At 42.5% G+C, this 60,948-nt stretch overlaps 2 protein-coding genes across 2 annotated transcripts in view; one reads left to right on the top strand and one right to left on the bottom strand.

The window, feature by feature from the left end:
• Positions 1-602: 602 nt before the first annotated feature.
• On the bottom strand, positions 603-26,741 carry LOC103716045 (sucrose nonfermenting 4-like protein). Its single transcript, XM_039124613.1, has 14 exons — positions 26,244-26,741; positions 25,792-26,044; positions 25,031-25,118; positions 24,037-24,222; positions 18,439-18,573; positions 18,279-18,338; positions 16,216-16,305; positions 9,832-9,966; positions 9,484-9,628; positions 9,175-9,348; positions 8,014-8,077; positions 7,855-7,924; positions 1,223-1,340; positions 603-1,150 (listed from the first exon to the last, which is right to left on the bottom strand). Exons 2-14 carry the CDS (start codon positions 25,914-25,916, stop codon positions 1,032-1,034), a joined length of 1,509 nt encoding a protein of 502 aa, XP_038980541.1. The 5' UTR covers positions 25,917-26,044; positions 26,244-26,741; the 3' UTR covers positions 603-1,031.
• A 28,971-nt stretch (positions 26,742-55,712) lies between these two features.
• LOC103716047 (cysteine-tryptophan domain-containing zinc finger protein 7-like) overlaps positions 55,713-60,948 on the top strand; it is a 16,985-nt gene continuing 11,749 nt past the window's right edge. Inside the window, exons 1-7 of the mRNA XM_008803895.4 lie at positions 55,713-56,220; positions 56,941-57,013; positions 57,110-57,243; positions 57,368-57,727; positions 57,830-59,253; positions 59,504-59,958; positions 60,112-60,948. The exon at positions 60,112-60,948 is cut by the window's right edge and continues 1,307 nt beyond it. Of these exons, the coding sequence (XP_008802117.2) occupies positions 56,065-56,220; positions 56,941-57,013; positions 57,110-57,243; positions 57,368-57,727; positions 57,830-59,253; positions 59,504-59,958; positions 60,112-60,948 (3,439 nt within the window). The 5' untranslated portion in view covers positions 55,713-56,064. The remainder of the gene's footprint in view (positions 56,221-56,940; positions 57,014-57,109; positions 57,244-57,367; positions 57,728-57,829; positions 59,254-59,503; positions 59,959-60,111) is intronic.

The following is a 60,948-nucleotide window of genomic DNA, read 5'->3' as shown; positions in this document are numbered from 1 at the left end:
TTTATGTAGACTGTTGGTAGGGAGGGGAAGGATGGTTGGGATAGGGATTGAGAACCAGTCCGAAACCTAGTATCAAGATAGAAAATTTCAATGCTAAAATTTAAATAATACAAAGGTGAAAATGAACCTAAATGAAAGCCTAATCAAATGAAAACTTATATAACCTAATACAGGCTTAGACCTGAATCATAGGCAAAATAAGACTTCTTAAACTCAAGGGTTATTAAATAGCTCATTTTATCATTGAATGACTAGTTAAAAACTAAAGTGATAAAATTTCATAGAAGGTCCTTTATATGCCTGCCATTTGATGATGACTACTCCTTCGCTATTTCGTCTAGTCCTTCAAGCAAATTTTTGATCAGCTGGGCCTGTTTTCATATGCCTACAGCCCTTATACTGTAATGGTTATACCAGTCGGCTACTGGTATGGTATTATTTAAAACAGTTCTACTGCTATTGCTTAAAACTTTGGCATAAATGCTATCTAGTTCACAACTGAAGCAAATCCAATTTTACAGCAGAAGCAAATCCAACCTGCTGTCAACCCCAAAACCTAATCAGCAAAGTCCAACATAGCTTAAGGAGTTTTCACTACTTTCAGCGAAGATGGTAATTGCATTCCGCCTAAATCTCATAAGTCAATCGAAATAACATAATTCAAAAGACAATGAGCATGACGTGAGTTGCCACTTAATTACTTCAACAGCATTTGGACGACATCAAATTCAGCCTCATCTCCCACTTTCTAATCTTTATCCCTTTCTTTCTTGGTCCCTTTTCGTTGGCAGCATGCAGAATTGAGGAACTGGGGTCTGATTTAATCATCCAAGCCAGCAAAAACAAAAGTATAGAAATAAAAATTATGAAAAATTGGGGTAAAAGAAAACTCCTCATTTACAGACCTCTGCCTTCTCAACAGAAACCAGGCTCTAAACCAATGAGGCCTATTAATTTAAGAAGAGAAAGAAATGAAGACAAATAATTCCATTTGCCTGGTAGGCCAATGATGTGATCACAAGCCAGTATAATTAAAAGGTACTTGCTGATGCTTGAGGTGAACCAAGCAAGAATCTGAATACATCGCTGAGAGAAATAATGCCTTCTACATGCTTGTTTCCTGCTTCGACAATGATAACACGCCGGACCCCTAAAATCGAGGAGGATATCAAGAATGAGATTACAATTGAGAAACCTGAACTTTCTAAAGACAAGATATTACCAGGATTTGCCAATCGCTCCATCACTTTCTGCAGAGTATCAGAATGAAGACACATCTGGCACCGCTGCCCATTGAAGAATCCATATGGAGCACTTGCATCTTGTCCAAGTTGCAATGCCTGAATTTATCTCAGAGAGAGAGAGAGAGGAGATAATTCAAATTGTCATTCATTTAAGGCATGGTTGGGCACATGCCCTTGAAGATTTCAAAGATAAAGAAAAAAGAAAGTTCTCGTTGGTGGTTTAATTAATTTATTTTGTTATTAGGGTAAGTTTTTGGCATTTGTTGTGCAAAAGTTGAGATATACAGATGATAAGATAAAGCAACTCGATATAAGAGGGTGTGCGCTAAGCAAGGTTCACCCCTATACCAAGGATACTATACCATACTAGTATTGAACCGATACTCAAGTGCATACCGAGTATCATATGCCGAACCGACCCCTATACTAATGCTATACCAATATAGTACCGATATAGGCCCAGTACCAAGATAGCGAATTTTGATACTAAAGTTTAAAAAGTATAGAGATTGGAAAATGAACCTAATGAAATTCTAATCAAGTTAAAACTTAAATAACGTAATACAGGCTTAGACCTAGAATCATTTAGACAAAATAAGACTTCTTAAACTCAAGGGTTATTAAATGGCTAATTTTAGCATTGAAATGACTAGTTAAAAGCCAAATGATAAAATTTCATATAATGTTTGGCAAGTTGACTGACCATCTTAAAAAAGGAACTAAACACTCGGTCCCTTGTTTGACTGCCATTTGATGATGATTGGTCCTCAGCTATTTTGCTCAGTCCTTTAGACCACTTTTTGAACAGTTAGTTCTATTTCCATATAAAGGTTCGCCAAACTGGTACCATGACTCTTATCGGTCGGTTACTGGTATTGTACGGTACAAGTCGTTACCATGTCGTGCCAGAGCATACCGAAACAAGGAGAGGGAGAATGATGGGAACATCAGAGCCCCATATTCAGATGATAGAGTCAATTAGTTGCTTTTATCATTGGTCGAGTCAATTTGGTTAGTTGCTTTTGTTATTGGTCGAGTCAGTTTGGTTAGTTGCTTTTGTTATTGGTCGAGTCAGTTTGGTTAGTTGCTTTTGTTATTGGTCGAGTCAATTTGGTTAGTTGTTAAGTCGTGTAATTGGGTCGAGTGATTGGATCGATTTTGGTATGTAATCAATCGGTTGACTTAGTCAATTGATTGAGGATCCAAGTTTGGTATGTCATCAATTGATTGACCTGATGTAAGGTCTATATAAAGGCCACCCCTCATGAATTAGGAATTGAATGATTGAATAAAAAAATTCTAGCCTCCTTTCTGCTTCATCTTCTTCTTCCTCCTCTTCTCTTCTTCTTGCGTCTCTATAACCTCTTCTTCCTCCTTTCCTTCTTCCTCTTTCTCTCTTCTCTCTACAATGGTCTACTATCAGCTTGGTATCAGAGCAGGCCGGCTTTGCCCCTGCTGCCAAAACCACGATCCAGTTTCTTTTCTCGTCTCTCTCTCTCTTTGTTTTCAACAGAAAAAACAAAGGCTTAACAAGACCCTCCCCTCTCAACTCGTGCCTTTCTCCCTCCCTCTCGGTTTTCACCAAGAAAAAGGGGAGAACCCCTGCGGCTGCTCCTCCCCACCACCCGTCACTCCCGTGGCCGCCCTCACCCCCGTGCACAACGCCAGCAATGCCGCCATCTTCTGAGCGCCACCTCCTACAAGTGTCGGCCCCTCCGCAACGCCACGTTGCAGTCCTTGAAGCCCCGCGCCTGCCGCTTCTTCCGCCAAGCTCCACCTGGATCTTCGCCGCAAACCACCCCACGGCCGCCCCCTCATGTCGTGGAACCGCCCTCTCCCTCGTGGCCGTCCACCGCCGCCGTCGTCACCGCACCACAGCCGCCGCACCACGACGTCCTCCGTCGAGGTCCTCCGGCTCCAAGCACCGCCTTGTCTGAGCCGCTCACCTTCCTCTTCCTTCATCCCGTCACCACCTTCTTCCTTCATTCTGTCGCCGCCTTCTTCCTCACAAGTCCTAGGACCAAGATAGCAAATTTTGATACTAAAGTTTAAAAAGTACAGAGATTGGAAAATGAACCTAATGAAATTCTAATCAAATTAAAACTTAAATAACGTAATACAAGCTTAGACCTAGAATCATTTAGACAAAATAAGACTTCTTAAACTCAAGGGTTATTAAATGGATAATTTTAGCATTGAAATGACTAGTTAAAAGCCAAATGATAAAATTTCATATAATGTTTGGCAAGTTGACTGACCATCTTAAAAAAGGAACGAAACACTTGGTCCCTTGTTTGACTTCCATTTGATTATGATTGGTCCTCAGCTATTTTGCTCGGTCCTTTAGACCACTTTTTGAACAGTTAGTCCTATTTCCATATAAAGGTTCGCCAAACTGGTACCATGACCCTTATCGGTCGGTTACTGGTATTGTACGGTACAAGTCGTTACCATGTCGTGCCAGAGCATACCGAAACAAGGAGAGGGAGAATGATGGGAACATCAGAGCCCCACATTTAGATGATAGAGTCAATTAATTGCTTTTATCATTGGTCGAGTCAGTTTGGTTAGTTGTTTTTGTCATTGGTCGAGTCAGTTTGGTTAGTTGCTTTTGTTATTGGTCGAGTCAATTTGGTTAGTTGTTAAGTCGTGTAATTGGGTCGAGTGATTGGATCGATTTTGGTATGTAATCAATCAGTTGACTTAGTCAATTGATTGAGGATCCAAGTTTGGTATGTCATCAATTGATTGACATGATGTAAGGCCTATATAAAGGCCACCCCCTCATGAATTAGGAATTAAATGATTGAATAAAAAAATTCTAGTCTCCCTTATGCTTCTTCTTCTTCCTCCTCTTCTCTTCTTCCTGCGTCTCTATAACCTCTTCTTCCTCCTTTCCTTCCTCCTCTTTCTCTCTTGTCTCTGCAGTGGTCTGCTATCAGCTTGGTATCAGAGCACGCCATCTTTGCCCCTGCTACCAAAACCACGATCCAGTTTCTTTTCTCGTCTCTCTCTCTTCGTTTTCAACAAAAAAAATAAAGGTTTAACAAACCCCTCCCCTCTCGACTCGTGCCTTTCTCCCTCCCTCTCGGTTTTCGCCAAGAAAAAGGGGAGAACCCCTGCGGCTGCTCCTCCCCACCACCCGTCACTCTTGTGGCCGCCCTCATCCCCGTGCACAACGCCAGCAATGCCGCCATCTTCCGAGCGCCACCTCCTACAAGTATCGGCCCCTCCGCAACGCCACGTTGCAGTCCTTGAAGCCCCGCCGCCTGCCGCTTCTCCTTCCGCCAAGGTCCACCTGGATCTTCGCCGCAAACCGCCCCACGGCCGCCCCCTCACGCCGCGGAACCGCCCTCTCCCTCGTGGCCGTCCACCACCGCCGTCGTCACCGCGCCACAGCCGCCACACCACGACGTCCCCGAGGTCCTCCGGCTCCAAGCACCGCCTTGTGCGAGCCGCTCGCTGCTCTCTGCCCTCTTCCTTCATCCCGTCGCCACCTTCTTCCTTCATTCTGTCGCCGCCTTCTTCCTCACAAGTCCACTGCCCTTCCGCCTTCCCTCTCTTTCCGCCGCAGCCCACCCCCCCCCCCCCCCCGCCCCCTCGCTTCCCTCATCTCCTCTCCCTCTCTGACTTTCCCTTTGGTCATCATCTCCCACCTCAAGCCCTCCACCACCCGCTGTCCTCTCCTCCAGCTTCCTCCCATTTTTGGTTCCCCAGGGTTTCAGCCCCCCTCCTTCTCCCCGCTTATCCCACTATCGGGCCAACATACCCTCACCCGAGCCCATCAGACCCCTTCCCCCCTCTTTCTGACCTGCAGCCACCAAGGCCCTCGGGTCCAACACACCAAAACAACCCCCCCCCCCCCTCCTGTGACCTGCGGCCCATCAATTCCCCAACCCCCTTTCACACAACAATGGGCCCATTTCTTCAACAGGCCCGACCCACCGCGGGCTTCCTCAGGCTCCTTCAGCCGGCCCACTGTTGCCCAGGCCCACGCGCCCTAATCCCTCCACAGGCTCCTTTCCCGCAGTGTTCCCTTCCCTCTCCAAGCCCATGTGCCTGCAGAATTTTCTCCGGCCAGACCTACACTCGACGGGATCGAGTTTTTTCCATCTGGGAGGAGTTGATGGGGACATCAAAGCCCCTCATTCAGATAATAGAGTCAATTAGTTGCTTTTATTATTGGTCGAGTCAATTTGGTTAGTTGTTTGGTTATTGGTTGAGTCAATTTGGTTAGTTGTTTGGTTATTGGTTGAGTCAGTTTGGTTAGTTACTTTTGTTATTGGTCGAGTCAGTTTGGTTAGTTGTTAAGTCGTGTAATTAGATTGAGTGATTGGATCGATTTTGGTATGTAATCAATCGGTTGACTTAGTCAATTGATTGAGGATCCAAATTTGGTATGTCGTCAATTGATTGACCTGATGTAAGGCCTATATAAAGGCCAACCTCTCATGAATTAGAAATTGAATGATTGAATAAAAAAAACCCTAGCCTCCTTTCTGCTTCTTCTTCCTCCTCCTTCTCTTCACTTCTTCCTGCGTCTCTATAACCTCTTCTTCCTCCTCCTTCCCTTCTTCTTCCTCTTTGTCTCTTCTCCCTGCAGTGGTCCGCCATCAGAGAAACAGAGGTAGGGAGGGAGGGATGGAGAGGGCGAGGAAGGAGAGAGAGAGAAGAAAGATAGAGAGAAATATAGAGGAAGGCAGTGCTGGCCTTAGCAAAGGAGAGAATGAGAGGGAGAGAGGGGAGAGGGAGAGAAAACCCTAACCCTAAACTTAATCTAGGTGGGGGGTCGAAAAGGAGAGAGAGGGATGGGGAGAGGATGGAGAGATCGATCGGTCGAGAGTCGTACCTGTTCAACCATGCCCATTCACCATCACCATCACAAGATCTTCCATTGATGTCGCTGTCGCACGGTTCGATCAAGAGAAGAAGAGAGATATCGATCAAGAGAGGGAGAGAGAAATCAATTGAGAAAGGGAGAGAGATCGAGAGAGAGAGAGAGAGGAAAATCGAGCGAGATTGGAAGAGGGGACTAGGAAGGCCTTAGGATTTTATTATAGGTCAAACCTTCCAGACCACCCAAACCATTCTGATTCTTGATCAGTTCGGTTCAGTAGGGTCCGAACCAAGGTTCGCCGTACCGGTACCGAACCCCGTACCGGTGCCGCACTAGTATAGACGTACCGAGTGTTGGTACGGTATGGTATGCGGTACGCCAGGCGTACCGATACTGGTACCCATCGGTACGGGTACCGTACGTCCGGTACCGATCGGTACAGCATACCATGGTCCGAACCATCCAGTTCGGCTAACCTTGAGTATACATATTTTATAAAGCAACTCACATGCCACGAATTAAACAAAAACTAGAACCAAATATAAAATAACAACCACGTTAGAGGCAGACCTCAGTTTTTTCTTTAAAAAAAGAACATAGATGGCAAATAATTCAAAAAAGTTGTCTGATTAACCCATTCTTTAGATGAAATTTACAAATAATATTTAACAAATACAATAAAATGCCTAAAGAACTTTAGACCCATATACTTCCACAAGACACCATTAGAGCTCCTCACTCGTAGTCATTGCCATAACCCTTCAAAAGTATAAAAGGGTGCATGATCTGATTCTTCTTGCATTAAAATTTTTCACCATTCCAAATATAGGTGATAATGTTGGACATTCAATCCTAGTCACAATAGTACAAAAATACTACATACTTCATTAAATCCACTTTGAGCTACTTGAAAGTCAATGTCCAAACAAGGTCGGTGGTTCCGTCCCAGACGGTTCGGGAGGTATCGAGCTGTATCGGAGGCCGATCGGGACAGTTCCGACCTTCAAATCGAGAAACCAATGAGAGAGGGGTAGAGGGAGAAAAAAAGAGAGGAAAAGAGAGAGAGGTTGGAAGGGAGAGGGAGAGGGAGGGAGAGAGAGGGAGAGGCAAAGAGCGGAGAGGAGAGAGGGCTTTCGAAGCCCTATGCCCCATGGTTCCAGAACAAGGGCAGAGCCCTTGTTTCGAAATGAGATAGAGGCTTCAGCCCCTTTATATATATGTTTGAAATTTTTATAGTGAAGCCGGCAAATCTTGCCGACTTTACTTTTTTCATTTTGAAATTTTTTAAAGTGAAGTCAAAAGCCCTCTCTCCCCCTCCCTTGGCCTCTCTCGCTCTCCGCCGCCCTCTCCCTCCCTCCCTCCCTCTCTCCTCCTCTCTTTTCTTCTCCCTCTCCCCCTCCCTCCACCGCCCTCTCCCGCTTTCTCCCTCCCTCCCTCTCCCTTTTCCTCCCTCTCTCTTCCTCTCTCCTCCAGCCCTCTCCCTTGTCAGTTCATATTGGGATGGCATGGCACGATACCATACCACCGACCTACCAGCACGGGTGCTCGTTCCAATCCTACAGATCTTGGTCCAACAACTATATCTTTTAATAGTGACATTCACACTATTACAAAATATCTTTAGGCTACAAAACCTTAACATTGACGGTCTGGTAAAGAAAAATATATTTTAAAACCCATTAAAAAAATATCCAATTCATGGATAATAAGTTAGAACCATTAATTTAGTGCACTTTTCCCCAAGGTTCACCAAAAAGAAGTATCAGTATTTACCTGGTGAATTTTCATTTGATCAAGATGAATCTTTGCATAAGCTCTATCTTTAGCCAAAGCTGTAATATCACTGGGCATAGAATCACCAAAGTTTTTGCATTAAAAACAAAAAGGGAACTAAAACATTCAACCGTCACACTAAATTGAAGCATAGGGTACCTTCTAGAGTATGTATCCAACAAAGAGTCATTGTCATCAACTATTGGAATTGAACTAACTCCAGCTGTGAAGCCAATCAATACAGTAGCATAAGTCCAAGATGCTTGGCAAAGAGAATAAAAACATGAAACTCGCACAGAAATTAAGATGATTATCTATTTGGAAAGAAACTAAAACAAAAAAAAAATTCAGTATCTTTTAGCACTTAAAAAATAATACTAGAGATTGCACAAAGACTGGCCATAACGAATTTGTATTTGCATTCAAGTGATGTATGCGATGGTTTATAACAGCCAAAAGCATACCTCCCAAAACATCTGGTTGATCCCTTAAAAAATTCAAAAGGATGCATCTATGTAACAAACCAATTAAAAATTTCATCCAAATAAATTCAATTAGTCACTTTTTAGCATAAAAAATGAGCTACATTTGGCTATTCTATAATTGCCATTAGGTTCTAGTTATGCTAGTTTGGTGAGATCTTCCTAAGAATTACAAGTCATCCTCACAGTTACAAGTCCTGACATTCCTAGCAGGTGGGCAAGCCCTGTAAAATTGAAAATGTTTTAAAAGCAAAAAAGAAAGAATGTCCAAGGACCTTAAAAACGAGAATTTTCCATTTAGGATAGTGCACCCGCTTCCAAGTCTCCTCGGAAACTCATCCTCGTTCCCACTTTCTAAGCATTTTCTTAGTATTTTGTTTTAGAGGCCGCTTCCACGTACCCACACCTAACATGCTTCCAATAACAAAGCCAAGGCCGGAGTTGAGACTTGAGAGTCACATTTCTAGCTAAATTTTGAGACATTCTTAACCTAGGAGTGCAAAATCAGCTTGGCTATATCTTACTTTTGCCAACAATTATTGTAGACAACGTGTTAACAACCCGATACATAGCAGAGAGGAAGTTGGAAAAACTAAGAGGAGAAGAAACAAAGAATAGAAATGATAGAACTTTTGATATGCATTTATTTGCACAAATGAAATAATATTTCAACTTTTGCTTTTGGCCCAATGAAAGTGATGATAACGCATACATATAACACTTATACTAAGTACCAAAGCCCATGATAAAACAAATGGTAACTACAATGTATTTGTCAAGATCTAATTACAATTACCATTTAATTCATTTGGTTATCAAGAATTAAAGAGAGTTCCACCTTGCACTAACAAAGATAGGGCAGCACCAAGTGTTGCACTGGGTCTCAACATTGACAACAGTCTCCCATTTGACTCCCCTGTTTTTGGGACCCATGTGCCCAAAGGAACAGTACATATAGGTCGTTGCAAAATGGGTAAAGAACTAGAACAATGCCTAAAGTACCTGCAAATACCTGAAAATTAAGATTACAGCACTTGTCATTACATCAATGAATGGACTAAATGAGGCTTGTATATAAGTAACACCAAAAGAAATTACAACTACAGGTGCATATGATCATGGGCAAGGGAGATAGTATAGAGCTTACATTTAAGTATTCCTGAAAGGGATGCGATATGCAGCAACTGAGGAAACAACCCATCCGATGATGAAGAATGAATGATTGGAACAGTTGAAATGTCATTTTGCAAAATCTTCAAAGCAACATCTTTCAGTGAATCATAGGGGCCAGCCTGTAGACACCGAGTGCATTCAATATATAGATCTTGAGATGGCATTTACAAAAGACAGATGAAAAATGGGAAAAGACATGCTAGATGTAAGTTTTTTACCCAAACAAAATGATATGTTTGAAAGGCATTATGCATGCCACTGAATTGCGAACACACCATACCAAATTTTAAAAGAAACAGAAAGGAATTTCATGGGAACTTACATGGATTAGCCACCTATGAAATGTTCTTCCATGTGGATCCATTTGCTTACTGAGTTGTTGTTTTGCCTCCTTCCAAGCAGATACTGTGTGAGTTTCGAGCTCATCCTCTGTTAGATTTGAGCCATGATTACCAAGCTGCAAAAAGTTACAACAGTATTATATTTAACAACACATTAAAAAGATCTGTGAAAAAATTATGGGACAAGGAGAAGAAAAGGAAGAGAAAGAAGAAAATGAAACAGAAAAGGAAGAAAAGAATGTTTGCAGAACTACGCAAATCCAATCACTACCAACTAATGTAGCAATACTGTTATAGATCACACTAAATGTGCAGCACATTCAGAACAAAAGTGAAATAATGGAAGCATGCATGTTCAAACAGGAATAAGCATAAAATGACTAGTTTGAAGGCCACAATGCAAAACTAGAATAAGAAAATAAAGATGTTAGAAACTTAGAAGACCAATTTTTTCATTCTACAATCATTTCTTAGAATTTAAGTTTGTATCATAACAATCATTAAAACAAGCCCTTATCAATGATTGATTATTTATGACCAAATAATTTCAGTATTACTCTATTGCCGAAATGGCACCCAACACCAAAAGGTTAAATCTTGAGAAGTTATTACTACCAATTAGAATATAAATTTATAAATAGCACATGCAGTCCAAAATTATTACAATATCTTCATGAATCTACCAAAGAAAATAAACTTTTACATATTAAGTTTTGCATATTTTCAATTCAAGTATAAAAACTTGGTTAAGTAAACAACTTTTAACAAGATCAAGAAAATGATTTAACAAATATTTTCATAAGAATTTATTTTAACCAAGTTAATTTATTTTTCTCATTTTATGAGAAAAAAGCTAATATTTGTGGATCAGTTATTGGGTAATAGAAAGAGAATTAAGAAACAATTTGAAGTAAAAAAATGATGAAATCGTAGCATATTGTTCTGAGATAGCTACCATGTTCGTTTATATGTTACCTTAATAAAGGTAGGCTTTTCAATTGATGAGTCATTTGTGAACAACTTGTTTTTGACTCAGCAAAAGATCACTAAACTAGTAATCAAGCCATGCTGGAGCCAAGGATCTAAGCTCAAAAAAGTTTTGAGGTGAGCTGGAGCAATGGCCACCATAGCAATATATAGTTTTGTATATTTCATATTAGCATCATATTGGACCATAAATGTTTCAACTGTCTGCTGCTCTATTTCTTTATGATTAAGAAACATTTCAAGCACTGAGGTGCGAACTACTGCAACTGGTAAAGCCATTCTGGTTGGTACCAATGACCTGCGCTGAGCCCCACCATCACTGGATTTTCAGCCAGGGGTGCTCCCATTCTAGTTCTCAAAAAGAACACTTACAACCACTCGAGGTTGACAATTACAACCAATTCTCAATAAGAAATGCAAGGGGAGTACCTTGGAATTGATGTGTGTCAGGTCTATTGGTCTACTAGCTGAGATCTTGCTCCAAAGATCTACAAAGGGTATGGGACTGCAAAGAGAATCCTGAAATCTTTACTCCAAATTTCTACTTACAGTTCTGCACCTGTTTTCTGATCTCTTCAAATCTCACTCTAGCACCTGCTTCCGAGGTGCTGCTAACTTTCAACTATTTTGACAGCTCAATATCTCCACTCCAGTACCCAAATCTGCACCCACACCTACTATCAATCATGTTAACTTAAGTTGGAGCATTTGATGTGCTATTTGTTAGCAGCTCATTTATGACATGATATTGATCAGCGTAAGCTTGAGCTTGGAATTGAAGTCAAAACAGCAATAAACTGACAAAGCTCAACAAACCATCAATATAATGCAAAGCTTGAGCTGGATCAGGCTTGCTGAAGTTCAGCTCAAAAACACCCCTAATCAAGAGGAAACATGAATAATCAAATAGCTTATTACCATATGCATGTGAAGGAACATAACCAAAGATACTCTCATCAAACCACAATATGCAACAATTTCTTTGCACAACACACTAATTTGCAATTTCAAATTTCCGTGCAGATAAAACCCAGCTTGAATTGCATTACAGATAAATTAATACACACGTGGAACTGTTAATCTACCCCCATGCTGTCGTACTCAACAATAGATATATAATATATTTAAGCATAACAGTGCCTTTTTGAATCCAAATTTCATTTCTTGGAATGAACTAAAAATGCAAGAAGATAGGCCATCAAAAAAATATACATATACACATGGAACCGACCGCATACACAATAAAACATCAAAATAAGGCACCTTCTTCAAGGGACACTCCAGTGCCCGCCAAGCCGACCGAACCGGTGTACCGATAGGCTCCGGTACCGGTTGGAACCGGTGTCGAACCGGAACCCAAAAAAAAAAAGAGGGCGACACGCGCGCACGGACACGCTCTGTGGCATTAAATGCCCCACGCGGCCCCGCATGGGCTCGCTGCTTTGCGCTAGTCCCCGCGTGCAGGCGCGGGGAAATCGTGCGAGCGCGGGGAACCGCGCGGAATCGAGATTCCTACGCCTAGAATCGCGCACGGGACGAGCAATTCCCCGCTCGCGGGCGCGCGGAAATTTTTTTTTTTTCCCTTCCCTTCTTCCTCCTTCCCAAACCCTCTCCTCTTCTTTCTTCCCCTCTCTCCTTCTCTCTTCTCCTCTCTTTCCCCCCTTCTCCCACGAGCAAGGAAGGAACCGTTGGGAGGGCTGCGCGTGCATCGGGGTGCTCGAGAGGGGGTCGGCCCGAGGCACGTCGAAGCGCCTTCTTCTTCTCTTCTTCTTCTCCTCTTCCTCTTCTTCTTCCTCTTCTTGCTTCCTCTTCTTTCTTCCTCTTTCTTCCTCTTCTCCTTTTTCTCTTCTTTCTTCTTCCCCGCTCAGTTCCGGCCCTGAACCGTTTTATGTGACTGTACCATACCGGTGGGGGTTGGTACCGGTATGGTACGTGCTGAACCGGCCCATACTGAACCGGCCGGTTCAGCAAGCCTTGGGACACTCTTAGGTCATCACAGCACAGCTTAAAAAAAATTAGTGCAATGTTCAGATAGAAACTTGAATGTATGCAGCAAAATTGGTAAAGACAAAAATGAGAAATTAGTGGATATTAACTAACGACCACCCACAGGATGAGCAAATCAAAATACGCGGAAAAAGAGAAAAACAATTTGTTTTGCCTAAAGCAATACTCTTAAATTCACAAGATTTTGACTTTGAATTTTTGGATGACATATTAAAAGTGCCAGCATGCTTGAATGGTTATCAAGCCTGTTCTTTAAAGGTATGCAAATAAAAGTAGGATCCATGATAAATTAAGAATTGCAGGAAGACTCCTCAAATGGGTCCACAAACAAACAGTACTGCTCCTGATAATTTCTAACCAAGGGTACTCTAAACTAATTACAAAAAGGGATTTTGAACATGCTTGCATGTGCAACCAATTCAAAAACAATAGTAGATAGAACTGAAACATTAATAACTATAACCATAATCATCAAGCCTTATCCCAACTCCCAAGTATATAGGATCAACTTTATATATCCTCATTCGGCAATTCCTATTCAGAGCCACCTCAGATTAACTCCAAGCTTTTCCATATCTTTTCTCGCACCTCCATCCATGTCACCTCAAATCTTTCCTCCTATATCCTTCAATAGAAATTAAAGTATCTCTTCTTATTGGAGCCACCTCATGTCTTCGTTGAACTTGCCCATACCATCTCAAGTAATTTCTCATCAATTTGCCCTTAATTTTTGCATTTGCAAGAGCTCCTCTAATATCCTCGTTTCTTAATCTCCCTTCTAGTCTTACCACACATTCATCATGACATTTTCATTTATGCTAAACTTGCTTGCCTGAACCCTCTTTATTGTCCCACTTTCTATGCCATAGAAGTTGGAACATTGTAGGCCTTATTGTTGTTATATATAGAATTAAAATGTCGAAGTCACAAATCTCATATCACACACAAAAGAATCTCATGAAGAATATATGGTTTCTTGGATAATCCAGCATGCATTGCCAATTGACAAAAGGGATTTATTACAATGCTCCGTTCTCATCCATACAGCTATGTAGGTGAATTCATTCGAACAGTCCATCTTTAAATAAGTGGTTTCATATCTTTAAATTTTAGCAGTGGATGCCTGACCAGCTATACAAGTACAAGTGAAAGATGAAAGCATTTTAGTGATTCAATTCAACCCGGAGGGCAGTTTACTACTTTATAAAGGGCACCTCATTCGTGTCCTCAAACCCCTCTACTACTCCATCCATCTTCTGCCAAGTAGTTCCTCCATCACTTATAGTCCATCCTGTGGCCCCTAAGCTGCAACGTTGTGGTAGTCATCTTCTGTGCCCCCTTTGCCTTGTGGCCTCCCCTGATGATGCTTGCTCCAATCACGATACCCCTCCTCCCACAGCCACCTCTCATTTTCACACCTCGTTTGACTGCCCCTTCCCCTACATCAGGTCTCTCAGCCACCGCCTCTTTCCATTGGCTAACAGTTATCCTCTCATCCTCAATGATCTCACCCCCTCCATTCTGCCTCCAATTCATCAATATAGTTTCTAGACTGGTCTACCATTTTTTGTCCCTAGAGTTAGTTGGGGGAAGGAGTCAGTGGTAAGTAGAGGAGGAATGGTTCTGAGGTTGGCAGGGAAGTGCAATGGGATCGACGAGCAAGGAAGGGCAAGTGGGATGCCTAGTGGGAAGAAAGACTGGTCCGTAACGGTACTGAGACAGCAGAGCATGGTATAGATTGTTTGGAGGGTGTGAGCAATTGATTGAGTCTTTTCCTTTTTTACCCTTTATTAAACCAATGGCCAGGATTAAAAGTTATACCAATTAAAAGTTAATAAAGAAGTATTGTAGCAAAACCTTGGTACAAACAGAATACATAGGGTGGAAAGTGGAAACAGGAGCACATGAATTAAGAATCAAGAATGGCCATATTGATGCCAATGGTAAGAACACCACATCTCTACTATAATATATGGAATCGTATTGTAAATAAATCAAAAGGTAATCGGGTCAGCTAGGAACTTCATTGAATGAACAAGCAGGTGAGAGAGCAAAGTAGATTGAGTTTTTTGACACCAAGGAGAATAAGAAGATGTTTGCCATTGAAATTGGGCAATGGTTATGCTCAACTAGTCATACAACAGATCCTGGGATCTTTTTATTATTTTCTTGACAGAAATGCACCAGTTTTTTTTTTCTTTTTCCTGCACATAAGTTCTATGGTCCAAGTTAAAAGAGCTGAACATGACTTGAGACAGCCATGAACAGTGTTTGTTCGAGTTCTATTATAACAGAATCAATCAATGACTAATTATTTTACACCAAGGTACGCTATTTCGGTATTGGGCCTCATGCCGGTACCACCCTGTTACTGTGTCGGCACGCCTGATAAGGAAGTTGGTTCAGCATACTGAGTATCGATACACTCACCATACTGCATACTGGTACAAAATTTGTATAGTACGGCACACCCCATATTGTCCAGTACGATACACCTCGTACCGTCCGGTTCAATACGGTATGATATCTTGTTTCACATGAATAGAATCATTCTACACCAAGGATCGCCGTACCGGTACCGGTAGGCGTACCGGTACCGGTTGGCCACTGGTTCGGCCTGGTTTATGCATCCAAAAGCCCAAAAAAATTTGGAACCTTCGCACCTGTTTGTAGCTGATACCATTTTTTAATGCCGAACCGGACCGATCAGAGATCGGACCGGTTCGTTACGGACTCGTTCAGCATTCCTTGTCCTACACTACCAAATCAGTCTATGTAAAAAGAGTTTAACTAATCTTATCGAGAAAGAAGGAAGAATTTATATCATGTAATATGAAGCTTAAGAATGCAGTCTAATCTGATGGGTCTTGATGCAGCTAATAAAGTCAACTTGACCCCTATTCCTTGAAACAAGCTTAGTAAAACTTTTATTTACTAATTCTTCAGGAAAGAAAATGCTAGCTATAATATTTTCCACGTTAATTTCCTTCAATGATGCAATTTATTGAAGGGTTATGCTGCATATTATATCTTTAAGCATCAATGCAGTAAATTCATTCAACGGACATGTCACCAGCAATTTTAGAATGATGAAGGAAAACATTAGCAAGCCCTATCATTCAGGCAACAAGGAATGGGCACATTATCTTGCAAAAGAGTTCACAGGAATCCTTTCTAAGTAAGCACATTCCATGATTCAAAACAGCTCTATACAGAAAGCATTACTTAATTTAACAAACCAAGCCAGTCATAATTCATAGTTAACAGAGAATGACTAAAGAACCAACTACAACTAGCAATTTTCCTGGAATAAAGAACAATATTGTCTTGGCTAAGATTAAAACCAGTGAGAAACAACATTCCACACGCACCTCTTTCAGAATTAATATGAAGTCCAATGCACTTAACACTCCGACAAATTGCCCCTGGTATGAGTTCCATAAAGGAGCCACAGGAATTCCCTGTAAGCAATTTGATTTCAGACAGCAAGCATAGATGACAACTTGACAAAGCTTTGATCAATATGCAAAGGTATAATACATCAAACTTATAGTTTTTAACAGTGGAAGAACTTGTCCTGCTCTAAAGATATAATGTGCTTAATAAACATCCATACATAAAAAGCATCTTGAGAAGGACAGGGACATCAAACAAGAGAAGAGTAGAAAAATTTCTATTTTAGAGAGCCAATTGATTTATATGCCAAGTTTAAAATATCTTTCAGCTAAACTTGAAAGTTCCTTGACACGCATTTAATTTGCACATATTCCCAGATATGGAGGCAATTTTAAACCATAGCTAGATAATTTAGAACATATAGAATAAGGATTTAATAGAGATTATTTTTGACAGAATTCAGGTGGCCTGATAGTAGGAGATGCATGGAATTCAAAAGATGAGACAGTAAGAACCAGAAAGCTAAGATAAGCCAGCCTAGAAGTCTAGAACAGAAGAGAAAATCAATGATAGGCAAATGCGCCACCAAACAGATGATGCTAGCTAATAAAGAATGATTCCAAATGCCAGATTGTAAACCTTCTAGGGTCCAAGGATTCGAAAAAAAGAAACCAAAAGGATGAATGCAATATTAGATATAACTATTATAAGAGCTATATCCTACTGTGTTAAAATTAGCTTGCAGAGTCCTCTGCCAAAACATTCCAATCAGGGGGCATATTTCCTGTTGTTTTTAGATAAGCAACTAGGCACCCACAAGCGGCAATGCATGAATTGCTATTAAGTTGAGCCTAGCCACCTAAGAAGCAGCCAGGACAAGATAATTAAACACAAGCCCACATATTAACTGGTCTACTGCCTCCCCATGAACAAGGTTTCTCCCCTTAATTTTCAGACTTCAAAATAAATATCTTCTAATAGATTGTACCAAGCAATAATCAACTGCAGCCACTGTATCCTGGTTATTTTATATCTTGCTAACTTTAGACGAAAATACAATGGAGATAGATTGGATAATGCATATCCGTATTTGTATTTATACTTTGCTGTCAGATGGAATGGATACAGGTAAACATAAAATTTGAATATCAATATATAGATCTATATTTAGAAAAAAAAATATGGATAAGAATAGGAGAAAAGCGTGAAGGATACCCAATATAAAGACACAAAGAAATAATCACATCTAATGCTAATGAATTCAGATTTGCCAATGTGTCTGGTAAATGTGTTGCCAAGATGTAAAGTGACCCATAATTATGGGCCCACCACTAAATTAAAGTCACTAATAGATTGGATCAGACCCTAAGAGTACCCAACAAAGCTCTGTATCAGTTTCTCTTCAGAGTTTCCTATAGATCATGTTGCAAGCTCATGCGTCAATCTGCAGTTTGGAGTTAAAATTTCTTTCTAAAACAACTTGACAATAAATTAGTGCTAATATCTACCAACCAATATATGCACATTTTTTTCTCTGAGTTTGGTGATGAAGCAGCATTTCTAAATTATTTATGATAATTATGCCCTAATATTATCAAGCATATGTTCATAGAACATGAGTAATATTTGATCATTGCATTTTGCAAATCAAAGTGCCCCACAGCCAATAAAAAAGTGATTGTGCAAAGTCAAGGCATTGTTCATTAATGAGAAAAATATCAAAGAGTGCAAACATTCCATCAGTTCTTACTATCCTGCAGTCTTGCAGGTCATAGAAATTTAAACAATAAGACATAATGATCATCAAATAAAAATAGCTGGAACACAGTTAATCAATTCCATCCTTTAAGACTAGAGGTACCTGCTCAAGGCATTGTTCATTAATGAGAAAAATATCAAAGAGTGCAAACATTCCATCAGTTCTTACTATCCTGCAGTCTTGCAGGTCATAGAAATTTAAACAATAAGACATAATGATCATCAAATAAAAATAGCTGGAACACAGTTAATCAATTCCATCCTTTAAGACTAGAGGTACCTGCTCATAAAGGATTTGAAATGCTTGCTTGACAGGCAAATTAACATCAAGAGCAATGACCTGAAATCACATGCGCACTTTGAATCACAAGATGGGCGAGTGTCAACAATAGTACAGTACAAAAACATGAAATCATTCATTGAAAGGAAACTAGTTATACCTTCCCTGACTCTGGAAGCAACTCATAGGCAGTATGGCTGGACAAGAATGAAGAAATACGATGGCGAGAGACCTCTATATCAGCCTCCGATATCGTCAAAGTTGACTCTTGCAGGGCACCACGTGATGACATAGCCTATTTGGCATAACAGAATTTGCGACAGAGAAACAATCAAGAGTCAAGACGATGAATCCAATAATTCTGCTAATTCCTCACCAATAATATCTAAAAATCTAAAAACATATGATTGGAAAAAAAATATTAAAGATTTCACCTTCTGGTTTCTTGCAATTCACAACTGTAAGGAGATAAATAGAGAGTAGCTGAGAAGAGGACAATAATGGCTCTCATAGGCATCAACCAAAAGCCAAAAGACAGGATAATCAAAGCATCCTGCCATAATTTCCACCCTTTTCTGTTCCCCTTTCAACTCTCTTTTTTTCCTCCTTTATAATCTTCTTGCACTTCTAGTTCTTTTATGGATGTTTTTTCCTCTGTGCACTCACCTAGCCACTTCACGAATTCCACCTTTGCTTTTTGGACATTGTTCAACTTGGAAATGGAAAAAGTCAAGTTTGCTGTATTGGATTTTACACACAAACCATGGTTATTACAGACAGTCCTTAGTCTATGACCCCAACAAATTGTGGACAATTCCATCATCGTTTGTCCTACGCATACATTAAGTTCACATTATTGATGTAAAATCACTTAATCCTGTATTTTCAGTTATTTAAGTAAAATCCTTTTTACTATATACATATTTTAGAGTATGTATACATGGCAATCATTACTTCGAAGTATTATTCAACACATATTTACTGAAGCATATTTAATTATTTTAGAGTTTGGGCAACCCCTTTGAGGGAGAAGCTACGTGGCAACCCTGATTCACTGCCAAATGGATTCATAGAACAGACATAGTCTTTTCCTCTTCAAAGGTAAATAAATTACAGATACGAGGATGAGTGGAAGGTTATCATGCACCCATCTCAGGTTCATTCATATTCTTCCAAGGGAAATAATACTAATTTTCTATTACATATTCACAACTAAATATATTTAAGTTACTCAACATTCATTGGCTGCAAGTAAATATATATACCGCATGTATATTAAGTATGTTATGAGTTTATTTGGCATAAAGATGCACTTTGGATTCACATGGAATGGCTAATTTAATGAAAAGCTTTTTTTTGCACAAGGTATAACTAGCAATTCTTATTTATTTGTTAGAGAATTGACCATGGATCTATTGCTTTCATTTGGTAGTACTGGGAATACCCATAATTCTGAGTTTCATGTTACTTTTCCCAAAACACATATCAGAGCCCGGGAAATCCCATTCAATCTGATTGGATGACAGTTTCTCAAACTGAAATGAATATGTTGATCAAACCAAACATTGCAATATACCAGGCCTTCAAACTCCTTTTAAAGGATTTATCAAAGATTAACAATATACCTAGGAAGATATTTCAAATACCACACATGAGACAAGACATGCAAGTTTGATGTATCCATTTGATATCTTCATGTCCTAGAATCAACAAATTACAACCCGCATTGTTTACAAATCTCCAGGTCTTTCTCAGCTACAATAACTTGATAATTACCACAAGAACAAATTCTACCTGTTACGGTCGAAAGATTCTTTCAAAAACAATCCATCTTTTTTACGGTTACTGGTTTTAAAATGAAAGTAAAAGGTTTTGTCACCTCTCAACTGTCTCTCCATTTGGTAAGATTTCGTTGGCCCAAGCTCTTGTTGATATATCAATGCAAAAAAAAAAAAAGCCCAACCAACCAGGCTCAACCCAACCCAATTTTGGCCGGGCTCAAGCTGAGGTTTTAGGCCTAGCTAGTTGAGCTAGTCTTATAATTTTAGTCTCAATATGAAATCAGGCATGGCTTGGGTTTGCTATTTTAGCATAGCATGGCCTAGCCCAACTCAACTATATAACAATATATTTTATTTTAATATATGATAAGTTATATATTTTTTATATATTGTAAATTACTTATATTATATAACCTAGCCTGACTACAACCCACTATCATGACTTTTGCCTCCCTCTCTCTCTCTCTCTCTCTCTCTCTCTCTCTCTCTCTAATCAAGTTAAATCCATTTGGCCAAGCCCGACTGGCCCAACTTGTCCTAGGTAAGGCAGGGCGATCGCAACTACACTCAACCAAGCTCGGTATCTTTAGACTTAAGGCTACGACTAGCTAGGCTTGGGAGTGGTTTGGATTGTCTTGATCAAGATTCGTCGTCTCGGTACCGAACCATGTACCGGTGCCACACTAGCACAATGTCGCTATGGTACGGTAAAAAAAATTTTTGCGTACCGAGTGTCGGTACGCCACCCATACCGAGTATCGGTACCAGTACAATACGGTATGCCCCGTACCGTCCGATTCAAGATAGTACGGCGTACCATGGTCTTGATACTAGACCTTGGCCCAGCACGACCTAGCATATGCTCAAGCCTACTTGTTGAGAAGAAATTAATCCAATTCGAAGTTGTAAATGTATATACTATATACCACTCGATCATAGAATAGAAACCCAGAATCATTCAAATCAAACTTCCTTCCTATTAATTTGGAAGTTCTCAAATACAAATTATAATTTAGTTTTAAAGCCAAAGATCATGGTTTTCAGATGAGCAATCAAAAAGACTCTATAGCATCCTCAAGGTGCGTACCGGTCCTCCAATGGTCATAGCACCAAGTACTCCTTGACAAACTCTAATACAATGATCAAATTTACACACGAGCATCTCTCATAAAATCTGTGCAATGACAAATCGCTTTAAAGCCCAAACTTCCATTTTTCCTACTCGTGCATGTTGCTTGCCCCTTTCTTTAGAGGAAGAAAATTCAAAATATAAAGTTAGACAGCTAAATGCACACTGAGGTGCAGCTAAGGAACCAGGGGACCTCCTCAAAGAGAAGATAGGAGCCAATCGGTGACTTGCACTTGAATTGACGTTGCGCCTTTCGATTAGGTCCCATTAGGAACGAGACCAGTACTTGAGTTATACATAACTTATATATACATATATATATATGTGTGTGTGTGTGTGTGTGTGTGTGTGTGTTATACTACATATATTATATATTTATATACATACATGATCATCTACAAGAATTACAAATAAACTTATTATAATATATGTTAGTTAGTATTGATTAAAATACTTATATATTGCTCAAGTTGACCTTTGAGAGCATGAGTAGTGTGTGCCTACATATATAAACTACAAAATACAACAACCACATCAAAGTTTTCAAACATACCAGGCATTAAGATGACTCCCTAAACCACACCCCATCCTAGCCCAGACTCGTCAAACTTAACTATCCAAAAACCAATTGACTATTCAAGTTTCACCACATATCTACCTTTATATATCCAATTTTTCCCAAAAGATCATTTACCTGTGACATTTTTTGTAAGCCTCATCATCACCTTTCCTAAGCCATTATCCTTTTAAAAGACCTCATATTAGGAAAGAAATATTGTTGTTTGAAGGATAAACTATTCAATCCTTTTATTTTTAACACTAAGATAAAGAAAAGCTCAACTGAACTCAATCCAACTAAGCTTTAATCCCAAACTAGTTGGTGTTGCCTACATAAATCCCTTTCCTCCATTCTGTCCGGCTTAGAGATACACATTCTAAAAGATGTTAAGATATCAAGTCCTTCCTTATGATGTCATCCCATATGAATCGATCTACCTCTACCCCTCTATATTCCTTCTAGATATATCAAATCACTCCTTCATATTGGTGCATCCCTCGGCCTATGTTTATCCAACCATCTAAGTCATCCTTCTCTCAATTTATCCTTAATTAGTGCTACCTCCATCATTTTGTGAATGACTTCATTTCTTATTCTATAATTTCTTGTATTACCATGCATCCATCTCTGCATTCTCATTTCAGCCACACTCATCTTGCGCATCAAAAGAGAAATAGTTTCTACCTTCTACAAGAAATGAAGATCTAGGCCTGATATCAGTTAGGGGACCAAGTCCCTGTGGCAGCAAGAAACCCTCATGTTGATACACGATACACCAAGGTGTCCTGAATCCAATCCAAGACCCCCTTTTTTTCCTTTGTTTTATGACTTTTTTAGGGTCGCTAAGCCTTGTTTTGTGGTTTTTTAAATCATATATTAGGGTTGTTATGATCTTCCTCTTCCTTCCTTTCTCTACTAAAACACCGACAATGGTTAAAATGGAACCAATGCCTTTTTGACTGCATTTTGGTTGGCATCAAACAAGAGTATGTAGTATTTGTCATGTCCCACTTGGTACCAATCTTTACTGACAAAGTTGGCACCCTTGTAAGTGGACCGGGGGTCCTAGGTGCGTCCTAGGATCCAGTTAGTCACCAATCCAATCTAAGATAGCCAATACAGACTGATATCGACCAGGTCCTCAATTCATAACTTTTTATATTCACTTGAGAAACACAAATTTCAACATCTTTAAACATGCAACCACAAATCTCAAGGTGACACCAAGTATGAACAACATTCAATCATGAAGCATCTAATTAGTTGTCAATGAAATTCAAACCTTTTGGTAGGTGCACATTGTACATCATTCCCAATGCCTAATGCACATCAGTGAATAATTGTTTCGCGTATGAATAAATTAGTAAAGCATCTATCGTAACTAAATGAAGTTTTTCATATGACAAAATTAAGAGACAATCCGAGGTTTTTAAATTTTGACTACCAAAACTGCTCGAATTCTAGCAGTTTCTGCTACTTGTACTTTCTTTTATACAAACTGGACCCCTTTTGGCTAAAACTACCATCTACATGACTAGAAGTCTCATCGCTAGTTTCGGTCTTCAATTTTTTTTTTTTTTTGTATGCTTGCTCGTGGGTGTTGAATAGAGCCCATGAAGCTTATTAGAAATCTAAACATTAATTCTGTGTTTAAGTTTGGAAAACAAAAAGGGAAAATGATAACTGCTCCTTTTGGAATAGTTATTTCACAATTTTTTTCTTTTTGTGCAATAGCTTCTAGAATAACTCAAGGCGGAGGCCTGAGAGTGTTTTTTGATCAGAAAAACAAAAGAAGAAGGTCCACTAAGGGCTTTAAGCTAAGAATAGCAATATGACAATTTCTACCCTTGGAAAAGTTAGCATAAGCAGTTTTGACTGGAATACCATTCCTTACTTATGCCTATTTTTCAAAAGATGTTTGGCGAGCATAAAGCTTATTCTAGACCTTCTACCCACTGCAATCCCAAACTAAATGCTGCCCAATTTTGCTAAAATGGCTTAAAACTTTAAGCATGTGGGTGTTATTGGAGTATGATTTTAAGCATGTGGCTGTTGGATTGTCAAGAATACAAAAAAAAGCATTTTCAAAAAATAAATGTATTAACACTTTAAATCCATATGTGCATGTAAAAGTGTTCATCTACACCTATATGAGTACGTTTATACAAGTTGACAACATCTATAAATATGCATGTGCATTTTATATACTTATGTATGTTTATGTACATGATTAACATAAATCTGTACCATCTAAAAAGAATTAATCACAAAAGCTAATTGTCATCTTACTGCATGTTGGAAGGTTTCGTAGTCCACGTCCATGTTCATTCTACTGCCAGCTGCCTCGGGGCTTAAGACTGCAGGTCTTGGATCAAGTTCCCGTGCAAGAAGCAATGTGTTCACTATCCCATAATTTCCCACCACATAAGGTTGCCGCTCATCGTGCCGCCATTCCCCATCAACATAGAACTTATACTGCATACAAGAGGGCACGAAGAAAATGAGTTAAAGGCCCAAAAGCAACAGATGGAATATTAACACATCTAAAGTCATTATATAATTAGATACTTTTCCTTAAATGCATGTGGATACACACTAACGGGACGTGATGCTGAACACCAGACGGGTGTCTTCAGTCAGATATTTGCATAAATATCTGCATGTGGTGCATATTTGTATGAATGTGTATTCATAAAATAATTCAGATCTTAGTCTTATGCGGTGTAAAGAAATGCGTTGATCTTAGATCTCAGATCTTAAACATTTCAATTGAGAATGTGAGGAAGGTAACTATGTTATGACATATGCATCCAATGAATCAACTTAAAATCAACATCTATTTAATCCAAGGCATGCCGAACTAGGCCGAACCATCCGATTCACTCTGTACCAAACTAAACTGGCGGGGAACCAGGTTGGTTCGGCCCTAAATTTCGAAATCCTTCTTGAACCACCCCGAACTGGGCGGTTCAAAGCGGAACCGGTGGAACCACTCGGTTCGCACCGGTTTGAACTAGTTCCCACCCAGACACACCCCTCTTTAAAAGGCTTAAATCATGGTCTATTGAATTGGAGTGAACCACCTGTTCACCCTGTACCAAACCAGTGCTAACCGGCATGGATCCTGATACAGGTTCGGCAGATCTTGATTTAATCTATAATTTAATTAGAAATAGCATCAAGATACCATGCACATATCATAAATTTAAAAATGGCGAATGATGCTAACAAAAATGAAGAATCATGAACCTAGCATTCATAGGAATAAGAACCACGTGCTGACCTGGTGAATGCCGGGTGCCAAGTTCCATATAGTTTGAAATACAGAAGGACAACCTTCCACAGGAGACATCATTATATGGTCAGTCCACCTAAGACAGATAATTCAAGACAGATCAGTTTGAAGTAAAGACGCAAGAGTTATATTGTGGCAGATATACATACACAATTCCAAAGCTGTGAAGGTCATGATATGACAAAAACACAACATTAATTTTATAACCAAGTATCCTCTCTATGAAAAAAAAATAACTCTGAACAAACAGCAGGTTTAATGTCTAGCTAGTCAGAAGCAGATCCATACATGCACATGCCCATTAACTTGCATACATACATACATGCATGAACATATCCCCTATATAATGTATAGTCTGGTATAAATTTACAAGATTATAGCCACACCAATTTCCACGCTACACCACGTAATTGCCGATGGCCCTCCCTGAATTTCATGGTACCCCTAACTCATAAACTCCTAGCACTCTATATTGTTAGATTCACATTGAATAGTTTTCGCATCTACGGGTACCATTTCAATAATAAAGGATACTAAACCTCAGTGCAGTGATGGTATATCTTAATCCAATGTGTGTGTGTGCGCGCGCGCGCACATATATACCCACACATTTTACATATATATAGACAGATAGATAGATACATAGATAGATATAGATAGATACTTATATGTATACTAAAAACAAGTAGAAACCTAATAAACAACACATTAAGCACAGCAGGGAAGGGTAGGAAACAATTGAAACTGACCTTGTGAAAGAGCCAGTGAGAAGAACCCTTTTCCCTCCATAAGGCCACACAAACTGCGTTGGAATTAGCACCCCACCTGAGGCTCCAGTTGCATCTTGTGAAGGATTTGTCCCGGGGTTAAACATTGTTCAAATCTTCCAACAAGAACTACCCAATAAACGATGCCCGATGATATTATTCCGCTACCTCTAGTTTCTTCCGTAAAACAAAAGAATTAGCACTCTCGAACAACCCATCTCCTGCTCCGATGCTTCTGGTCAACACAAAACCTCATGGAAACTGAGGATCGGGTAGAGCATGTTCCACTACTCTAAAAACCCACCAAGGAAAAACCCTGTCCTAATTTGAGTTTCTTCCTGCAACGGGATCCTCCACAGATTCGCAGAGGACCCCTCATGATCACGCATTCCAGGCCAGAGGATCACCAAAAACCAAGGGATGCATTGAATCACCTATTAATCCCGTAAAAATGCCACCTTTCGCACCCAAAAGCCGCTCTCTTCAACTGACTTAATTGGAAAACAGGCAAATCCTATGATTTCACCCAAAGAGCTAGCTTAAAATTTCAAAACTTCAAACCCAGCACCTTCTCGATCAACACTCGAAGCTAATCCGAATCTTGCAATCTCTCCAATCAACCACAAAACTTCAAAAACAACACTATAAATTCGAAAAGTAACTGCGACCGTGAAGATTAATTATAGAAAGAAACTCAACATTTCCGATAAAAAAAATAAATGTAGAAAGCCAGAATTGCCCATAGAACAAACTGAAACCGTCGAATCGGGAAGCGGCAAAGAAGAACAGAGATCTTGCGAGGCCGATTTCAGATCGAAATCGAGTGGAAATTTGGGAGTAAGAGGAAAAGGGGAAAATGGCGAGGAGAGGGAGAGCGAACGAACGACGGAGTGAGGGGAAGGAGGCAATGAAAGGAAAAAAATAATAATAAATTCGGCATTTTCGACTTATTTTTCGCTTATTTTATTGCAAGGGTAGGAGACGGAATGAAAGGGAGGAGGCCGGCACATCCGGTAAATCTCAGCCGCAGATATTAGATCGTGCGGTGTTAAAATGCAATCCGACGTGGGGCCCTGAATCAAGGCTTGTTGGCTCAAATCAGCTGTTTCGTCTTTGGGCAGCTTTATCTGATCAATGACGTGGAACTAACTGCAATGCAATCCCGAATGTGACGTAATGTGAGTCAAACTGATCGTTGCTGATGTCATTCACGTGCCTTCCACGTGACAGATTGATGCTTCTTTTTTTTTTTTTTTTGGTTGGGAAAGTCTGAGGCCAACCCTGAAATTAAGTGTAAACATGCAACAACCAGTTCTATGTCAAAATTTACAACACTGCCAACCTGTCTGACACCCACTTAAAGCATCCGCAACAAAGTGACCATTACGAGTTGCCATGAATGTAAAACATGCTCTCTTCCAATGTAATATATTCTTATGTAGTACTTTTCTTTTTTTTTTTAATAGATGACTCATATAATTTTAGCATGATATAATTTTGATTTTTTTAAAATATTGCAAGTTTGTTTAAGAAAAACATAAAGATTGTTACCAAACACATTTCCTACTTTAATTTCTATATTTTTTATTTTTTAAAAAAAATAGTACCAAATGGGGATTAATACTTTCAAAAAAAATTAGAAAAATAGTTATTAGATTTCCTAGTTTTTGCTTTTCAAGTATAGTAAACAAACAACAAGTTTGATTTTTTTAAGAAAATTGAGTTTTCCAAACAGTTCTTTTTGCATCTAAATATGCCCTAAACCTCCATTTTCTTCTTTTAAAGAAATAGTCTAGCAAATTTTTCTTGCTTTGTTTTTTTCCCTCTTCTAATCACACTCTCATATCTCCTACGTACTCTTCATTTTTTGGAAAGGCACGTACATTACAAGTGTTAAATACTAGTATATAATAGTTATAATGTCTTGTTAGAGGTTGTAGTCATACTCTTTATTTTTTAAAATTCTCAATATGATCTCCCAAGTAACCCCTCATTGTTTCTAACTTAGATTTTTCTACCCATCCTGCTTTTCTCCCTTATATTCTTGGATATCGAATCACAAGCATCCTTACTTAAACATTGTATATTCTATGCATTGTTAATTTCATTTTTATCAAATGAACATTTGTGTAATTATTTTTGCAGATTTTATGTATATTTGTTATTATTTCAAAATATGTTTCATACTCAACTAATATTCTACTTAATTTATAGATTTAATTATCATATGTGTTGCTAGAAATTGGACCCGGGGGCAATCTTCGGTCGAGGAGAGGGAGCGGCGAGTTCTCACGGCGGGGCGGCGGTCCGTCGGCGAGCGGCGTCCTCTGTCTGGTGTGATCGGGGAGAAGGAGCAGCTGGTCCTCGTGGCGAGGCGGCGATCCGTCAGCTGGCGGCGTCCTCCGTCTGGGTGCCTGCACACGAACCGGTGGCCGGGTTTTCCGACGCCGGCCCTCCGACGCTCAAGTCAGAGAGGGGGCGAATAGTGTAAAAAGGGAGATAAATAGTGTCTGTAGAGTGCATCAATCTTCCAATCCCCTCCTGAGAGGCCAAGGCTCCCTTTTATAGGCGGGGGTCGGTTTACCTGCAATGTAACAGGGCGAGGCCGTAGTACGGCTCGGCATGTTGTTCAGGTCGGCGCACGGTCGGGCGAATCATTGCACCGATGTCGGCGGTGAGGGCGTCGTACAACCCGAACTAGCACGCTACCAGGCGAATTATTGCATTGGTGTCGGAGGTATGGTCGGGATCAGAGACTTATCATAGTCGACTAGACTCTGCTGGGCTAATTTGCGTGGAGAGCTGAGAGTCCGTAGATGACAGGAGCCATGCGCATTAATTGTGGAGTAAGCCGGAGATCCGCATTAATTGTGGAGTAAGCCGGAGATCCTCATTAATTGTGGAGTAAGCCGGAGATCCGCATTTATTGTGGAGTAAGCCGGAGATCCGCATTTATTGTGGAGTAAGCCAGAGGTTTACAGCGATCATGCGCAATAAATGCCAGAGGGGCGTCAGGGTATGGTCTTCGGCCGGACCTCAGAGGTGCACGGCCGTAGTAGGTGGCTGACAAGAGTAGACCTCGAACATCGGGGTTTTTCTCGGATCGGAGGTCTCGAGATCGGTCGTCTTGAGGTCGGGCGTCCCGAGGTCGGACGCCGACTTCGGCCGTCCAGGGTCGGAGGTCGTGCGGCTCCTTAGGAACATTTGCGTCATTTGGGAAAAATCTTGTTCCCCCCAACACTACCCCCCGACTTCCGAGTTCGAGCGGCTTGTGGGCTCGGACGTGGGAAGTAAAGTCTATCATTAAAGTTGGGGGGGGCGAATCTCGTCTGCGTCCTTGCGCTTCTCGGAGTTTTCATGGTGAAACCTGCGCCCTTTGGCGTCTCGAGGCTGCTTTATTCAGCGAGCTTATGATGAAGCTCGTATCACTACGCTTCTTGAAGCGGGGGTGGCGTCTCTTGAATTGCCGAGGTTGCTTTGCGGCGGATTAAGGATGGGGGTCCTCGAGCTCGTCGAGGCGGTGTCTCGATCCCGTAATCGAGACCCCTTACTCATCAATGAGTGTGCCGTTGCGGGGTCTAAAGCGGACACGCGGCATGACCTAAGGTCGGACGCTTCCGCTTTCGTGTTACTGGATCATAATTTCGGGGAGGTGGAGGCCACATCGGGGCTCCACGTGTCCCAGATCTTATTAAATGAGGGGAGCGGGGGCGGCGTCTGCTCGTTCCTCAAGACGATTTGATTTTGCGGACCCATGATGAGGCCCCGAGATCCGATGGGACAATGCTTCGATTTCGTAGCCGATTTATTAATCCGGAGTGAATACGGTGCCTCGGCTTCCGAGGTCGACATGTGGCGCAACCTGATCGGGGGATGGGAACCGACTCCGTTGATCTGGGCCGTCAGGGGGGTCTATATAAACCCCTCGAGGTTGCCCTAAATGTCTTGTTTGGCTGCTTCTTATTTTCGTTGTCTTTCTCCCTTGCTTCCTCCCTCCACCGAACCTTGCCGTCGGTGCCCGGAGCGATTTCCGGCGATGTCCAGTAGGTTCCTACCCCGTGATTGCTAGAGTTCCTCTTTTCTTCTCCTCCCCAGCTTCCATTCGCTGTTTTTAATTTTTATTTCGTTCTTCTGTGGGAATGGGTTTGGGTCCTGAGGAAGTGGGGTCGAGCCTGTCGGGGGAGGAGTTGGAGCTGATCCGCTCCCCGGTTCTTCTTCCAGCCCGGGTTTCGTCTTGAAACTGCGGGGCCGGGGGACAGGGTGACGCAGCCGCCCCCAGGTCGGATCGCGGTCTACCGCGAGACACTTTGGGCTGGCCTGCGTTTTCCCGCCCACGAGTTCGTGAGCAACCTGCTGGCCGAGTACCAGCTTGTCCCGGCGCAGTTGGCTCCGAACTCGTGGAGGACCATAATCGGGTTCTTGTCCCTGTGCCTCGGGCACGGGGTCCCGATCTCGGTAGGCCTCTTCCGCCGGTGTTTTCTGTTAAAGAAGAACCCGGCGGACGCAGGGTGGCTATACTTCGCCTTTCGGGGCGGTATGTCACTCTTCCAGGGTGCCCCTTCCTCGATTCATGAGTGGAAGGGGAAATTTTTCTTCCTGGCGTCCGAGGCGCCTTGGGGGTTCGACCCGAGGTGGGGGAACCCTCGGTTGAAGGCCCTCAATAAGCTCTCTGAGCCCTCGAGGAGGGAGCTGAGGACCCTGGACTCTCTGCGAGCCCTCGGGAGGGGCAACGACCTAACCGAGCTCCTGCGGGAGGACGCCCTGGCGAGCGTGGGTCTGAGCTCGGCGCGCCCCGAGGGTAAGGGTGGTTACGTTACTTTCTTTTCTCGTTCTTTGGTTTTACTGCCACTGGTCTAACACTTAACGAAATTTTTGATTTCAGATATTCCCCATATGCCGACCAGCAACACATCACTTTTTTCCCGCCTGAGAAGGCGAGAGGCCGAGGCCGGGGGAGCCATACCCCAGCCTCGGAAGAGGGCGAGGACGGACGGCGCCTCTACGTCGGCCGGGACGAGTGGCCCCGAGGCGGGGGCTTCCACAGCTGACCCGAGGCGGGCGCGGGTCGCCATTGAGGCGGGTGCATCGGCCCCTCCTTGCCCTACCCCCCTTGCCCAGCGGGGGGAGTCGTCCATGGCCCGGCCGCGGCGGCCAGAACCCGGGCTTACTCGAGGCCCCGAAGCGAGCGGCTCCGGGACCTCGGGCTCGATCGTGCCGAGCTCTTCCCGGGCTTTCCGAGAAGATTCGGTCGAGCCGGGCTCCTCTATTCCCGAGGGGAGTTCGGCCTTTCATGATGCCGAGGTCGCGCGTTCCGTGTTGCGGCGTGCGATGCTTCCAGCAGACCGGGCTGAGTTCCGGAACATTCCGCTGGAGGAGGTCGTCAACAGTGCTTACTGCAACACCGCCCGGATAAGCTTCCTTCTTAATTTCCTTAAGCTACTAGCGAACTTGTGTGTTTTTCAACTCATGATATCTTCGTTTCTTTCTTTTCAGCATGTCCACGAGCTCGACGCCTTGGTGTTTATCGCCCAAGGCTGTCAAGAGGAGGCCTGGTGGCTCGGCCGACAATTGGAGCCGGCCAAGAAGAGAGTCACCGAGCTGGAGGCGGCGTTGGCCGAGGCCGAAGCTCGGAGGGCGGCCACCGAGGCCGAGCGCCTTGCTATGGCGGAGGCGCTTGAAGAGGAAAGGGCTGCTCATGCCCTGACCAGGTCGGCCATGCGCGGTACGGAGGCGCGGTTGGGGGAGGTCCAGGCCGAGGTCGCGGCCCTCAAGTATGAGGACGGGGTTTCCCGTCTCCGAATCGAGCAACTCGAGGCCCGAGAGCGGAGGGCACTTGAGCGGGCTGACCATGCCGTGGAACTCTTCAAGGAGTCGCAAGAGTTCCGCGACATGTTGGAGGAGGAGACGGTGGACGGGTTCCTCCGGGGCTTTGAGAACTTCCGGCTGCAGATGCGCCGGTACTGCCCTCAGTACGACCTCTCGACAGTCCGTCCGAGGGAGGACCTGGGCTGGGGGTCCGACGCGGAAGGCCTCCCCGCCATTTTGACATCCGAGGCGGGAATATACGAACAAGACCCCGCCGAGCCTTCGACGGGGGCGGCCGAGGCGGTCGGTGCCATGGAGGCGGCTCCGGCGGCCGAGACGGACGCCGTCCCGGAGGCGGTACCTGAGGCCCCTGCCCCCGACCCCGAGCCTGTACTGGCCGAAGACCCCGAGATCATCAATGTGCCGGACGACCCCCCGGATGTTGCTCCCGCCGCTTAAGACTTAGCGTATATCTTATTTTTTCTTTCTCTTTTTCCATTGTATCCGAGGTCGGCCCTTGAGTGGCCGACTTCCAATTTTGTAATTGGCCTTCCGGCCCTTTGTCAATGAAAAAATATTTTTGTCATTCTGTGTTCATCTTTCCCTCTGTTGTTGTGGATGAGGCTAGAGCCTTAGCTAACCGCCTTGACGACCTCTAACTTTGTAATTTAATTTTCGGGCTGCTTAACGAAGTTGCCCCTTTTTCCCGGGCTACGCCTTAGCCTTCTCGGATTCCAGTCATTCCGACCGAAGGGAGCTCCGAGTCTTAGGTTTTTTAGAAAATTTCTCTAAGTCCTATAACTCGGATCTGAGAGTCGTGGAAGTCATCACGTTTAGCCTTTAGGAAATTCCCCAGGCATTGAGGTCGGGCCTTAGTCCTTCAAGTAAGACCGAACTAGGTCTGTGCGTGCTGCTATTCGGGGAGTTTAGTCGGGTTTCCGAACTCAACTCTGAACCCCTCGTAGGGAGCGCGGGCTAATAAACAAGTTATTGCCGAAGGTTTTCGTAGTTATCGTTCTCGGATTCTGCCGAGATTTCGGTGAGCAAGGCTGGAATTTCCAAAGATTGCCTTGGTACCCGTGTTTGGCTGGTACACTCGTGGTCGGGACCACTTTCTCAGCCAGACGTCGGAGTTTACGTAGAAGAGCCGAGTTGGGCCCTAATTTATGAAGCCTTTGTACAAATTGCGGAGACTTGATGAACGGAGCATGCATAATGTAGTTAGGGGGTCGGTCTTAAGCCGACCTATTGGAGAAGCCCGACTTCGGGGCGGGATAAGACTCCAACGTTGGATGAGATTCCGCTCAGCAGTACGTAGATAAAACTTGACAAAGAGGGCGTCTAGTTAGATGTACCTCTTGCATTCTTAGAGTTATGCTTTGCATGGTGGAGTAGGTTGCCTCCCTTCCTCGTCGACCTCCGGAGTCATTCTTGACTTTAAGGGGGCTCGGGCTTCTCACGGACCCAACGGCGTCTGCCGAGGTTGAGAGGATTTGGGGAGGCTTTATTGATTTGTAGCTCTTTGCGAGGTCAAGGGAGCTTGAGACCCTATGGTCGGACCTCGGGGCGCCCCAGCCTTGGTCGAGGGATCTTGTGTCAGGTCGGCGAGTTCGTGGACGCTTTGCGGACCTGTGGTGCCTCCCGAGGTCGAGGGAGTCTGGTTCTCTACGGTCGACCCTCGGGGCGTCCCAACCTTAGTCGAGGGATCTTTCGTCAGGTCGGCGGGTCTGGGTACGCTCTACCGACCTGCGGCGCTTCCCGAGGTCGAGGGAGTCTGATTCTCTACGGTCGACCCTCGGGGCATCCCGACCTTAGTCGGGGGAAAGCTCGCTTCGGGGATCGGGGATCGTCGACCGCTCCCGGGGGTCCACTTTGTGGCGCCCCGGGTGGAGCCACCCTTTCCACCCCTTACGGCTTCTTCACGAGGTTGAGGGAGTCTGGTTCTCTACGGTCGACCCTCGGGGCATCCCGACCTTAGTCGGGGGATCTTTCATCAGGTCGGCGGGTCTGGGTACGCTCTACCGACCTGCGACGCTTCCCGAGGTCGAGGGAGTCTGATTCTCTACGGTCGACCCTCGGGGTATCCCGACCTTAGTCGGGGGAAAGCTCGCTTCGGGGATCGGGGATCGTCGACCGCTCCCGGGGGTCCACTTTGTGGCGCCCCGGGTGGAGCCACCCTTTCCACCCCTTACGGCTTCTTTCCGAGGTCGAGGGAGTCTGGTTCTCTACAGTCGACCCTCGGGGCATCCCGACCTTAGTCAGAGGAAAGCTCGCTTCGGGGATCGGGGATCGTCGACCGCTCCCGGGGGTCCACTTTGTGGCGCCCCGGGTGGAGCCACCCTTTCCACCCCTTACGGCTTCTTCCCGAGGTCGAGGGAGTCTGGTTCTCTACGGTCGACCCTCGGGGCATCCCGACCTTAGTCGAGGGATTCTTGCGCCAAGCCGATGTTTCATCGTCCTGCGATACTTCTCGAGGTCGAGGGAGTTTGGGACTCTACGGTCGAGCCTCGAGGCGTCCCGATTTTGGCCGGAGAATCTGAGGATCACAGACGACCCAACGTTAGAAGAGAGTTACAGCCATCAAGATGGGAGAATTATTTGCAAAAAGGAAGCTGAGTCCATTGTCCTGATTGTCATGAACCCCTAGGGGTTTTACTGGTAGTACATTCGTAGATTCTCGGTGTTCCAGCTTCGCGGGATCAGGGTCCCCTCTAGGGACTTTAATTTATAGGCCCCTGGTCGTTGCACCCGGGCGATCTGATACGGCCCTTCCCAATTTGGGGCGAGCTTCCCTTGCTCGGTCGGTTGAGAAGCCTCGACTCTCCTGAGGACGAGGTCCCCCACTTTGAAGAGCTTGGGCTTGACTCTGGCGTTGTAGTATTGGGCCGTTCGCTGTTGGTATCTCGCCATGCGGACCCGGGCGACCTCTCTTGTCTCTTCGACAAGATCCAAGTTTCTCCTGAGCTGGAAGGAATTGGTGTCGGGGTCGTAATGCTCCACTCTTGGAGAAGGCAGGCCGATCTCCAACGGGATGACGGCCTCAGTGCCGTATGCCAGGTTGAAGGGAGTCTCTCCCGTGGGCAGTCGGAACGTGGTCCGGTACGCCCAAAGGACATTGTACAAGTCCTCGACCCACTGTCCTTTGGACCGATCAAGCCTAGCCTTGAGCCCCTGCAAAATAGTGCGGTTAGTTACCTCAGTTTCCCCGTTTGTCTGGGGGTGAGCGACTGAGGTGAAACGGTGATCAATGCCGAGCTCAGAGCAAAATTTCCTGAAATGAACATTGTCAAATTGTCGACCATTGTCGGATATAAGGATACGGGGGAGTCCGAATCTGCAGATTATGGACTTCCACACGAAGTCCCGCATCTTTGGCTCGGTGATCCGGGCGACGGGTTCGGCCTCGACCCATTTGGTGAAGTAGTCGATGGAGACGACCAGGAACTTTCTCTGTCCGGTGGCCAGGGGAAAGGGCCCCAGGATGTCGATCCCCCATTGGGCAAACGGCCAGGGGGCGATGATGGAAGTCAGCAAAGCTGAAGGTCGGCGCTGGACATTGGCGTTTCGTTGGCACCGATTGCACTTCCGGACGAAATCCGTTGCATCCCTCTGGAGTGTGGGCCAATAATATCCTTGTCGTAGGACCTTATGGGCTAATGCGCGACCCCCCAGGTGATTTCCGCAGATCCCTTCATGGACCTCTCGGAGGGCATAGTCCGCCTCGGAGGGGCGGAGGCATCTGAGAAGGGGAGAAGTAAACGATCGCCGATAAAGTCTATTCTCGTACAAGACATACCGGGGGGCCTGGCGCTTGATTCGGCGAGCCTCCGTCTCGTCGTGAGGTAGGGTTCCGTCCTGAAGGTAGCAGACGAGCCCATCGATCCAGCTTGGCTCGGAGTCGATGCACATGGTGGGCTCGGGTTCCTCCGTGCTGGGGATCTGGAGGTACTCGAGCGTTGTTCCCTTGGGAAGCTCGCTCATGCGGGAAGTTGCCAATTTGGATAGTTGGTCTGCCCTGAGGTTTTCCGCTCTGGGAATGTACTGAATATTGAAAGAATTCAGGGCAGACGTGAGTTCCTGCACCTTTTGGAGATACTTTTGCATGGATGGCTCTTTAGCTTCGAAGTCTCCTCGGATTTGGTTCACCACCAGCTGGGAGTCGCTGAAGGCCGTCAGGTCTCCCACTTTTAGTTCTTTCGCCAGCTTGAGCCCGGCGATGAGAGCCTCATACTCGGCCTCATTGTTCGAGGCCGGGAATTCGAGGCGCAAAGCTTGCTCGGCCACCACTCCGTCTGGACTGGTGAGGATAAGTCCGGCCCCGCTGCCCCCCGAGGTCGAAGACCCGTCCGAGTGCAGGACCCATGGCTGCCTCGGGGCCTCCTCCACGGATTCGGGTGGCTGCTCGGGGTCGTCCGGAAGGGTGCACTCCACGATGAAGTCGGCGAGTATCTGAGCTTTGATAGCCGGCCTGGGCTGATATTCGAGGTCGAATTCCCCGAGCTCGATCGCCCATTTGGCGATCCTCCCCGCACGATCCGACCTCTGCAATATTTGCTTCATAGGCTGGTGGGTCACTATAGCTATTGTGTGGGCTTGGAAGTAAGGCCTGAGTCTCCGCGCCGAGATGATGAGAGCGAAGATGGTCTTCTCAAGTTTAGAATATCGGGTCTCAGCATCCCTAAGAACCCGGCTGGTGTAATAGACCGGCTTTTGGAGCTTGTCCTCTTCCCGGACGAGGACTGAGCTCACTGCAGCCGGGGAGACGGCCAAATATAAGTAAAGGATCTCGCCTTTCTGGGGCTTGGTGAGCAGTGGGGGAGAGGCCAGAAGGCTCCGAAGCTCTTCAAAGGCCTGCTGGCATTCTTCTGTCCACCGGAAGTCTTTCGGCCGTTTGAGGCTCTTGAAGAAGGGGAGGCAGCGCTCGGCGGACCGAGAGACAAACCTTCCCAGGGCGGCAACCCGCCCCGCGAGCCGTTGCACCTCCTTAACTGTCTTCGGAGGCGACATCTCTTGCAGTGCCCGGATTTTCTCCGGATTGGCTTCAATTCCGCGCTGGGTCACTATGAAACCCAGGAACTTGCCCGAGGTGACCCCGAACGCGCACTTCGCCGGGTTAAGCTTCATTTGATATCTCCTGAGCTTGGCGAATGTCTCGTTGAGATCGGCTATGTGGTGTTCCGCCGCTCGGCTCTTCACCAGCATGTCGTCCACATAGACTTCCATGTTCCGGCCGATCTGGTCTTTAAAAATTTGGCTGACCAGTCTCTGATAGGTGGCCCCAGCGTTTTTCAGGCCAAAGGGCATCACCTTGTAGCAGTAGGTGCCCTTGTCGGTGATGAAGGCCGTCTTTTCCTCGTCTTCTGGCGCCATTCGAATTTGATTGTACCCTGAAAAGGCGTCCATAAAAGTTAGCAGCTGGTGTCCTGAAGTGGAGTCGACGAGCTGGTCGATGCTCGAGAGGGGGAAGCTGTCTTTCGGGCAGGCCTTGTTTAGGTCGGTGTAGTCCACGCACATATGCCACTTCCCGTTGGCCTTCTTTACGAGGACTACGTTGGCGAGCCAATCCGGGTAGGAGACCTCCCGGATGAAGCCGGCCCCGAGGAGTTTGCCCACCTCCTCAGCCGCAGCTCGTTGTCGTTCCGGGGCGGAGCCTCTTTTCTTCTGCTTTACAGGCCTGCTGGTTGGCCTCACCTGGAGTCGGTGGACCATGACCTCAGGGTCAATTCCTGGCACGTCCGCGGGCGACCAGGCGAAGACGTCAGCGTTGTCCCGCAGGAAGCTGACGAGGCGATCCCTCTCGTGGGCACCGAGGCCGGAGCCGACCTGCACGGTTAGCTCGGAAAAATTTTCTTGTAGTGGGATTTGAATAAGGAGCTCACCGGGCTCTACTTGTTTCTTCCAGAGGGTGTCCCTCGCATCGAGGGTTTCTATGGGCAGCGAAGGGCCCATCGGGTGGTCCGGCGCCTTGGTCGGTTGCTCTGCTGTGTGGGCTGCCATGTAGCATTGCTTGGTGATCAGCTGGTCTCCGCGGACCTCGCCTACTCCTTGGCCGGTGGGGAAACGCACGAGCAAATGGCGAGTTGAAACCACGGCTCGAAGGGCGTTTAGCCCAGGGCGCCCAAGGATGGCGTTATAGACCGAGGGCAGACGGACCACCAGGAAGTCCATCCTCACGGTGCTCTCCCGGGGGGCGAGGCCGACTGTGACAAGGAAGTTAGCCTCACCTTCAACCGGGACCGCATCTCCGGTAAACCCAACCAACGGGGCATTGACTCTCCGGAGATACCCTTCGGTCACTCCCATTTTTTGGTAGGCATGATAATACAAAATGTTGGCTGAGCTTCCATTGTCAACTAGGACACGCTTTACATCAAACCTGTTTACAATCATAGAGATGACCACAGCGTCATCATGAGGGGTTTCGACCCCTTCTAAGTCCTCGTCCGAGAACGAGATGACTTCACCAGTACGTGGGCGCTTCTGGGGTGCTCCCTGGGCGGCTGTTCCTGCCGAGGCCCGCCCAATCATGTTGATGGTACCGGCGATGGGCCTGTTGTCGTCCGGATTTTCGGTTGGTGCGACATTCTCCGCCGGCCTCCTTTCCTCATGTCGGCTCCTCACGAACCGGTCGAGTACTCTCCGACGGATGAGCGCTTCTATCTCGTCCCGGAGTTGGAAGCAGTCCTCCGTGTCGTGCCCGCGATCTCAGTGGAAGCGGCAATACTTCCTGGGATTTCGGGGGAATCCCGTGTCTCGCATGGGGGGCGGGGGTCGGAAGAAGTCCCGACCCTCGATTTCCATCAGGATTTCGGCCCGGGGAGCGTTGACGGGTGTATAGTTCTCGTACTTCCCCGGGTACGTCCGAGGCCGTGGTGGGGACCTCGGTCGAGGAGGGGTCCTCTGCTGAGGTCGCCTCTGCTGTCGGGGCAGACTTCTCAGTCTGGGGAGACTCTTCTCTCGGCGGGGAGACCGGCTCCTTTGCCGGCCGCGCTCCTCGCGGCGCTTCTTCCGCTTCTTCGAGGCGGGCTCGATTGCTCCCCGCCTGGAGGCGACTGCCTCCTCGGCCTTGGCATACTTCCGGGCTCGGGCCAACATTTCGGTGAAGTCGGCCGGGAAGCTCTTCTCTACGGAGAAGAGGAATCGGTAGGAGCGAACCCCAGTCTTCAGAGCCGACATGGCTATCGACTGGTCTAGCTCGCGAACCTCCCATGTAGCAGCGGTGAAGCGATCCAGGTACTCCTTGAGGGACTCCCCCTCTTTCTGTTGGATGTCGAGGAGAGAGTCTGACGTCCGTCGCTGGCGCCGGCTGGCAGCGAAGTTGGTAGCGAACTGCCTGCCGAGTTGCTCAAAAGAGGACACCGTATTCGGCTTCAGTCTCGAAAACCAAAGCCGAGCGGTCCCTCGGAGGGTTGCTGGGAAGGCCTTGCAGAGTATGGCCTCCGAGGACCCTTGTAGGGCCATGAGGGCCCGATAGCTCTCCAGGTGGTCGAGAGGGTCAGTCGTCCCGCTGTAGGGTGCCACTTGAGGCATTTTGAACCTCGCGGGAACCGGCTCATCCTCGATCTGGCGGAAAAAGGGGGACTTGGTAGTGAACTCAAAGTCTCCCTCTTGTCTTGCCTTCTTGCTGTGGAGCGCCGCAATCTGGCGCTCCAGATACTCAACTTTCCGGTCGAGCTCCCCCATCCGTGGGATTGTCGCTGTGGTTTGCGCCAGCTCACGGTGGTCTGGGGCTGACTCTGCCTCAGAAAGTTGGGGCCTCTGGTCGAAACCTTCTCCCGGTAACTCCCTCCAGGGAGAAGGCTCGTTCTCCGTTGTTGGCTCTGGAGGAGCCATGCAAGTTTTGGCTTGGAAAAACCGGGCCGTTGGGGAGACACTCCGGCGGGGCCTGGGCCCGTGGGGGGAGCGTAGGTAAGGCTTCCTCGCGCCGCAGACCCTGAACGGCGGCGGCCAGGGCCTGGACTTGCTGTACCAGGGCGTCGAACTGTTCCGGCTGGACCTGAGGAGCTGGGTCAGCCGGAGTTGGAGAATTTTGGACGGAGTGTCCAGGGCTTTGTGGGGGACGCCGGGAGATGTTAGAGGCTCCCTTACTTCTCAACTTCATGACTGCTACTCGGCCCTTCCCCTAGCGCCAACTGTTGCTGGAAATTGGACCCGGGGGCAATCTTCGGTCGAGGAGAGGGAGCGGCGAGTTCTCACGGCGGGGCGGCGGTCCGTCGGCGAGCGGCGTCCTCTGTCTGGTGTGATCGGGGAGAAGGAGCAGCTGGTCCTCGTGGCAAGGCGGCGATCCGTCAGCTGGCGGCGTCCTCCGTCTGGGTGCCTGCACACGAACCGGTGGCCGGGTTTTCCGGCGCCGGCCCTCCGACGCTCAAGTCAGGGAGGGGGCGAATAGTGTAAAAAGCGAGATAAATAGTGTCTGTAGAGTGCATCAATCTTCCAATCCCCTCCTGAGAGGCCAAGGCTCCCTTTTATAGGCGGGGGTCGGTTTACCTGCGATGTAACAGGGCGAGGCCGTAGTACGGCTCGGCATGTTGTTCAGGTCGGCGCACGGTCGGGCGAATCATTGCACCGATGTCGGCGGTGAGGGCGTCGTACAACCCGAACTAGCACGCTACCAGGCGAATTATTGCATTGGTGTCGGAGGTATGGTCGGAATCAGAGACTTATCATAGTCGACTAGACTCTGCTGGGCTAATTTGCGTGGAGAGCTGAGAGTCCGTAGATGACAGGAGCCATGCGCATTAATTGTGGAGTAAGCCGGAGATCCGCATTTATTGTGGAGTAAGCCGGAGATCCGCATTAATTGTGGAGTAAGCCGGAGATCCTCATTAATTGTGGAGTAAGCCGGAGATCCGCATTTATTGTGGAGTAAGCCGGAGATCCGCATTTATTGTGGAGTAAGCCAGAGGTTTACAGCGATTATGCGCAATAAATGCCAGAGGGGCGTCAGGGTATGGTCTTCGGCCGGACCTCAGAGGTGCACGGCTGTAGTAGGTGGCTGACAAGAGTAGACCTCGAACATCGGGGTTTTTCTCGGATCGGAGGTCTCGAGATCGGTCGTCTTGAGGTCGGGCGTCCCGAGGTCGGACGCCGACTTCGGCCGTCCAGGGTCGGAGGTCGTGCGGCTCCTTAGGGACATTTGCGTCATTTGGGAAAAATCTTATTCCCCCCAACAATATGATATTAGTATCTGTTTAATCATCGAATGTTGATACACAATGATCAATATACTCATATGAAAGTGGACATTTGAAAATGATAAGACATGAGGGGGTTGATGGGGGAGACAAGATGAACCTCGGGGAGGATGGGTGGAAATCGAGGAATTGCAATCCACTGCTCTCAGCTATAGATTCATCTCTGACAATTTTTGTTGTTTATCGTATGAATGTAAAAAGGATTTTATAAGGAGCATAATGTTAATGACCCATTATATATTTTGATATTTATAAAAATCTAGGGAAGATTATAAAATATGTGTTCCAAAAAAAGCTAAGAATTATGAAAGCAAATAGCTTGGATTCACAATCCAAAGAGAAAAAATTTTAAGTGCTAATTTAGCATCTCTCTCTCTCTCTTCTGATCAAGGATCATTGATTTAGCTATCTAATGAAAAGATCTTAATATATTCTCTAAATTCATGCATGATACACATTTTATCTATAGTTCATACAGTATTAACTTCAATCTATTATATTTATATGCTCACCATGTGTCAAGTAAGTACAGTTTCCACAATAAATTGGTAGTTATATGATTACCTTTAATTTTAAGATTTTCTTTATACTTTTGTAAAATTTGATATATGGTAAATAAAACAATTGAAACAGTTTATTCATTGTAGAAGACAAATAGCAATACTATTTAATGAATAATTACTTTCTCTTATTTTCTTCTTTCTTTTACCTCTTTCTCACCACTTTCACCTTTATCTCTCACTAACTGAGTTAACTAAAGTTGCAACTTCAATGAGTTGGGATAGTTGAAGGCAAATCTTAACCCAACCCAACCTCTAAATACCTCAACTCTAACCCAACTTAAATCGATATTGGGTTGGGATTTTTCTAACCTAACCTAATCCAAACCTATAATATCTAACTCTGGTTGGGTCAGGATAGTTGAGTTGTGCTATATTAATTGATGTTGCCCAAGGTGACAACCCAAGAGGGGGGGTGAATTGGGTTTTCTAAAAATTATGTTCCCTAATTTTCACTTTGAATAGAATGCAGCGGAATAATAAGATGTTATTTACTTAAGCTCTAGGCAATTACAAGTAAAGCAGTGAAAGATTAAGCTAGAGCAATTATACTATGGCTTTAGGGTGCAATTGATCTAACATTAACTTATAGTTGTATGATCAATTTTAATCTATGTGTATGGTAAGAATGGAGTGGAAGCTAAGCAAATCACTTATAACTCTATAGAAACAAATCTAGAGATATTACACAATCAAGCATGAATGGAAGGCATGAAATACAAGAGATAAAGCATCACAAACACAAAGATGTATAGTGGTTCGGTGCACCCCAGCACCTACATCCACTCCCCAAGACCTCTTGGGAATTTCACTATAATCCCTTAGATTACAGTCGGTTGTTTTCCAAGCTCACAACCCAACTTGTTGTTTTGCGAGATCACAACGAACTCGGTCGGTTTTCACAGGCTCACCGACTAGAACCAACCGATTGTTTTCACGGGCTCACAATCCAACCCAGTTGGTTTTCCCAAAGGCTCACCAACCACAACCTTACAATGATTGTTTTCCGGGTTCACAATCAACCCGGTTGGTTTTCACAAAGGCTCACCAACCACAACCTTACAACGTTGGTTTTTTCCTTTGGCTCACCAACAAACCTTAACCCCTTGATTCAATCCCTTGATTGAATCAAGTTACTAGATATTAGAACAAGAGTTTAAATCAAATACAAGCTTCTCAAATAAGCAAATATAGCAAATGTAAATAAGTAAAGAAAAGAGAAGAAGCCCTCAAACTAATTTGTAGATGGAGGAACTCGGCTTCTTCTTCACTTGCCCCCTCTTCTGATTTTGCACGAAGTAGAGGATCTCCGAGGCAGCACACGGATGGAGAGGAAGCTTTGGGATTCACTTGGATGCTCTTCTTCTCTCTATTTTACTTTGAATGGCCCTTTTGTGCTTATGGAAGATTTTCCTTGTAATCTCTTTCAAATCTCTTCCCTAAATGTTTTCTCCCACTTCCATACCTTCTCCCCTAGCTCTTCTCTTGATTTTATAGCTTTAGAGGGAGTCCCAACAAAAATCTAGCCGTTAGAGACAAAAATAGAGCCGTTGGAATCAAGAAAAAACTAGCCGTTATGCCTCCCAGCGTGCTCGAGTCGACTCGGCTGAAGTAGGAGTCGACTCGGCTGAAACAGGAGTTGATCTGTGAATAGTAGTCTGCCGGCACTGTAGCTGGGAGTCGACTCCTGAAGTTGGGAGTCGACTCCTGAAGTTGGGAGTCGACTCGAGATCACTGTAGCGCAGAAAATCAACTCTCTGTCTTTTTGTTTGTTCTCAGTCGGAGTCGACTCGAACTTCCTCGGAGTCGACTCGGCTCTCAGTTTGCGAAACACAGCCTTCTGCCATCTTGGTGTAGCGCTGCCTTGGAGTCGACTCGAGCTGTCTGGGAGTCGACTCGAATCTCAGAGGCAGTAACTTGGTTTTCTGTCTGTTGATGGTCGCGGAGTCTCGGAGTCGACTCGTGCAATGCGGGAGTCGACTCGAATCTCAGAGTCCCAAAAATGCTCTCTGACTTTTTCCTTGTGTTCCGCTGAGAGTCGACTCTTGCTTTCTTTGGAGTCGACCTGCCAACCATCGGAGTCGACTCGCGTTCCACTGGAGTCGACTCGAATTTCAGACCCGAAAACTGCTCTCTGACTTTTCTGCCTGTGACTCCTAGGAGTCGACTCATACTTCCCCGGAGTCGACTCGGTAAACATTGGAGTCGACTCGAATTCCTCAGGAGTCGACTCGAAGACTGTTCTTTTGAATTTTTCCTTTGATTTTACTCCTCCAATTTGAATCCTTTGAACTTTAAACTTTGGGCCAATAAATTGTAGCTTTCTTCCAACTTGAGAGCTTTGGAGGCCTTCTTGTGTTCTCCCAACTTGCTATGTTCCTTGCAAAATAAATATCTTTCTCCTTGCAACATAAACATTAGTATCTATACTTCAAGGTTTTGTGATCATCAAAATCAATCTATGAATCAATCTTTGGGTCATCAATCTCCCCCTTTTTGATGATGACAAAACTTGGAGTATATGCAATATAAAAGATATTGATTTCTAGAAGTAATACATAGCTAAGTTGCATGAAGTAGAAAACATATATATGTAAAAACATACTTCATGATAATGCTTTAGATTTAATCAGCTTAACACAATTAACATATTTAAATTTTAAGCTGATTTGTATTCAATTCAAAGTAATAAAGCATTATGAGTATATATAGCATATACTTAGATATTTCTCCCCCTTTTTGACAACATCAAAAAGATAGTGAAACATTAAGCACAAAGATCAGAGCAGAACACATCGAGTGTGAATTCAAAAGGTTTTCTAATTTGATACCACAGATAGTTTTTTAATCAAGTGTAGGTGGAATCTTCCTTAGGTTAATTCAAGAAGTACTGCAAATGATATTCAAGGAAAAAACATGAGTGGAAATCTAACCTCTCTTCACTGAGTATGAAAGCTTGTTCGTTTAAGACCTTTTGCCCAATCTATTAAGTATTTTATCAACCATGAGAGCAATTTAATTAATTTTCTTAATGACTTCAAAGTTCTTTTATGATAATAAGAGCATTGGGGCACAAATACCAATATATGGATTCATACAATTTTGATATATCTTAGAGGATACATAAAGTTCAAAGCTTTGAAGGTTCTTTTAAAGCTCTTTTACAAACTTTCTTTTATTCTTTTAGAAAATAAGCACAATTTGATTCATATATAGAGGTATGAATTGGCACAAGATTGAAGTTCTAAAGAGCAAGCCAATTAGGACTCATTAGTGAATTCCAAAATAGATCTTCTATGAGACACTCAAGAAAATTCAACACATTATTCTCCCCTTTTTCATTAAGTTAGAGGCTCTTAAGATCAACTATTTGAATTGTAATTTGGTTCATGATTGATGCATAGGATATACTAACCAAATAACAAGCCTCAAGGTGTATCGTAAAAATTTTCAGATTTAAATTTCAGATGATAAATATTGGAGAGCATTAGGATCACTTTTCATATAGTATTCTTCCTCTCTCCTTTAGTTATAGATTTATGCGATTAAGTTCCATAAGACCTCTCCTTCTGAAATTTTCTTTCTCCCCCTCAATTGATCATTCCATTTAAGAGTTTAGAATTTGAAGATAATGTTCAATAAAATTGTCAATCTCAAAAATATATTTTCTATAAGTTTCAGCTTATTTTCATAAGATTCAAGGTTTGAGATAAGACAACCTTTATAGAACTCATCTCAAGGTAATTAAAGCATGTCTTGCAATATAAGGAGGTTCATCAAAATCAATCCATAAAATTCAAGGTATGCATCAAATTAAAGTATCTTTAGGATAAGATACTGAATATCTAAAGCTCCCCCTCAAAAGATGCATTCCTCTTTAATCATTCTTTTCTTTTGATATCGAGAGTGATCTAGAATTATTCAAAATTTATAGTAATCACTCTTCCTAATCCTTTAAGAACAAGTTATGCTTTCTCCTAATCTTAGAGAAAATGTATAGAATTATTAATCAAAAATGATTCATTTGAAGCTCAAATTCTTTCAAAAGCATTTACATTTTCTTTCTTTTAAGAATCATTTGAGTGAGCTGAAATGTTTCTAGACTTAAGATCATTCACGAATTTGATGGAAGTCTTTAATTATGTAGGAGAGATAAACATGATCATTGAAGTATATATATTTATAGAACTCAATTTCTTAATCATAGTTTTTTTTTTTTGGCAATGTATACATGATGCACAATAAATCTTTTTAATATCAAAATAAAATCATATGTTTAAAAATATTTGTTTGCAATTAAGATCATTGAAAGACACATCATTTAGACCAATATTAGTACATTTTAATGATAAGAAAAGATATGTTTCGGATGCGTATCGAGACAATCAACCAAGGCGTCAAAATTAATTCTGTTTTTCTTGTGTTAAAGTTTTCATTTAGAAATCATATTGAGTTATTCTCCTAAATGACACGATCATTGAAGCATATAACTAAGGTTACAAAGATGTAATGATATAAGCATTTTTAAGTTAAGTTTAAGCTTTTACACAAAATCAGATTCTAAATTTTCATAAGAATTTCCAAGAAGGCTCTCAAAATTATAATTTGAGATATGTATCTTCTACATTGTAGCTCATCTTAAATCACTAAGATTGAAAAATACATATTTCAATAACATTAAAGCACTTTCAGAATCTTTGTATTTAATATTGAGTTTTGATACAAAATAAAGGATATTTTAACAAGTATTAGGACATAATGTATCAAAGTTAGGCAAGTAGAAAGATAGATCAAGATCAATTCATTTTGCCTAAATAGAAATATCCTTCTCTTCTTCTTTCTGTAAATCTATTTAACTTTCAAAGTTAATCGTGAATGATAAGACTGAAATTTCTTTTTAATATTACTTAAAAAAAAACTTTATGTAGTATTTTAAACATTCAAGCATTGGAACACAAGTTAGTTTGAGGCAAGGGTGAAGCAAAGATTTGTGAGCAATGTTAAGACATATTCCAAGTTAAGGCCTATTTCAATCAACTTATCCAAGCATGGGGCATTACAAAATATTGAGAACTCATAATTCAAAACATCATGCCACATGCAAAATATATTATGTGTTAAGTCATGCAAAATAATAAGAACAAGCATGTCAAGGATCAAAATCAATTCTTTTCAAATAAACTCCCCCTATTTAAATATAATCTTGCATTGATTTCATCCTTAAATTGTGTTTTCAAGTGATTTTAAAACAAATGACTTGATTCTTCTTATATACTTTCATTAACTTTGTCTTTCATTTTTACTTTCTTATGCTCTATACTCTATTTGCTCCCTATCCGGTGGAGTTGGGAAGGGGCACGAGGTACTACCACTAGCCTCCCTCTTGTGCCGTCCCTAATATGCCCTACACCGAATAGTTGGGTCAAATAGTGCCGGGTACTACCACTAGCCTCTCCATTGGCACCATCCCTATGATGAGCAATATAGAAAGGTTAAAATGTTTACTTCAAACTCTCCCTGTTTGAGTGTAATTAATTATAGATTTTATCCCTTCCAAATGTGCCGAATATATTATGCTTGTTTTGCTTTTCCTTAAGATTGAAGTACTTGCCTTTGCTCAGATTTTTCATCTTTTGAACAATGTCCATTTTCTTTTCTTTATCTCTCTCTCTTTTTGTTATTCTCAAGTAATCTACATGAAAGAGCAGAATAAAGAAATAATGAAATGTATCGTATAGAGGTATATCATGCAAACACTATTTTCATTATGCCCAAGAATTCGTAGCTTCTCACAAGTCATTCTAAATCAGAGTTTTAACCATATACTTGTGTATTTCATGGTTATGATACAGCTATAGAAATATTTTAGATTGAGCAAACCATGAAACAATTTCTAAAAGTATAAGTCAGTCAATACACATATAGACATGATATCAAAAATTAATAATTAAAGAATTTAATCATGCCATAATAGGATTTAAGTTATTGACTTTGCTCAATTAATTTGTGAGAAAGGTATCTAAAATTACCTATTCATTATATGTTCTTCAAGCCAAACTAGATTTCTTATGTGTGAACTTTTGGCTGAAGAAGATCCTCTCTCTTGTTTGCATGTGAATGTTTAGTGTATCTTACATGAAGATATCCTTCAAGTTGAAATTTTTCATTTTTCTTTCTTGAAGGAAGGTCATTAGTTTCTTTAAGATACAAAGCATTCATCCAACATATATATATTTTTTAATTAGATGACTCAATATAAGATATGACAATAGTTGCATGTTGAGTCACTTTACTCAAGAGATTGCCTAAATATTAGCAAGCACATATCACTTGAACTAAAGAGATAGAAAGATAGTTCAAGCATGTGAGGCAATAGATAGATTTATCAAGATCAAATCAATTTAGTTTAGATTCTATTTGCTTAAGATAATTATCAGTAAGATATGTTAACTAAGTTTTAATCAATTTATCTTAACCGTTTGTTTCTATCAAAATTCAGATTATGATTTATTGGTTATTAATAAAATATGATTCATTAAAATTAGATTGAAGTCTTGCACAAGGTCACATAATGAGCATACAATCTGGTCTACTAGCTGTATGATAAAATAATTATTCTATCATGCTTCAATACAGCTTTAACACAATAGATCTACTTTGCTCATCCTTTTCAAATTCTACAAGATGGGGTCATAGATATACCTTCTTCATGCCAATCTTCTATAAGAGTTTTCTTGTGGACTAACGTTGGTCAATGAGGATCCCTTTCTTGTTTGTCTTAATTTGGAGTTTGAGAGAAGATGTTAATTCATTCATCATATATATTTCAAACTCACTTAACATGAGCTAAGTAAAATCTTCATATAACTTTTCATTAGTAGAACCAGAAATTATGTATACTTTGAGCAAGTAAGACATCACAAGTTCTTCTTTTTGATGCATAGATTTATCACGATTACTTTCTATCAAAAAGGTTACTTAAGCTATCATACTTTTGATGCTTGTTCCAAATCACATATTGCTTTATCATATATGTAATGTGTAATCTTTAAATATGGTGGTTATTTTATTTAGATCTCCTTTTTAATGAAATAACCACATAGGAGTGAATTCTACACATTCATTTGACAGAATATAAAGCTCATGAGGCAAGCAAATGATAGTGGTGATCTTTACTTTTAATCATGCAAGAATTAAGATCTATTACATCTTTTCTTGATTTAGTCTTTTAGTAGTTATCAATTTTCCTTCATTAAGTGCATTTCAGAAAAACTCAATTTTGTTATAATTATTAACAAGTTTTCAGTTTGTTATAGGTAAAAGATTAACCATATATAATTTGATCTTAGTAGCTTGACAATAAATCCTTAGTTTCATAGAGAATAAGATGACTTGATATTTTTGCAACTAAAATCTTTTCATTGAATATTCTATATGCATTGCTTGATGAATGATATCCAAGGATAGACATATCTCTATCAGATTTGGCATTATTTTTCATAAGAACATATCAAGCATAACATGTACGACTGAAAAATATGAAAGATATGCAATGGTTCCTTTTCCATTTTTCAGAAGATCAAAAGGAGTTTTCATCAAAAATAGATCTAATAGAAATCATATGTATGACAAGCAGTGATGATAGTTTTTTTAAAAAAAAATCATTTAAGTAGATGACTATCATACACAATTGTCTTTTTCATTTCTTCAAGAATTCTATTAATCCTGTTTTACTTAAGGTGTCCTTGGTGCTAAAAATATTATTTTTCTGTGCACAACTTAACACAAAATTGGTTTTCAATCACTATGCCATGATTTCATAGTTTGCAAACCTTTATCATTTGATCGCTTCTTGTGAGTTTGTGCCAATGCAGAAAATATTTTAATTTGAGTGCCAAGAACAAGGCTAATGTAAGCTTTTGAAAAAATTAGTGTTGGAAACAACAACTCTAGATTTAGAAATTATTTTTGTTTGTTTCCTTAGTTAGCATGCATAGTAAAACTTTGACCTTTAAGAGGATAATCTAAGTAAGCCTATGGCAAGGTCTTTTGAGATTAAGTACATACCAGCATGAGTTGATTCTATGTGCCAAGGATGGTTTCTTTAATCTTGGTATTCATAGTGCATATATTCACAAGCATACCAAGTACACATTATCATATCTATGATCAATAAACAATAATGCCATGGATAAAAACTCTCAATCAAGCATATAGAGAATTCATAGAATTAATCTTAATAATGATTACTCATTTAGCAACTTTATCCAATGGTGAGTAAAGTATCCTATAAAATGAAGTGATTTGATTATATTTCCAAAAGTATTTTCTATATCACAAAATTGATCAATACATGCAATTCATATTTTAATCAAATACTAAAGCAAAAATAATGATGAGATGCAAGGATTACTGATTTCCTTATTATTATATTAATAACTTTTCATAAGTATATTTTAAGTTTCTTTTATTCCATGGGCATCTTGGCACACCTATGTTTGCATCCTCATATTTTCTTTTTGGGTACCCAAGCTTGCTTGGGTCCTTGAGAGTTAGGACATATGGTTCCTTTTGGAACCCAAATCTGTTTAATAGTAATAACTTTACCTTTTAATTTAATTGTGTTAGAATGATGGGAAAAGTTGTTATGCCCATTCTTTTCATGTTTGAAATAAGTTATCTTATTTAATGGTTTGCTTGGTGAATTGATAACCTTTTTCTCTAGAGATTTATGGCTAAGTGAAGGAGTCAAGCTAAATTTTGATTTATCAAAATCAGCATGTTGGCTTTCAAACATCATTTTTAATCTTTCAGAGCTTACGGTGAATTTGTTAATAACAGATTTTAATTGATTAATTTCTTTACTTAAGTTTTGATTTTCTTTAATTAAGTTATGATTTTTCTGAATCAATTCTTCTGAAAACGACCTTAAGCTTTTATTTTCAGAAGTTAGTTTCTTAAGATTTTTATTCTTCATAGCTAGTTTTCTATATTCACCATACAAATCATGAAAAGCATTCAAAAGTTCATTATAAGAATATTCTTCATGAAATTCATTTGGTGTAAGATTAGATTCAGATTCTACTTTATCTTCTTGTACCATAAGACATAAATTAGTTACCTCTTGTGGTTCATTGTTGCTCCTAACTTTCAAATCCTTGTCTGACTTTCTCTTGGTCAAGGCTTTCTTGCATTTTACCTCTTTCTTCCTTTCTTCTTGCTTCCTCTTCTTCTTTGTCTTTAGGAAGCTGATTTGCCTCGGAGTCGACTCGGACCTTATTGGAGTCGACTCGACTAACTTGGGAGTCGACTCTGAGCTACTTGGAGTCGACTCGACTGAGGGAGATTCATCACCCTTTTCTGCAGTCTCATTGTTAGTATATAATTGAAGCATATGTGAGCTAATCTGAGATTTATCATAAATATTTTCTAAAGTATCCCAGATCTCCTTAGCAGATAAGCATGCAGAAATTTCATTAAACTTTGTTTCTTGAATAGCACAATATAATATGTTCATAGCATTAGCATTTAATTGTGCTAAGTCCTTCTCATCAATATGAGAGAGTGTGTGAAGGTCATTTATTATGATTTTCCATAAATAATAGTTTTGTGATTGAATAAAAATGCGCATGCGTGCTTTCCAATATGTGTAGTCTATGCCATTAAACAGTGGAGGCCTATCAATTAACTGTCCCTCTCCTAGAAAACTATCTATTTGAGTTGTCATGATCTTTGGCTCTTGATCGTGAGATCAACAATTAATCTTGAGCACCTGCTCTGATACCACTTGTTGCCCAAGGTGACAACCCAAGAGGGGGGGTGAATTGGGTTTTCTAAAAATTATGTTCCCTAATTTTCACTTTGAATAGAATGCAGCGGAATAATAAGATGTTATTTACTTAAGCTCTAGGCAATTACAAGTAAAGCAGTGAAAGATTAAGCTAGAGCAATTATACTATGGCTTTAGGGTGCAATTGATCTAACATTAACTTATAGTTGTATGATCAATTTTAATCTATGTGTATGGTAAGAATGGAGTGGAAGCTAAGCAAATCACTTATAACTCTATAGAAACAAATCTAGAGATATTACACAATCAAGCATGAATGGAAGGCATGAAATACAAGAGATAAAGCATCACAAACACAAAGATGTATAGTGGTTCGGTGCACCCCAGCACCTACATCCACTCCCCAAGACCTCTTGGGAATTTCACTATAATCCCTTAGATTACAGTCGGTTGTTTTCCAAGCTCACAACCCAACTTGTTGTTTTGCGAGATCACAACGAACTCGGTCGGTTTTCACAGGCTCACCGACTAGAACCAACCGATTGTTTTCACGGGCTCACAATCCAACCCAGTTGGTTTTCCCAAAGGCTCACCAACCACAACCTTACAATGATTGTTTTCCGGGTTCACAATCAACCCGGTTGGTTTTCACAAAGGCTCACCAACCACAACCTTACAACGTTGGTTTTTTCCTTTGGCTCACCAACAAACCTTAACCCCTTGATTCAATCCCTTGATTGAATCAAGTTACTAGATATTAGAACAAGAGTTTAAATCAAATACAAGCTTCTCAAATAAGCAAATATAGCAAATGTAAATAAGTAAAGAAAAGAGAAGAAGCCCTCAAACTAATTTGTAGATGGAGGAACTCGGCTTCTTCTTCACTTGCCCCCTCTTCTGATTTTGCACGAAGTAGAGGATCTCCGAGGCAGCACACGGATGGAGAGGAAGCTTTGGGATTCACTTGGATGCTCTTCTTCTCTCTATTTTACTTTGAATGGCCCTTTTGTGCTTATGGAAGATTTTCCTTGTAATCTCTTTCAAATCTCTTCCCTAAATGTTTTCTCCCACTTCCATACCTTCTCCCCTAGCTCTTCTCTTGATTTTATAGCTTTAGAGGGAGTCCCAACAAAAATCTAGCCGTTAGAGACAAAAATAGAGCCGTTGGAATCAAGAAAAAACTAGCCGTTATGCCTCCCAGCGTGCTCGAGTCGACTCGGCTGAAGTAGGAGTCGACTCGGCTGAAACAGGAGTTGATCTGTGAATAGTAGTCTGCCGGCACTGTAGCTGGGAGTCGACTCCTGAAGTTGGGAGTCGACTCCTGAAGTTGGGAGTCGACTCGAGATCACTGTAGCGCAGAAAATCAACTCTCTGTCTTTTTGTTTGTTCTCAGTCGGAGTCGACTCGAACTTCCTTGGAGTCGACTCGGCTCTCAGTTTGCGAAACACAGCCTTCTGCCATCTTGGTGTAGCGCTGCCTTGGAGTCGACTCGAGCTGTCTGGGAGTCGACTCGAATCTCAGAGGCAGTAACTTGGTTTTCTGTCTGTTGATGGTCGCGGAGTCTCGGAGTCGACTCGTGCAATGCGGGAGTCGACTCGAATCTCAGAGTCCCAAAAATGCTCTCTGACTTTTTCCTTGTGTTCCGCTGAGAGTCGACTCTTGCTTTCTTTGGAGTCGACCTGCCAACCATCGGAGTCGACTCGCGTTCCACTGGAGTCGACTCGAATTTCAGACCCGAAAACTGCTCTCTGACTTTTCTGCCTGTGACTCCTAGGAGTCGACTCATACTTCCCCGGAGTCGACTCGGTAAACATTGGAGTCGACTCGAATTCCTCAGGAGTCGACTCGAAGACTGTTCTTTTGAATTTTTCCTTTGATTTTACTCCTCCAATTTGAATCCTTTGAACTTTAAACTTTGGGCCAATAAATTGTAGCTTTCTTCCAACTTGAGAGCTTTGGAGGCCTTCTTGTGTTCTCCCAACTTGCTATGTTCCTTGCAAAATAAATATCTTTCTCCTTGCAACATAAACATTAGTATCTATACTTCAAGGTTTTGTGATCATCAAAATCAATCTATGAATCAATCTTTGGGTCATCAATTGAGTTCGTTTAGGTTGGAAAGGAATTTTAAAATTAGGAAAAGATTTTGAAATATTTTTATAAATTTTAATGATACAATTATATATAGTTTAATAATATTAAAAACTATTTTGTAGTCATATAAGCAACTTCTATGAAATGTAAATATGATTGATTTATTTTTGTATTTATTTACACATTGGTCAATTAGTTTGGGTCTTGTTACATTTGGGAAAGAGTTGGATTTAGGTTAAATTGAAGGTCAACCCTAATCAAACCCTACTTAGATCAAGTTAGAAATTTTAAGCCCAAACCCTACACAAATTTATGAAACCTTAGCTCTATAACTCTATATAATGGGCAAATTGGATAGGTGGTTTCAAATTGATCTCAACCCAAGTTACACCTTAATCCAACTCATCTTACTATTTTGAAACTTGATAGTCATCATTGTTGATGAACTCTTATTGGAGCAATACTTAACAAAAAATATTGTTCATCCATAATTTCGATCATATTGAATAGTTAATGACGGGCTTTTATGACCATAATCATAACAATGTGAAGCACAAGTTGGGGCAGAAATATTTTAAGGGTGGTGTCAATGGTTAATAGGACCCCTCACTATTACTTTAATCTTAATAAATAGTTACAAGTAAATATATAAAGACATCAAATATCATGTTAAATTTGATTAACAAAATAAACAATACAACGATTAGCAAATTTGATGAATCTTGAGGATCTTTTTTTTAAAAAAATTATTTTCTATCTCAAAGGCATTCATAGAAAGTTTAAGATTATTTTTCGAGAATATTTTTTTGAAAGAAAGATTATTATAAAAGAATAAGGATGCACGATTTAAAATCCCATTAAAGCACACTTAAAAGTACCAGTTTAAACAGGCTTGTACGCATTATACAAGAATGACTGCAAATGAATAATTGAGTATATAGAAAATTGTCACCACGGATTTCAAACACAATGAACAATGTTAAACATACTACGTAATTTTATTTTTGACCTCAAAGCTTCATGCAAAACCTGCCTAAGTTCTAATAAATTTGTGGAACAAAAATTATAAAAAAACAGCGGAATAGAGACAAATGCTTCATACCGAAATGATGACATTTTTCCACTAAATCGGCGTCCATATCTCCTCACGGAAATTCCCATCATTTAACTCCGTCCCAGAGAATTTCTCCGTCACAGTCCCAAAAATATTTTTCTCTCTTATACTTTTTGAGCTATTTTGGAAGTCCTCTTTTTTTTTTTTTTTTTTTTTTTTTTTTTTTTTTTTTAATTTTAATTTTTTTTTGGATAAAAACGGCTACTCATCTTATAAATATTGAACGTGAGTACAATCTTCCAAATCACAGGAAAGTAAAAAAAGTATAAAGGGGGGGGGGGGGGCGTTTGATGCAGACGTCGAAAGAAAACCACCAAAATACCGGACGACAAAGGAGGTGACCCAGTCTGCTGCCCATTTCGCCTTCCCGAACACATGTACTACCTGAAATTCAGCCATTATCTCAGTCATCCTGCGAGACTCCCGGATGAGGGGATGACCGTCCCAAACCGATCCACCTCCCGAATCCAGTCAATCATTACAGATGAATCACCTTCGAGGTACACCCGTTCGGCCCCAAGTACCCGTCTCACATAGGATATACCCTTACAGGTTGCCTGCAGCTCTGCCCCAACCACTGTAAGTCCTGGCGTACACCGCCTTCCTGCTGCTATCATCCGACCGAGATAGTTCCTGATCACAAATGCGACCCCTCCAGACATACCATCCACAGACCTAATACTGTCTAAGTTTACTTTGAAATAGCCAAGGGATGGGGGTGCCCAAGAAACAAAGACAAAATGTGGCAAACAGTGTGATGAGCACCCCAAGATCGAAGTCTCGCACAAGGAAATGCGAAATGCCCCCTCTAAAAACCCTTTCTCTCGGCCAGAGTAGTGCTGCGCGGCCAAATGCTGCTACTAAACAAACTTTCATACACATGGAGAAGGATTAGTGTGTAACCTAAGTGGGGTCACGGGAAGAACAACCAATTACATGATGACACGAGTTAGACCATCCTCATCAAACATCAGATATTGGGCCGCAAAGAATTTCTCATGATCCTCCCACCGCACGCCGAACCATCCTCCTCCCCGACGAGTTGCTGACGTGTCAGTTTTCCTCTCGCTGTTTGGCTGGGTCCTACCCTGTGCGAAAGCCTTCGCTGTCAAAAAAAAAAAAAAAAAAAAACCAGGCAGCCGGTTTTCGGCGGCGTCCGAACTCACCAACAAAAGGTCTAGCGGGAAATAAAATAGAAAATAGAATAAACGGTGAGAAAAATTAATCAAAATTAATCGAAATTAGAAACGCCATTCGGTCCCGTTTGGCGCTGTATGCTCTTCCCCCCGCTGCCTTAATATAAAAGAATGCAAGGAAGGAAACATTTTATTTTTATTTTTTTCCCCTTTCTCTCCGTTCCTGAGAAGAGAACGTCTCTCTCTCTCTCTCTGTGTGGAGAGCCAGGAAGATAAAAACCCTCCGGCGATCCTCGCGATCGCGATCTCGATCTCGCCGCCGTCTCTTCCCTCTATCGAATTCGATCTCGGGGATCTTGCGATCGCCGAATCTCCGCTTCTCCCGGCGTCGATCGCCGCCGGATTTCGGGGCCGGGGGCAGGGGTCGATGCGGCCCGCCGGGCTCGCCCTTTTTTTGGAGTGGTTCTAGGGTTTCGGTTTTGGGGCGCTTGGAGGCGGTGGGTGGAGAAGGATTTGGGCCGGGGTGTCTCGTGTTGGGCGGTGGGGCAGGGTGGGTGATTGGATGCTGTCGGTAAGGAGGGGTGATGAGGGAAGAAGGCAGATAGGATTAGGGTTTAGGGGGATGGAGGAGAACGAGCTTGAAGAAGGAGAGGCGTGCTCCGGGCAGGAGGAGGAGGACGACTCCTGCATCGACCCCGATATCGCCCTCTCCTACATCGTAAGGCCGTTGATTGGTCTCTCGGTTGTAGTTTCTTTCATTTTTAAGAGAAAGATTGGATCTTTCTGTCATTATAATTGATAATTTCATGGCTTTGATGAGGTTTGTACTAGTAGTTGGCCCGTCCCAGATACTATTGTTCTTTCTTCTATGCTGCAATTTGAGTAGGCTGTATAGGTAGTTCAGATTTGTTGCTCATGTTGTTTTCTGGAGCATAATTTTGGGAATTAGTGGAATTAGACACATTGCTTTATGATAGGAGATGCCTAGATGAAAAAATGCATGCACTTTTCCAAATTCGCTAGCGTCAATTTACCTATAATTTTTGTGAGTCAATATGCTTTTTTCAGAAAGACTTTTCATCAAAGTTCTTACTAGGAACTCCTTAAGTTTGGCTGCAAGCATTGTGGATGTGCTAGTACTAAATGTTTTCCATGAAATATAGAAATGTGCGAGTTCATCTAAAGTCTTATAGTGGCAACTGTAAAAATATTTATATGATCTTGCACCGAGATTTAGAACTTAGGCTGAAAAAACCAGCCTTGCCATGGGGCTTTAAATTTATGATGTTTGATTGTTGAATTGAGAGTCCATGAATTTAAGCAGGAAGAGTACTCATACAGTTTATGTTTATGGTTCTCACCGAGAATGTGGTGGCACCCTTCTTTTCCATGTGCATCTTTACTGTTCTTCTCAAAGTTGGCTTTCTTTTCCTTTCAGGGCGAAAGACTTCACGATGTACTGGGACACTTCCAAAAAGATTTTGAAGGTGGAGTGTCTGCGGAAAACTTGGGTAAGGCAGATTGCATAGTCTTGAATATGATATTGGTTTTCTAATAATAGTAATTTTAGCAATAGATGACGATCGGAAAATTGATTTCGACAACAGGGTCAAAGTTTGGGGGATATGGTTCATTTTTGCCTACTTACCAGCGCTCTCCACCCATGCTGGCTCAACCTAAAAGTCCACCAAAGGCGCCAAACACCAATGCTGCAAGATCTCCCTATGCCCCTTCATTTGAGGTATATTCTTGTAATTTGGCATGTACTAAATTATGTACCATTTTAGGTCTCTAGGTAGAAGAAAATGTATAGCAGTCCAGCATGCCTGCCTTTATTTTGTAATCATCATCATGTCTCTCCATAGGGTACACGTCAGAATCCTTCAACCGGGACGTGGTTATCACTTTCCAAAAATAACACTGCCTCAGCATCACCATTAGATAACTCAAGCAAAAATAACATTGGCACAGTCAATGATGAGAAGCCTATTCCCCAGCATGATTCCTTGAGTAAACCAGTTAATAGTAGTGACCAGAAGACACTAAAGGTCCGGATAAAAGTTGGCCCTGATAACATCTTGGCAAGAAATAATGCTGCTATCTACAGTGGCCTGGGCCTCGACATGTCTCCATCTTCATCACTGGAGGACAGCCCGGACGGGAGTGGAGGCCTTACCCCTGAATTTCCAGATATGCCTGATGAATCTCCCAGGACCATTCTCCAGGTAAATTTGCTACAACCATTGGCTTGTCTTTAATTAAAGAAAGCAGGATAATATGGTTTTCATTAGCTAATGATTCTTGTGTTCATAAATGCGATGAAGCAGATGATGACATGCTTTTCAGTACCTGGGGGATTTTTGCTTTCACCTCTTCGAGAAAGTCTATTCCAGCTGACTAAAAAAGATACTTCTTTCGTCAAAAACTGTAAAACAGGCATGCTTTACAAGGGCATTCCTGAAAAGTATGCGGTCTTAGGTGATTTGGCACTGCCTATTAGAGATGTTGAAGGTTGCAGTGAAAACAAAATGAAATCTGATGACAAGAAAGGGAGGTCCATGGAAGTAAAGAATTTAAAATACCAAGATGACATAGACACAAATTTGAATAGGGAAACTGACATTGAAAGCCCAGCTGGACAAGAGCTTGTTTCTAATGCAATGAATTTACCATCCTTATCTGGTTCAAGGAATGCTGATAAAAAGGCAGAAAGGCAGATAGTTGGGGAGTCAGTGAAAGGTGGCAATAGGATGTTGAATGGGTTGAAGGAACCAAAGAAGATACAAATGAAGGAGAGAATACCCTCACCTGATTTAGTGAAGCATAAACAATTGGAGTCATTGGAAAACATGGAAAATAATGGGGCTGGCAATTTAGGAAACGAAACAACAAATTCAAAAGGGAAATTTAACTCAAAAACAATTATGGCAGATAAGGGCTTGGAAGAACGAAATATATGTAATCCAAAGGGTGCTTCATTTGATTTGCAACGAGAAGTCGGAGGCAAAGTTAAGGAAAAATATGATCCAGGCAATGCCCATTCTGACAGGCTTAAGGGAAGGAAGGAGCGAATTTCTGGACCTGCAGATCACATTAAACATGTTCCATCTCAGAAAGCTACTCCATGTGAAGAAGATGGAGACAAGATATTCCGAGGAAAGGACCAGTTTGAAGGCAAAAGAAAACTGGGAAAACAAACTGATGCTGCATTACTCATGGAGTTATCAAAGGATAACCTGAGTGGTCATTCTTCTGCATCCTTAAAAGAAAAAAAGAAAAAGTCTCATGCAAAAGCTAACTATTCTGAAAAGAAGTTCAAAGTTTTAAAATCCCGCAAAGAACTGAGTGGTGACTCCTTTAAAGAGTTGCATGGGGATGTTTTGGGTGATATAAATGCCAAACAGCTAGAGAAGGGAACTGATATGCCGGATTTACATTCCAAAGATGAGATGAAAGTTCTGAAGCCTGAGCATGAGGAGCCGTTTCAATCTATTAAAACATCAAAGGAGAGGTCAGGTGGCAAAAAGATCGATAAGCCTCCAATCACTGATGTGCCTGTTAATGAACCCACAGTTATGCCTTTGATGGGCAATGCACAAACTTCAGGTGCGGCTGCTGCCCCTTATGCTCCTGTTGTTATAGAGGAACATTGGGTATGTTGTGATGCATGCCAGAAGTGGCGCCTCTTACCCTACTGGACAAATCCTGATCAACTACCCAAGAGTTGGCAATGTAACATGCTTAATTGGCTGTAAGTTTTTCTCTCGATGCACTGTTGACCACCAAAACTTAATTTGGTTTGGTGATTGCTGTATTATATCTTTTTTCTTGTTTTTTTAAATGCACAAATTCTTATGAGTATTTACTAGTATAGCAATATCTTGTTGCTTTTTCATTATTTTTCTAGTTTAAGTAGGTAAGCAACAACTCTCATTTTTATCATTCATGCCTGTCGATTAATGTTGTTCTTTAACTGATTACTATTTGAAATTCTTATCTAGGCATGGAATGAATAGTTGCGAAATCGGCGAGGAGGAAACAACAAAAGCTCTAAATGCACTCTACCTGGTTCCCGCTGCCCCAGAGACTGGTGCTAGTTTGGAAGGTCATAATGTTGCTGCATCAGGCATTACAACAACCAATGCTCAGTATCGCAATCAAAAACTTGAACGTAATTTGCAGAGTGTGCCTGCTGTTCGGAAGAGGAAAAATGGACCCAAGGATGCATCAAATGTGTCTAATCATTCAATTCAGTCTTCAAATCCTGTGAAAATGAGCCAGCAGGCCTCTATCAAAAATAGAAGTTTAAATAATGCAAGCCAGTATCCTTTTGAAACTAACTCATTGGACAAAGTCAGCATTGGACACACAAGAAAATCAACTGACTTCTCTTCGGAGAAGCAAAAACACAAACAAAAGGAGAAGCACAAAAATCTGGGCTGCTATTCAAATGGAGGTACTGTCCGTACTATTTAAACTCTTCTTTTACGTCTTTCTGGAGGCATTTGACCTACCACGCATCGATTAATTGTGCCAATGCTCATTTTTTTTAATATGTAAACTTGGTTCTGTGATGGTAATATGCTATTTCTCTTGTACTCTACTACAGGTGATTTTATGGAAAAGAGCGGGAAACAATCAAAGCCGAAGAGCAAGAGAGAGGTCGAGCAAGATGATTCTAGAGCATTTAAAAAAATCAAGAACGAAGGATCACATTATCTCATCAAAGATTGTTATCCTGACCATGATGTAATTGGAAAAGAAGGTCCTGACATGGCTAATGGTCTGTCAACTAAGACAATTGCAAAAAATCGTCAGAAACACAACAATATTTCTTTGTCCAAGGACTTGAAGTGCGAGACAAAAGGCAGCTTATCTGTGTCATCTAGGAGGTTAAAAAATGAAGTTCAGGATATTTCAAATGGGGAGATTAAAGAAACATTCAGCACGTCAGATCTTGAAAAACCCGAGGGACTGAGGTTTGCTGCTAAGAAAAGAAAACCGAAGGAGTGGCAGGACAGTCAGGAGGCCCAGGCTTCCCTTAATGAAGTATTAAGTGACAATGAGATGTTAAAGTCAAAGAAGGCTAGGGTTTCAAATTCCGATGGAATGGGTTCTAGTGCAAGTAAGATTGATGGTGGGATGGACAAAAGAGGTTCCTCAATGAGGGCTATCTTGCCTTCCAGTAGAGAACATCTACCTGATGGAATGGATGATGAGGGCAGCTATGCTGTTGGAAAGGAGTATCAGTTGGGGCAGTGCCGGGGGACTACATCTCAACAGGCATTGGACTGTGTTGATCCCTTGAAGAGTGATATGGCTTATGCACAGGCTTCTACGGCAGCTACTTCAAGTTCTTCAAAGGTTTCAAGCTCCCGCAGAAGTAAAGCCAACTTTCAGGAACTCAAGGGCTCTCCAGTAGAGTCAGTTTCTTCATCTCCATTGA

This window comes from Phoenix dactylifera, chromosome 3 (assembly GCF_009389715.1).
Source record: "Phoenix dactylifera cultivar Barhee BC4 chromosome 3, palm_55x_up_171113_PBpolish2nd_filt_p, whole genome shotgun sequence".
In the NCBI taxonomy this organism is placed as follows: domain Eukaryota; kingdom Viridiplantae; phylum Streptophyta; class Magnoliopsida; order Arecales; family Arecaceae; genus Phoenix; species Phoenix dactylifera.
This window is presented reverse-complemented; position numbering and strand designations above follow the sequence as displayed.

Coding starts and splice junctions, on each gene's coding strand:
- LOC103716045 (XM_039124613.1), bottom strand. CDS start 25,916: ATGTTTAACCCCGGGACAAATCCTTCACAAGATGCAACTGGAGCCTCA. Junction 8,078..9,174: donor CCTATCTTTGTTAGTGCAAG/GTGGAACTCTCT, acceptor TTGGCTTCACAG/CTGGAGTTAGTTCAATTCCA. Junction 7,925..8,013: donor TTGGATACATACTCTAGAAG/GTACCCTATGCT, acceptor TTCTATGCCCAG/TGATATTACAGCTTTGGCTA.